Here is a 72,089-nt window from a genome sequence, read left to right on the forward strand (position 1 = left end):
AGAGATGAGAAAGAAGAGCAGACCAGGAATAAGGGACAAGCCAGTGAAAATACTTGGAGTTGAGGGATAGAATGTCTTGTTTGAGGAACAGCAAAGGGGTCAGTGGTCACCAGATTGCAGGATATGTGAAGGGGACTTTAGTCTAGGAAACCTGGAAAAGTAGGAAAGTGTCAGATGATGAAGGGTTTTAAAGGCCAAATAGAGGATTATATATTTGATCCTGGAGGTAGTAGGGAGCCAGAGGAATTTATTGAATAAGGAGATGATATGGTCAGATATATATATACTTTAGGACGAACAATTTAATAGCTGAGTGAGGATATACTGGAGTTTTTGTCTGTCCTTCATTTCAAAGAGAACCAATGACATTATAGTATAATGTCTCGATTCATTTGTGATTTGGATTTAAGTGAGGCTGAGTTGCAGAAAGTTATCAGCTTCACTCTTTCTTCTAGAGTCATAGAAGTCCAGTGGCAAGGGTATAGTCAAAATGACTGGTGATGATGCAGGATGCAGTGAGTGATCAAGCTCTAAACCCTCCATATCACTTGTTTTATCTGTCTTTGTGGCCAGTGGAGCAGAGAGAGAGAGACTTGAGGCAAGGAGACCAATCAGCAGACTATTAAGAACTTGAATTTGGGATATGAAGAACTGATTTCAAGTGTTGCCTGGACCACTTACTTATGGAACCTCAGGTATACCACTTGACTTCCTGAGGTCTCAGATTTCTTACCCATAAAACTGAAATGACTTTTAAGGTTCCTTTGGTAATATCTTTTCCAAGAGTCTCTGGCTCTCAAGAACTCCAGAAACACTTCTCATAGCCTTGAAGGAACCATGACCTGGGAGTAGAGCAGGTTTAAGAAGAATTCTTTCCATTTCATGGAAGAGAGAAACTGGGATTCAGAAAAGTTAAGCTGTTGGAGAAAACTTAATGGAGATAGAAAAGAATATACCTTTTTCTCTGCTGTACATGGTACCTATATCAGAATTGACCATGTACTAGGGAGAAATGGAGAAAGGCAGAAATAATAAATATACACTTCTCAGACCATGATATAATAAAAATTACGTGTAATAAAGGGTCATGGAAAATTAAACAAAAAAGTAATTGGAAATTAAATAAGTTTATCTTTTTTTTTTTAGGTTTTTTTTTTTTTTTTGCAAGGCAATGGGGTTAAGTGGCTTACCCAAGGCCACACAGCTAGGTAATTATTAAGTGTCTGAGGTTGCATTTGAACTCAGGTACTCCTGACTCCAGGGCTGGTGCTCTATCCACTACACCACCTAGCCACTTTATCTTAATTAATGGGAGGATCAAACAACAAATAATAGAAATAATCAATAATCATATCCAAGAAAAGGATGCTAATGAGATATCATACCAAAAATTTATGGGATGCAACCAAAGCAGTTTTGAGGGGAAACCTTATATCTCTAAATACCTATATGAATAAAGTAGAGAAAGAGGAGATCAATGAATTGGTCATGCAGCTAAAAAAGCTAGAAAAAGAACAAATTAAACATCCCCAATTAAATACCAAATTAGAAATTCTGAAAATCAAGGGAGAGATTAATAAAATTGAAAGCAAGAAAACCATTGATTTCATAAATAAAATTAAGAGTTGGTTTTATGAAAAAGTCAAGAAAATAGACAAACCTTTGGTTAATCTGATTAAAAAAAGAAGATAACAAATTACTAGTATCAAAAATGAAAAAAGTGAACCAACCATCAATTGGGAGGAAATTAAAGAAATAATTAAAGAGCTACTTTGCCAAACTGATGCCAATAGATGGGATAACCTGAGTTAAATGGATGAATATTTACAAAAATGCAAACTTCCCAGATTAACAGAAGAGGAAATAAATTACTTAAATAGCCTCATTTCAGAAAAAGAAATTGAAGAAACCATCAATAAATTTCCTGGGGAAAAGATGGATTTCAAGTGAATTCTACCAAAGATTTAAGGAAAAATTATTTCCTATTCTACATAAACTATTTAAAAAATAGGAGAAGAAAGGAGTTTTACCAAAGAAAATTATAGACCAATCTTCCTAATGAAGATTGATACAAAAATCTTAAATAAAATTTTAGCAATGAGATAATAGCAAGTTATTACTAGAATCATACATCATGATCAAGTAGGATTTATACTAGGTAGACGGATGATTCAATATTAGAAAAACACTCAACAAAATTGAATATTTCAATAGCAAAACCAATAGAAATCATGTGATTATCTCAATAGATGCTGCAAAAACCTTTGATAAAATACAACATCCACAACAATCAGGAACAATTTTGGGCTGTCTGCAAAGGAGAGTATACAGATATCTGTATACAGATAGGAGCTGTGGAGTTTGAACAAAGTGCAAGGACTATTCCCTTTAATTTAGCAAAAACAGATATCTTATTGTCTGATCTTGTTACCTCTTAGACTTCTCTTCCTTAAGGATATGATTTCTCTCTCATCACACCCAATTTGGATCAAGGTACAACATGGAAACAAAGTAGACTGAGAGAGTGCTTTCCGTGGGGGTGGGGGTGGGGGTGAGGGAAGCAAGATTGGGGGGAAAATTGTAAAACTCAAATAATATCTTTAATAAAAATAAATTTAAAAATACAACATCCATTCCTATTAAAAATACAAGAAAGTTTAGGAATAAATGGAGTTTTCCTTAAAATAATAATTTCTATTTAAAACCATCAATAAATTACATACATATATATATATATATATATATATATATATAATGGGAATAAACTCAGAGCATTTCCAACATAATCAGGGGTGAAACAAGGATGCCTATTATCACTATTACTATTCAGTACAGTATTAGAAATGCTAGCAGTAGCAATAAGAGAAGAAAAAGAAATTGAAGGAATCAGAATTGGCAATGAGGAAGCAAAGCTTTCACTCTTTGCAGATGATATGATGATATACTTAGAGAACTGGAGAAAATCATCTAAAAAACTCTTTGAAACAATTAACAAATTCAGCAAAGTAGTAGGATATAAAATAAACCCACACAAATCACCAGCATTTCTATATATGAACAGCAAAACCCAAGAGCAAGAGATGTAAAGAGAAATCCATCTAATGTAACTGTAGACAACATTAAATACTTGGGAATCTTTCTCCCAAGACAAACCCAGAAACTGTATGACAATTATAAACTACTTCTCACCCAAATAAAATCAGATCTAAATACTGGAAAAATGTCAATTTCTCATGGTTAGGTTGAGCTAATATAATAAAAATGACAATTTTACCCAAATTAAATAACCTATTCAGTGCCACACCAAACTATCAAATAAATATTTTACCAAGCTAGAAAAAAATAGTAACAAAATTCATATGGAGCAACAAAAGGTCAAGAATAGCAAGAGAATCAATGAAAAAAAATGTAAAGGATGGTGGTCTAGCTCTACCAGATGTAAAACTATATACTATAAAGTGGCAGTCATCAAAACTGCCTGATACTGATTAAGAAATAAAGTAATGGATCAGTGTATTAGGATGGGTTCAAATGCAGTAAATGAGCTCAATTTACTGTTTGACAAACTCAAAGACATCAGCTTCTGGGGTAAGAACTCACTACTTGTCAAAAGTTGTTGGGAAAATTGGAGAAGAGTATGGCAAAAATTAGGCATAGACATACATCTCATACCTTACACTAAAATAAGGTCAAAATGGGCACAGAATTTAGACATAAAGGGTGACACCATAGATAAATTAATAGACCAAGAAATATTCTATCTATCAGATCTATGGAAAGGGGATATATTTATGACCAAACAAGAATTAGAGTACATTATAAACTGCAAAATGAATGATTTTGACTAAATTAAATTAAAAAAACTTTTGCACTAATAAAATAAATACTGGCAAAATTAGAAGGAAAGCAGAAAGCTGGGAAATAATCTTCATGATTAGGAGTTCTGATGAAGGTCTCATTTCTAAAATATATAGAGAATTGTATTAAATTTATAAGGTTAAAAGTCATCCCCCAGTTGATTAATGGTCAAAGGATATGAGTAGACAATTTTCAAATTAAGAAATTATAGCTATATAAAATCATATAAAAATACTGATTAGAGAAATGCAAATTAAAACAACTATAAGGTATCACCTCACACCTCTCAGATCGGCCAAGATGAGAAAAAAAGGGAAAATGATCAATGTTGGAGAGTTTGTGGGAAGATTGGTACATTAATGCATTGCTGGCAAAGTTGTGAATGGATCCAACCATTCTGGAGAGTAATATGTAACTATGCCCAAAGAATGATAAAAATTTAGGTCATTCCCTTTGACCCAGCAATTCCAGAAGAAATACGAAAAAATAGGAAAAGTCCCATTTCCAAAATATTCATAGCAGTTCTTTTTATAGTGGCAAAGAAATGGAAATTGAGGGGATGACCATCAATTGGGGAATGGCTAAACAAGTTATGGTACATGAATATTGTTGTTCTATAAGAAATTATAGATGGTCTGACTCTAGAGAAGTATGCAATGACTTACAGTATCTGAGTGAAGGGAGCAGAACCAAGAGAATAATGTATACATTAACAACAACATCATGAGATGATCAACCTTGATGGAAACAACTCCTCTCAACAATTCAGAGAGCTAGGACAACCATATTAAATCAGCTATGTACAATATTATCCCCATCCAGAGGAAGAAAACAAAACAAAACAAAACAACCCTTCAGAATCTGATGAACATTTTATAAAAATTATCTCTTTTGTATTTCTTTCCCTTAATCTTAATTCTTCAAACTGAAAATGATTAATCTGTAAACATATTTGTCAAAAATATGTATATATACAATGCTATTGTGACTGTTTGACACTGAGGGGAAGAGGGTGGGAAGGGAGGATCACAGAAAATTTTGTATCTTAAAAATATACATGTGCATATGGATGAATAATAAACAAACAAACAAATAATAAAAGAAAAGCTAAGCTGCCTGGCCAAGATCTCACACTGTGCAAATGGATCCTAGTTGGTCTGAGTGGTCTGGAGACCAGCCATAGATCCCAGATTTGGTTTAGGACCAGAAAAGGTTGAATTAAAAAAAAAGATTATCAGGGCAGTTAGGTGGTACAGTGAATAGAGTACTGGCCCTGGAGTCAGGAGTACCTGAGTTCAAATCTGGTCTCAGACACTTAATAATTACCTAGTTGTGTGGCCTTGGGCAAACCACTTAACCCCGTTTGCCTTGCAAAAAAAACCCTAAAAAGAAAGATTATCATTATTTCCATTGACTGGCCCCCATACTTGGGGATGTTCTCCTTCCTTTTCTCTGTCACCCTTACTTTCTACAACAGAATGGTCCAAAGAGCTAACTGCAGGCCACTTGTGGGTTTACTAAATGCTTTAGTAAACGAAGCCAAGCTACCACAAAGCTCTCACTAAAATGGCAAATCAAAACTTATTGTCTGTTTCAATAAAAACTTTTAACTCTTTAAATTAATTTTTTGGAATTTTGATTGGTAGGGCACTAAACAGATAGTTTAGTTTTGGTAGAATTGTCATTTTTATTATATTAGCTCTACCTATCCATGAGCAGTATTTGCCCAGTTATTTAAATCTGATTTAATTTGTGTGAGAAATGTTTTATAATTGTTTTCAAAAAGATTCTGAGTCTGTCTTGGCAAATAGACTCCCAAATATTTTATATTGTCTGAGGTTACTTTGAATGGGATTTCTCTTTCTAGCTCTTCCTGCTGTTTCTTGCTAGACATATATAGAAAAGTTGACGATTTATGAGGGTTTGTTTTATAACCTGCAACTTTGCTAAAATTGCTAATTGTTTCCAGTAGTTTTTTAGATGATTTCTTGGGATTCTCTAGGTAGACCATCATGTCATCTGCGAAGAGTGAGAGTTTTGTCTCTTCCTTCCCAATTCTAATTCCTTTAATTTCTTTTTCTTCTCTAATTGCTGATGCTAACATTTCTAATACAATATTGAATAGTAGTGGTGATAATGGGCACCCTTGTTTCACCCCTGATCTTATTGGGAATGCCTCTAGCCTCTCCCCATTGAATATAATGCTTGTTGATGGTTTCAGATAGATACTGCTAATTATTTTAAGGAACAGTCCATTTATTCCTACACTCTCTAGTGTTTTTAATAGGAATGGATGCTGTATTTTGTCAAACGCTTTTTCAGCATCTATTGATATGATCATATGATTCCTGATAGGTTTGTTGTTGATATAATTGAGTATACTAAGTTTTCCTAATATTGAACCAACCCTGCATTCCTGGAATAAATCCTACTTGATCATAATGTATTATCCTAGTGATGACTTGTTGTAATTGTTTTGCTAAGATTTTATTTAGAATTTTTGCATCTATATTCCTCAGGGAATAAAAACTTTTAAAAGTAAGGTTGGACAGCCCTGTTGTATGAGAAACTTTTCCAATTTTGTTTCATTCTAGTTCCTTCCTTCTGTAATTACTTTCTTTTTATTTTGACTATAGTTTATTTGTACATAGTTGTTTCCCCCCATTAGACTGAGAGTTCTTTGAGGGCAGAGATTATTTTTTGCCTTTTCTAGTTTTCCCAATGCTTAGTATGGCATCTGGCCTATTTATTGGCTAACTGACTACTAGTCCAGTACTATATTCTTGATTAAGCTCTCTGCTCCTCTGGAGAAGAGTCTAAATTTCAGAGGCCCTCCAACTGCAGATGCTGACCCCCCATTCTCTTCATACACCCTTAGACCTTGGTTCCACCGACATCAGGAATTCAAACAGTGAGAAACACGAGTGAGTTAGTTACTCAGGAATTACTGGAAAAGAACAGGTGCATATGTGGAAATCCAATCTGTTACCTCTATTCAGGGTCAGGTATTGTATATAAGATAAGAGATAAGTATTGAACCTGTGATTTCATTGACACAAGGAATTCTGCAATGAGGAACTTCCCTTTGCTAATGCAGGTTGACACCCTCTCTGGACTTAACCTTAAAGTACTGAGAAGGTGAGGTGATTATTCCAGGATCACACAGTTAATATACATATGAATCTAGATTTTTTCAGCTTCTCTATCAGACTAATTATATGTATTTGTGTGTGTGTATACACACATATACATACATATATATATATAAATACACACACATGTATGCAATAATATGTTAGAGTGTTAAATATGATATATACCAGAGTATTTATACAGTTCTTCAAAGTGGTTTATTAACATCTCATTTGATTCTCACAACAACTCTTGGGAGTTTTTTTATCCCCATTTTATAGATGAGGAAACTGAGGCAAACAGACTTTAAGGGACTTGAGCAGGGTCACATAGCTAATAAATGGTTGAGGTAGGATTTTAACTCAGGTCTTTCTGATTCTGGATTTAATACTCTATCCATTTTTCTGCTTGGCTGATTCATGTTTTTACATTCCACTGAACATTTACGTTCAGTGAAAAACCCTAAAAAAATTCAAAGATCTAAAGCACAGTAACTACTGAGGAGTTTGTGTGTGTTTTGACAGCAAGAAGCATAGAGAAAATAATGCTAAATTTAGAATAAGTAATTCTGTCTCTGCCAGTAATAGTGTCTAATATTTATATAGCACTTACAAGGGTCAAACGGTATGCTAAGCACTTTACAATGATTATTTCATTTGATCCTCACAATAATCTCTGGAGATAAATGATATTTTTATCCCCATTTTGTTGTTCATCCTTCATTTTTGAAGAGAACCATTGACAGATAAGGAAATTGAGGTAAACAGAGATGTGACTCACCCAGTTTTACATGACTAGTAAGTGTCTGAGACCAAAATTGAACTCAGGATTTACTGCCTCCAGGTCCAGTGCTGTAGCTACTGTACTACTCATCTTTCATATTGTTAAGTCTGGGAAGAATGATTCAACAAATGTATAGGAAAAAAGAAGAAGGAAGTCAGAAAGGAAATAAGCAAGTAGGGTAATTGGTTAACAACTTGGATCAACTAGCTATTACTAGGCATGTCATCTTACCTGTGCTTCACTTTACCTAATCAATCAATTAAGTAGTATTTATCAATACCTGCTATGTGTCTAGGACTATGATGTACCTGGGGATAAAAAGACAAAAATTAAACCCTCTTTGAGTGACTTCCCAAGCTATCAATCAATGGCCAGATATTTATGGCTAGATTGGTCAATTCTGAACAATTCCATCTCAGAAGATACTGGGGGAGAGGGAATTATTTCCACCTAAATAGGTACTATTTTTTTTTTTTAGGTTTTTGTAAGGCAAATGGGGTTAAGTGGCTTGCCCAAGGCCACACAGCAAGGTAATTATTAATTGTCTGAGGCTGAATTTGAACTCAGGTATTCCTGATTCCAGGGCTGGTGCTCTATTCACTGTGCCACCCAGCTGCCCCCAATAGGTACTATTTCACCTAAATAGATACTATTAATGCTAATAGGGAAGAGATTGGGGCTTGGGAAGTAAGGAGAGAACAGGACCCAAAAGAATGGGGAGAAAAGATTGAGATAGATGGGAACAAGTTTCTGTCTTCCTGCTACAAAGGCACTTATTTCAGTGCCATGATTTTAGCTCTATGACCTAAATTCACGAAATTTATTTTATTAATCATAGAATAGAAAAACTTGATGAGACCTAAGTGAGCTTGTCTTCCAGTGTTGTCAAACTATAGAAATGGGGGCCACTAAGCCATATAAGGATCTCTGCATGTATGTATGGACCTAGAAAACCACATATTAACATTACCTTCATTCTATTGTGTTTTTATATATTTTGCTAAACATTTCCCAATTACATTTTTATCTGAATAGGTCTGTACTCAAGAGTGTTGTACAGATTGACACCTCTAATCTGGTCTAAGCCTTTCATTTTATAGAAGAGAAAACTGATGCCCATAGGGATTTGCTCAAGGGTAACCAGGATCTAGCATACTTTCCTTTATACTATATTTTCTCTAAATTTCTATAAGAATCTGCATGTCCTTGAATTCAAAGCATGCTAGAGGTAGGGGAAGAAAAGAGGGAAGTCATTTTCAGGGGCTACCTCAGGGCTCCAGGAAACAGGTATAGATTTCCACTATAATGGATTGTCCTCAAAACTACTTTTTAGTTTAAAATCTGGTAAGAGGGCATTGCCAGTCACCTTGACTTTTATCTTGCCACTGGAATCTGATGACTCTGGAGGAGAGAGTAAGGATGATGATATTGTGTAACTCTGCCTCACTTCAATTCATGCTAAAGTCAAGACATTATCCTTATGTTGTCATTGATTATCTTCTAGAATGAAGGATGAATAACAAAGTCTGGTAGAGTAATTCAATCTACTAATAAATATTTATAATATATAGTATATAGAACTTTCTGGTTTGTAAAGCATTTTACTTAAAATTATCTCATTTGATCTTCATAGCAGCTCTATGCTGTTATTATCTCCATTTTATAGTTGAGGAAATTGGGAGTGAAAGATTAATTGACTTGTCCAGATTATTGACTTGTCCAGATTTTAATTCTAGAATTCTGTCACTGCCTACTATTTGTTAGAGACTGTGCTAAGTGTCGTAGATACATTGACAAAAACAAACAAAAAAATAGTCCCTCTCCTCAAGGAGCTTCTAGTTTATTTGGAGAGGACACCAGATACAAAATAAATAAAAGAGGATTTTGAGAGAGAAGCATTATCAGATGGGGACATCAGGAAAACACATGTTCGTGAAAGGGGAGACAAGCTGAGTCTTGAAGGAGATTAGGGGATTCTGAAACATGGAGATGAAGAGGAAGAGTATTCTAGGCATTGCAAATCAGTAAGTATGAAGCCACAGGGGTGGGAGGTGGAATGTTATGTATGAGGAACAGCTAGGAGACCAGTCTGACTGGACTGGACTGTGAGTAAAGAGGATCAAAGTCGAATCAAGATGTAAAGTTGATTTAAGGTTTGTCCTTTGTTCTCAAAGAAGACCAAAATGACATCATTATGTAAGAGTCAAGTTGCAGTATTTCTGATTGTGGCTAATCAGAGCTCAGAATACTCTCCCACAGGTTGGTTGCAAATTTGGGGTGGATTCTCAGAATTTGTGCAGATTTCTTTTGATCTATTTTAATCCTGCTTTTTTCATGGAGCGCAGCACCTTTTCCACACCATGCTGGGTGGTCCTATGCCAGTGTCTCTCATTCTGCACAATTCCAAAATTCTTAAGAAAGACCTTGAGAATATATTGCTTTTTCTGACCACTATGTGAGTGCTTGCCCAGCTTGAAGCACTATGTGAGTTCTCCATAAAATAGTCTTTTTGGCAAATGTATATTTGGCATTTGAACAACATGGTCAGCCACTCTGCTCTGTGTGGTAGAATTTGAATGCTTAGTAGTTAAGTTCAAGAAAAGAACTCAGTGTCTGGTATCAATGGCTTTAAATGCTAAACAAATGAGTTTATATTTGACTCAAGGGGAACTGGGGAGCCATGCAATTTAATGAGAAGAATGGAAGTTCTTCCATATTACTCCATAAGGAGAGAGGGGAATAGAATTAGGAATTTTTTGCTGATCATTGTTTGGGCCCTGATGCTCTCAGAGTGAATGTAAATAGCAGTTGTTTCTATTTTGGCCAGAAACCCTGAGTATCTTTTCCTCCTAGACTCAGTCAAACTGCGACTTGGGAAAGATCTAATTTTAAAAGTCAAGGTTTCCAACTACATCCATACGTGTCCTGTTCCATATCTGGCCACTGGACCCAGATAGCTCTGGAGGAGAAAGTGAAACTTGTGACTTTGCACAGTACTTCCTCACTAAATCCAAGTCACTTGCATGTCATAGCATCAGCTCCCTGATGACATGGTTTTCTTTGAGAACGAAGGCCAAACAGCAACCTCTCTGAGTAATTGGAGTCCACTACTGGCAGATTGGGATACACTGCCTGCCCTCCCCCCCTCCCTTCCTCTCTTCTTTCCTTCCTTCCCCTCCCAGGCATATTGTTTTTCCTATTTACTAGGTAAAACAGGCCATTCTTTGCCTAATTTCTTACTTAGTCTTAATAACTGAATGGGTGTTGCCTCAGTCAAATTGTGACTTGGGAAAGACAGCTATAAAAAGCCAAGCCTGCATGGCATCACCTCACTGATGTCATAGTCTTCTTTGAAAGACAAACAACAACAACATCAAATTTAAAGAGCAAGGACAGACAAACTTCAAGAGAGTATAGAATAGAACCAGGGGTTTCTTTGCTGGTAAATGTTTAACAAGAAGCTCTCTGAAAAGGCCGTACAAACTTAAGTCTTTGCATTAATAACATTTTCTCTATCCCTTTCTTAAGTCTTAAACCTCAAAACAGTAAACCAAGCCCTAATTTGTGGCATTTGTGACATTTGTCTGTGATGTAAGTGCTCACACTGAAAATTTTACTGATATCAGCCTACTTCTAATAGACAATATAACCTGGTTACTACTGAGTCAGCATTCCTAGGGAAAAACAAAAACAAAATAATATTTCTAGGAGATGGGAAGATCTTTGATCATCTCTCAGAGATGACTCTTAGGAAGTAATATTTGTAAAGCACTCAGCAGAGGACCTGGCATATAATAGGCACTTAAATGTGTATCTTTTTAGGGCACAATTTTGAAAATTTCTCAAAATAGGACCACTTAAATATAGGACTCCTAGAAAGTTATATATGTATGATTAAAGCAAAAACGTAAACCAAGAAAAAGGCAGTAAAGTCCATTTCTTATCTTGGGAGGTGTTTTTGTGTGTGCTTGTGCACACGCTAAGATTAATTTACTCAGGGAACCCAAAATATCTTAGCAATAAGGAAAACCATTGTGCCTAAGATTCAGAGCTCTCTACCCCCAATAATTTTGTGGGTTGTTGGAAGGATGTTCTTAAAGTGTTTTGAGGGGAATGTGGGTTGTTTATCAAAAACTGATTAAAGGGAATTTTCTAACACCAAGTCATAGGGTTGTTAGTTCTGCCAGCAGGAGGATAGGTATCAAAGACAATCTAAATGCTTGTACCCTATAATTAGCTGCTGGTTGGTCTGTTTTTGAAAAGAATACTTTAAAATAAAATTAGAAGGCCACTATATCTTCTGGTAATGTGAAGGTAATGAGCCTGCTCTTTGCTCTAGGTTGCTCTCTCTTAAGCTTGCTCCTTGGCTATCATGCATGCCATCTGTTTCTATTACTCTATCTTCTCGCTGCTTGCTATCACTTACTGTACCTCAGTGAGAGCATGCAACTGAGGTGATAGCTCTTCTCCAGAAGAAAAAGAATAGACTCTGCCATCTTTCTTTTAATTCAAAGCTGAGAGTACAAGTTTTCTGTGTCTGTAATGATCTCTTGAAAATTTAAGGACATATAGAGGAAAAAAGAAAACATATCAGTCTCAAACCAAAACAAATGAAGTCACTACAAAAGTCACTGGATGTACTGACATCATGAAGGGGAGGGAGATTCACATTTGTGGAGGTCCTGGCATAATTGAGAAGACACAAAAATTCTGGCTGTGGGAGGACCCATCCCTTTGGGAGGAGCCATCCCTCCTCGCATGTTCTCCTGGACATACCCTTAGTAGGCATGTCTGATATCCAGTCTCATTCTAAGTTGATGGTCATCCCCTAGCTTTTCAGAGTTCACCTTTGGATAGTGGTACTTTTAAGGACCAAAGGTCCAAGTTGTATCTTTAGGGGTTTGACTCTCTAGTCAGATCCCCCCTCCACACCTGCATAATCAGTGAACTTAGAGAAATATTAATAAATATGTATATTAAACTAATTCTGTTTTGCTCCTTTTTTAGGCCAAACCCTGGACCTTAAATTTGTTAAATTATTATTTCTAAGACAAAAACTAACAGAGGACCCCTCCTCAAAGGAAAATACATCCTTACTTTTTTCCCTCCTCACTGTCACACTATCACTCCCATTGGTGAGAGGATTTATAAACAGGGGTTAAGTATAGCTTCTTACCCTCTCAGGGTGATACATCCACCATCAAATTCTTTTGCATCAAACCCAAACTCTTTAGTCCAGAATTCAAGACTCTTTCATTATCTCTTCTTCTCACAAATTGCCACTTTTTTCAAACTAATCTTTTTTAAAATTACTTCTTCAAAAAGAGACCTCATTAAAGCCATGTAAGTTTGTTCTCTATTTCCCCTTGGCTCTTGTACAGATCATTTCCCTTTTCTTGGGATCCCTTTTCACTGTTTTCCTTCAATTCATGTCCCTTTTCAACTATAAAATCTAAGTTAAAATTTTATTCCTACAGGAATCCCTGTCTGATTAACTCTATCCCCACTCTGATCACTTTAGGTAAGGATTCAGATGCCTTACTATGTGTTTTGTCCTGGCATTTCTCCTTTATTTTTTTTTAAATCATTGAATGTTTATCTGTAAATCTTATGGCTTGCCAAAAATCAATGAATTTTTTTCCACTGTTCAAGGAATTAGAACATTTGTATATACTTCCCTCCCCATTACTACTCCAACTACCTGCTAGATGGTCAGTTCCTATAGGATAGGCTCAAATTTCTTTTTAATCTATCATCCAGCATAATGTTCTGCAAACACAAGATGCTTAATAAATGTTTGGTGAATGAAGCTTATCTAAATTGAAGCTTCTTAAGGAGGGGGAATCTGGTTGGCACAGTAGGTAGAGCACTGGCCTTAGAGTCAGCAGGACCTGATTTCAAATCCAGCCTTAGAGACTTAATACTTATTAGCTGTGTGACCTTGGGCAAGTCATTTAACCTGTTGTCTTGCCAAAAAACAAACAAACCAAAAAATACCAGAAAGCTCCATAAGGGAAACTATAATAAAAAACTCATAATAATAATTCATATATATGATATTTTACTATTTACAAAGTTATTACTTTAAAACAACCTTGCAAAATAGTGATATGATTATTGTTTCTATTTTGTGTGGCGAATTCTAGAGGGTGGAAGTCATTTGCTCAAAGTCTCCTAGTTGGGAAGCATCAGGTTTAAGATTTGAAATCAAATCTAGCTCCCAAACCAGTGACCACTGCATAGATAGGAATATAATTTGCCTATTCCAGACTGGACACAGTGGGCACTAAATAGAGGATGGCCCAAAAGTCTTAGTGAAACTTTAAACTTAAATAATATAATGCTGTTTTCCTGAAGATATTGGTCTTACAGTTGAGGACTGTTTTAAGTTTGTTTTAATAACTCTGAGGGAATCTATTAAGAAGGGAGGTCTCGGGGCATCTAGGTGTTGTAGTGGATAAAGTACTGGCCTTGGAGTCAGGAGTACCTGGGTTCAAATCTGGTCTCAGACACTTAATAATTACCTAGCTGTGTGGCCTTGGGCAAGCCACTTAACCCCATTTGCCTTGCAAAAAACAAAAAGGGAGGTCTTGGGGCAGCTAGGTGGTACAGTGGATAGAACAACGACCTAGGACTCAGGAGAACCTGAGTTCAAATTTAACCTCAGACACTTAATAATCATCTAGTTGTGTGCCCTTGGGAAAGTCTTGCCAAAAAAAAAAAAAAAAGAAGGGAGGTCCTATGGTCTCCATTCTCTTTGGGGATTACTAATAGTCAAACTGAGCCCCAGAGGAAGAAGACAGACATGAGAAGTCTATAAGTGGTATCTCTTTAGTGAAGCAATTCCTCTGCCCTCTGCTCCCTACTCCTTACAAAAGAGATAATCATTCTCTTTCCCCTTCTAATCTCCTTAGTGTCCAGATGCCAACATGCTTAGCTCTAGTTTTGTTCTTTGTGATGAGGGGCAGGGTCATTCCACACCAGCTTCTGGGACTTGGGTTCCATCTTCCCCTGATTATTTAATTAAAATCAGTAGATGCTCTGTGTTCTGGGACCCCAGTCTGGTCTTGATTTTATTCAGATCTCACACTTTCTGATTCCATTGGGAGCTGTAATTAAATGACTGCCCCTAAAAACTTTTCCTATTATGTCTCCTATGCTTTTATGTCAGTTGACATCACTGGTGTGGAGGAAGGAGCATTATTTTCGTATGGAAGTTGGAAATATTGTATGAATTCACTCAGAGTCCTATTAGAAGTTGAAAGAGTCCCAGATCCAAGGAAGATGTGGTATTATACCATTTATCCTGGGGAAGAGATACCCAGTGAATGTACAGGAAACTCTCTCTTCCATCCTTAAATGGACTGTCAACTGGGAACACGAGATGTCCATCCCACCTCCTTTTGGGAGTCCTAAATTCTATTCCTATAGTGATAGAGAAAACATCAATTGTATGTGATTAAAAAAAATTTACTTTGGTAGAAAGAGAAGGGGGAAAGATCTAGTTAACCAAGTGATTCCACAAAATGTTTGATGTATCAATTAACTTCCAGAAAACTGGGTGATTCTTGACTGAAGAGTTATAAAAACTACAGGATGTTTGAGGTGAAAGGGATCTCAGAGTTCTTCTAGTTCAACCTCTCCATTTTATAGATGGGAAAACTGAAGCATGAAGAAACATGAGTTGTACCCTATTCTGGAGTTAGAGTTGGGAAAAGCTAGCTGCTGTTTAATAACAATAATAGGCTACCACCATGAGAGATGGGTATTCTGATGACACCACAGTGTGTCTAGGGGCAGCAATCAGGAAATGCTGAGCGGGTACATTTCAGAGAAGCAATATTATTCATGATTAATGATGTTTATATGAGCACAGAAACAGTGTGAAGCATAAATCTGGACTGACACCCAACTGCCTCTCCCTCTTTTCCACCTTCTCTTTCCATCATGACGTAGGAAATCCATCCTGGGCTATAGGGAACTCCCTTCTCCCATTCAAAGTCCTTACTAATCTCTTCTCAAATACATTCCATTAGTTCACATCAAACTATCCAGTCTTGCCAGATTCTATCCTCCTTTGCCTCTTATTGAACTGTCTCCATGCCATTAAATGATGGCTAACTGCTAACCACAAATTGCTTATACACCAGCATCCTTCCTACTATTTGGAATCCCTAAGAAGAGATATTTTAGCAGCTGACTATTCCCTCGTTAGCAGGTTCAATAAGTGACTGGTGACCAGGATTCTCTCTACCATTTTGGAAATATCTGGACTCCCAAACCCAAACTTCTGAAACGGGGAAACCTGCAAGAAAATAGTACTACTGACCTCTTGTGGCCGATTGTCCATATACACTGTCTTCTTGCTCCCTACAGAGACTTTCCAATCCACCCGCAGTTTTTCTTACTCCCTCCAGCCCCATCTTGGTTTCATGTGCTTTCCCAAAGGCAGGACATCTCCTTGAGGACTTTTTTTAAAATTTAATTTTTTATTTAAAAAAATTTCCCCCCAGCTACATCCAAAAGCAAGTTTCAACATTTATTTCCAAAACCTTGAGTTCCAAATTCTCTCCCTTGCTCCCACCCTGTTCCTCCCATTGAGAAAGTAAGTTATTTGGCATAGGTTAAAAATGTGTAGTTATGAAAAAATTACTATAATTGTCATGTTGCAAAAGTAAACATTATCCCCCCCCTTCACAAGGAAAGAGAACCTCAAGAAAAATAGAGGGGGGAAAAAGTATGCTTCAGTCTGTATTCAGACACCATCAGCACTGTCTTTGGGATGGATAGCATTATCATGAGTCCATCAGAGAAATCACTTCAATTTTGTTTTACCCACAGTTGCTATTGCTCAGTTCTATTGCCCCCCACTCCATTTATTCTATTCTCTCTTTCTTTTCACTCTGTCCCTCTTCTAAAGTGTGTTATATTGGACCACCCTCTCCCCTGGCCTTCCCTCTCTTCTATCACCTACAGCCCCATCTTCCCTCCCCTATTCCCATTTCCCTTCTATTTTCCTTCCTAGAGGACTTTTAATAGTCAGCCCTGAAGCCAACTTCTATTAGTGCACTCTCCCAAGATGAGATGAAGGGGATTAGAATAGCAAGTAGTGAATGCTGGGAATGAGTGAACCACACTGACTCCATAATAAGTCAATTCTGGAGCTAGCTTAGTTCTCTTTCTATTTAATTATGTGCCTAGTCCAATTTCTGTCTTGTGAGAAAATTTCAATTGTGGGGATCTGGAGAAAACATTATTGCATTGTTCGAACCTGGTTTTGCATGGCTAGAAAATGGACCACCTCTACTAGTTGCTTTGAGATCCTTGACTAAAGACCTAGAAATCCAGTTAGATGCAAAGATCAATGCAAGTTTTCTCACAATTATACATCTCAGGCAAACTATAGGTCTTATCTGAAAACTGGCCACATAATGATTGTTTCCATGTTCCTTTGATTGCTTACAGACACTTTGGAACCTCCTTTTTTGATTTCAGGGAATTGGACTTGTTCACTCTCCCCTCACAACTTGGAAAGTCTTTAATCTTTTATTCAGTTAGAAATCAAAGATATCACCTTGCCAAGTCCATACAGTCAAAACTGTGGTTTTCCCTATAGCAATGTATGGAAGTGAGACTTACAGCAAACACTGCAGAAACTGATGCTTTTGAATTATGGTGTTGGAGAAGGCTTTTGAGAATTTTCCTTGAACAGAAAGACAATCAAATCAGTCAATATTGAAAGAATTAATTCAAGCTATTCACTGGAAGGTCAAATACTATAGCTGAAGCTTTACCTTGGCTACATAATGAGAAAATGGGACTCACTGGAAAAGACCCTAATGTTGGGAAAGATTGAAGGCAAAAGGAAAAGGGGATGACAAAGGATGAGATGAGTGGATAGTGTCATAGAAAAAATGAACACAAGCTTGGACAGACTTCAAGAGATAATGAAGGATAGAAGGGCCTGGAGTAGTACTATGGTCCATGGGGTCATGTAGAGATAGACACAATTGAACAAATGGACCACAATGTTTTATTTTTTTCCTTTTAATTAATGATCTTATTTGAATGTTTTTTAAAAGTATAAAAGTTTGTCTTTCCCTGTATTTGGGGTCCCAAGACTAAGCTTAGGAGGTGTCATTTTGCTTTATTAGAAATTGGCATGCATTGCTTAATAAATCAAAATGCTCAGAAGATCGAACATTTGTTTTCTTCAGTCACTTCATCATTCACCTATCACAAAGGGACATCAAAGGAATGAAAAGAAGGAGAAAGCATGGACCCCTCTTTTGTCCTTTCTACCTTCTTCCACCATTTCCCCATGACTGATTGTGGCCCTCAGCTCTGGACAGAAACTTAGGATCACAGATTGAAAACTGATGGGAGCCTTGAAGGTGGACTAAGCCAACTTCTAACAGATGTAGAAATTAGGGTCTAAACAGGTTAAATAATCTGCTACAGTCACATAGGTAATAGGTGGCAGAGCAGGATTTCAACCCAGATCCTTTGACTCGAAATCTGGCACTCTTTCTGATGCACTACACTGCATTATATTATCAACCTGAGGAGAGGAACAGGAGATATGCCTTGTACTGGCATGGGGAATTAAGGGGAAACCAAGATTTTTCCTCTCAAACAGGGATACCTACTTCAAGCCACCTGTCCCATAGGATGCAAAGTTGTTTTTGCCCCTTTGCTCTGTCACTGGGATGGCACCTTTAGAACCTTATCAAGGTAAATTCTCTTTTGTATAGAGTATTATAGTTTTCAAAGAATGTCTCATTTGAGCCTAACCATAATCTTTCCAGGGCCAATAGCATTGCCCTCATTTTGTAGATGAGAAAACTGAGGTTCATAGTGGTTGACTTGGAATTTGGCACAACTGGGTCTGTAATTGAGGTTTCCCAGTATTCTAGTCCACGGATCTTCAGTATTTTCCATAACAAGACTGTATTTCTCAGAAGGTGGTTGGCTCAATTCCAAAGACCTTTACTTGGCACTGAGGTGTGGTTCATCTCTCTCTCTCTCTCTCTCTCTCTCTCTCTCTCTCTCTCTCTCTCTGTTCTGATTGTCCAAGGATGTTTAATCCAACAAAGAAATGTTTGTCAAATTGGGCTGTCCACACCCAGGGCCAGGGGAGTTAGTATGGGGTGAAAGATGGGGAGGGTAAGTTCCTAATGAGGATAATTGTGGGGCATCATTTTTGGGAGGGTGAGGAAGTCATAGGATCATAGATTTAGAGATGTAAAGGACTTTTAGAGGTCATTGAGTTCATCTCTATCATTTTAAGTAAACTAAGGCCAGGAGAGACTAAATTACTTGCGTAGCATCACATAGGATTTGAACCATACCTTCCTGACTCAAATTCCATATTACTGAAGAGTTTTCAACAAGGAAAGATTTAGGATAGAACAAAACATTGGACTGGAAATTTTATAGACTTGGTTTCTAGTTTTAGCCATGTGATCATAAGCAAATACTTCTCTTCCTTATCTCAGTTTCCTTATCTGAAAAATGGAGAAATTGAAATAACTTGGAACAGTGAAGAGGCAGAGGACCTGGATTCAAATCCTATCTTTGATTCTTGTGACATTAGCTAAGTCACTTAGCCCCTTTTAAAAAACCCTCAGTTTCCTCATTTGTAAAATGAAGGGGCCAGACAGATTACAAGACTCTGAATCTTGCTTAAGATCTAGCTATGAAACTGAAGAAACTTCCAGCTGGAGAACTTCATGATTCCATATATCTTCCATATCTCTGCTGTTATGCAGTAACACGTACTGTTTTATGATGGGTTCACAGCAACCTCATACTTCTGCTCTCAGTCAGTTGCCATGCTTTGCTTGAACTTGCAGATCATCAAGATCCTTCTTTTGTCACCAAGTCCCAGCAACCTAGGGCAAAGGTTACAGAGTATAGGGGCAGGGGACTCCCAATCTTCTAGCCAGTACCAGTCCTGAACAATCAGCTATCCCCTTCCTAGGGTTGCTTCTGTCTCTGAAAGGGGATTCTCCATCGTCAGCAACATTTATTCCTTGGTTCCCCTGCTGGTGAAAGCTTGATAGAATCAGTCAAGTAGTTATCAAAAATCCCTCGATGCTGTAAGAGGAAAAAGGAAAGCAGAAATCATATTCAGAGGCAGAGGTTTTCTTTTTGCTAATGTCCAATGGAGGCTGGGAGTTTTCCTCCTTTTGTCCTGAGGAGGCAACTGAGACCCAGAACAATTTGTCCTGGTTCACTCAAAAAATTGAACTTAGAACCCAAATTTAGTCCAAGTCCTTAAGGGATTTAGCTAATCTTAATTTGCCTTCTTATCTATAGTGGCCTGGGAAATTGCATGGGTGTAGTAAGAGTGATGGTCTTCCTACCAGAAGGCTCCCTAGATTGGGGTGAGACAGAGAAGACTCTCATCAGTTTTATCTTCTCCATTCCCCTTCCTTCAGGTCCTCCCTATTGTCAAAATCATCACTTTTCATAATCTACAACAAAACTGAGTGGAAATGGATTCTGCATAGTTTTAAAAAAATTTTTGAACTTAGTCCTTATTAACATAAACATTTTACTATATGTAACATATCATCTAATCTGTTGCCAAAACTCAATATTCCCCCTATACTTGCAGTTTAGAAACTGTTGCACCCACTGGTGCCTTCCTCATTACATATACAAAGAAGAGTAAGAAAAATGTAGGTGGGGTGGCTAGGTGGTGCAGTGAATAGAGCACCGGCCTTGGAGTCAGGAGTACCAACCACAGATGCTTAATAATTACCTAGCCATGTGGCCTTGGGCAAGCCACTTAACCCCATTCATTGCCTTGAAAAATCTAAAAAAAAAAATGTAGGTATAACAAATTCTGTACCTGTGTATTTTTTCTTTTACCCTATAAATTATAGAGAATGCCTCGATCTCCTTGAGATGAGGAAGTTCTTCTCTGGCAACTTCCATGAAGACACAGTTTCTGGTTTAAATAAATCAATGAAACCAATGAAATCACTGGTCTGGGTTTTTAAAAATTAAAATTTAGAAAGGTAGTAGCAGGGGCAGCTAGGTAGCACAGTGGATAGAGCACCAGCCCTGCAGTCAGGAGGACTTGAGTTCAAATCCAACCTCAGACACATAATAATTGCCTAGCTGTGTGATCTTGGGCAAGTCACTTAATCCCATTGCCTTGCAGATAACTAAAAAAAAAAGGTAGTAGAAAAATTGTCATGTTTGTCTATGTCCCTTTCTGAATTCCTTTCTTTTTCTTTCTGATATGTTTTATTGAAGTAATCTTCACATGATCAATAATGTGAAAGAGGCACCTGGCACTGCTGAGGCAATGGCTACAGTGCTGGGCCTGGAGTTAGGAAGACCTGAGTTCAAATCCTGTCTCAGACATTTAATAGTTGAGTAACCTTGGGCAAGTCACTTCACTTCTGTCTGCCTCAGTTTCCTCCTTTATAGAATGGGGGAATAATAACTACTTTATAGGACTGTTGTGAGGATAAAATGAGATGTTATTTGTAAAGTACTTTGCGAACTTTAAAGCACTATAACAATACTAACTGTTGGAAGCTTTTTGAAAAGTCATCCAACCTTATTTCTGGCTGATGTTAAAACAATAATTTAACATGTAGCATTTGCATAGCATTTTAAGGCTTGAAAAGCACTTTATACATTTTATCTTGTTAGTTCCTCACAATAACACTAGAAGTTATGTGCTGTTAAATAATAGAATTTATTGTGACTTGCCTGGGGTCACACCTAGTAAGTATCTGAGACAGAATTTGAACTCAGCTCATAAAAGTCATTGTGGACCTGGAGTCATGAAGACCTGTGGTCAAATTTGACTTTAGACACTATCTGCATGATCCTGGACAAGTCACTAAACTTCTGTTTGCCTCAGTTTCCTCATCTGTAAAATGTAGATAGTAATTGCACCTACATTATAGGACCCTACATGAGGGTCAAATGAGACAATAATTGCATATAAACCATTGTAAGTACAATATAAACATTATTATCAGTCCAGCTCTCTAGCCACTACACCATCAATTACCTATAGTTATATGGGACAGCTCCCCATTTTTGTTTTGTTTTGATTTGTTTTGTTTGGTTGAGTTTTTTTGCAAGGCAATGGGGTTAAGTGACTTGCCCAAGGTCACATAGCTAGGTTATTAGGTATGAAGTCAGGTCCTCCTGACTTCAGGTCAGTGCTCTATCCACTATGCCACCAAGCTGCCCCAGTTCCCCATTTTGAATAGAAGGAGAAATAGCTAAGTCTGTGGCTAAGATATTGAAAACTCACCAACAATCATGGGACTTCCTGAAAGACTGACCATAAGCCTGAGAAAATAGTTTGAATTCTAGCTGAAGTCCTCCGATTTGATGAATTCATAAAAGGTTACATTGTAATCTCTCCACAGAATTAATTCTTTTTTTTTTTTGGCAGGGGGTGGTGGTGGTGGTGGTGTGAAAAAATGGTGTGGTGGTGTACAATCTCTTTAAGCTTACTTTGCAGGAAGAATAAATGGGGTATGGCGAATATCCAGGGCCTTCTTAGCACAGCACTGACCTACAGTAAATCTCTTAATAGATCCTTGTTAAGTGATTGACTAAGAATCCATTTTATACCAATATGTCCCTAGGAGTTGTTGTTCAGTTGTGATGCCATCTGGGGTTTTCTTGGCTAAGAAACTGGAGTAATTTGTCATTTCCTTCTCCAACTCATTTTACCAATGAGGCAAGCAGGATTAAGAGACTTGCCCAGCTAGTGTGTGTGTGTGTCTGTGTGTGTGTGTGTGTATAAGGTTGGACTTAAACTCAGGAAGGATTTCCTTCTGATTCTAGACCCAGCACTGGGTCACACAGTTGGAATTTTATTTGAGACTTAAAAAGAAACCAGGAGAAAAATGAGAAGGAATGGAACATAACCAGTGAAAATGACTGGAATTTGGATATGGCAGGGGTGGGGAAACTCCTGCCCTACCTTCAGGCTGTATTGATCTGGCACTGCCAAGACAACCACAGGCAAGAGTTGAAGTTCTTTTTTAAAAAATATTTATTTTATTTAAAGTAATGGGATTAAGTGAGTTGCCCAAGATCACACAGCTAGGCAATTAAGTGTCCAAGCTCAAATTTGAACTCAGGTCCTCCTGACTCCAGGGTCAGTGCTCTATCTACTGTGCCACCTAGCTGTCCCCCATGACTTGAAATTCAATAAATCTAGTAGCTTTTTAGGGGTGATTTAATTGAATGTTTGACCAAATTTAGCACACTAATGATGTTAAAAATGCCCAAATGGCCCTTGGCAGAAAGAGTGGCTGTCAGTAATGAGATTGTCACCCCAGGAGGAGGAAGGTTAGAAGGTATATAAAAAGACTATGCGACTACTGTCTCATTTTTTCCTTATAATATCCATCAGAGTCATTGTTAATTATTATTTTCATTTTATAGATGAGGAAATTGAAGCACATGGAACTTTAAGTGACTTGCCCAGAATCACAGTTAATATATACAGTGCCAGATTAAATTGGGATATTCCTGACTTCAGATCTATTGCTTTTTTTTTTTTTTAGATTTTTCAAGGCAGTGGGGTTAAGTGGTTTGCCCAAGGCCACACAGCTAGGTAATTATTAAGTGTCTGAGGTCAGATTTGAACTCAGGTACTCCTGACTCCAAGGCTGGTACTCTATCCATTGTGCCACCTAACTGCCCCAGATCTATTGCTTTTCTATCCACTGCATCAATTCAAGAAACTAAAACGGTGTTTTGACCAATCTGACTCAGACAATAAGTATTTGCGGGTACATCTGACAGAACCAGTGCGCCTTCCGTTAGACCAACCTACTTTTCCCAAGAGGCCCGAGGAAGCTGACCACCCCAGTCACTCACCCGGGACATCGCTTGTCTGGCTAGCAGTTCAAATGCTTGCTCCACATTGATGTCATTCTTAGCACTGACCTCGAAGTAGGGTATGTCCTTCTCTTTACACCAGTCTAGGGCTTTCTCCTGGGATACCTGCATAAGCAGAAATGGAAGGACATTGACCTTCTCCTGGCACAGACTCCTTTCATAGTCCCTGTTCTCCCTCTTCTACAACAATGATGATCATAGCTCATATTTCGAAAGGATTTTGAGGCTTAGCAAGAACTTTCTTCACAACAGGAAGTGTAAAAATTTATTTTTTTACATTAATTAATTTATTTATTTTCACAATACTACAATAGTCTTGTTGTAAAAGTAAACATAATCCCTCCTTCTCCCACAAAGATAGAGAACCCTCGAGAAAAATAAAGTCAGAGAAAAAAGTGTACATCAATCTGTGTTCAAATACCATCAGTTCTGTCTATGGGATGGATTGCATTCTTGATCATAAGTCCATCAGGGAAATTGCTTCAATATTTTTTCCATAGTTGTTATTGCTAGTTGTATTTCCCTCTGTTCTACTTCTTTCCACACACATTTATTCTATTCTCTCTCTCTCCTTTTACCCTGTCCCTCAAGTATAGGAATTTTTATTCTCATTTGATTGAAAAGGAAAGAGGGACTTTGAGATGTTAAATGATTCTGCCCAGTAACTGTCAGAGTTTAGGGTTAGGGTTTAGAGAAATAAGGACAGATCTAAATTAGGGAAAAAATACTAATTGCTCAGGAGTAGGATGAATCAATATAATAAAAATGATAATATCACTTGAAGTATTTTACTTATTTGATATAGTAATCAAACTATCAAATGATTTCTTTATAGAACTATAGAACATATGGTGGCAAAAAAAAAGACTCAAGGGAAATAATGAAAAAAAGTAGGAATGAAGGGAACTTAGCAATGTTACATCTCAAAGCAGTAATTCTCAAAACAATTTGATTTTAGTTAAGAAAAAGAGGGATTGATCAGTGGAACAGACTTCGTACATGACATACATAAGCCAAGGTGTATGATACACCAAGATTCAATATACTGAAAACTCCCAATTGCTAGGATAAGGACTCACTATTGGATAAAAACTTCTGTGAAAACTACAATGGTATGAAAGAAATTACATTTAGACCAATACTCACACTATATAATCCAAGATAAGTTACAAGTGGATTTGTGACAGATGCAGAAGTTCATATCATTAAAAAACATTTAAGAAACATAGGGAAAAAATTACCTATCATATCAATGAAAGAAGAAAAGTTCATGATTAAATAAGGGATAGAGAGGATTCCATAAGATAAAATAATAGATCATTTTAATTACATAAATTAAAAAATTGCATTAAGACAAACTTCAAAAGCTATAAAAGATCTTTGACTGGAATGACTTCCTTGGGGTTCTATTATGGGTGGTGGTGATAAAGGGGTATGTGTGTATGTATGTGTGTGTATGTATGTGTGTATGTTGTATGTGTGTGGAGGGGTCTGGGATTGAATCTGGGTCTGACTATATCCCCCCCCCCCACATTCCCAGGATAGATTATAGTTATGGAATAGCTAGTGATTATACCCCTGACTCTTTTTTTTTTTGATTTTTCAAGGCAATGGGGTTAAGTGGCTTGCCCAAGGCCACACAGCTAGGTAATTATTAAGTGTATGAGGTCATATTTGAACTCTGATCCTCCTGACTCCAAGGCCAGTGCTCTATCCACTGTGCCACCTTAGCTGCCCTTATAGCTGGTGATTATAGAAACTTGGAAGCCCTGTTAGGGAGAGGGATGCGGGGGCGGGGGGGTGTATTTCTGCAATCAGGCCTGGAATAGCAGAAAGAGATTTAGATTTGGAGTCAGGGGAACTGGGGTCAAATCATAGTTCTGACAATTGCTGTATGGTCAAAAGCAAATCATTTGCCTTTCTGAGTCAGCTCCAAGAGGATGGGGATATTTGCACTGGCTTCTTCATAGGGCTGTTCCAGGGAAAGCTAGTTGTAAATCTTAAAGCTGAGAGGCAATCAAAGCTCTCATTATTTCTGGTCAGAATCCCAAGAGCTCAACCCTCCCCAGCCCATCTGGACCTGTGTCTGGAAGTTCTGATCCTTTTCTTATGGGAAGAGGAAGTGGCAGGAGTCTGAGTCTCTGGGGAGCTGCCTGGCCGGTTATGGGGCAACCTTACATCCCTTCCAGTGGTACTCTCTACTTGCTAGGTTGTGAGTTGGACTCTGGCACATTTTTAATTACGCCTCATGACAAATGGAAGGGCTGAGCTGCCTCCTCTCCCTAATGGTGCCCCCTGCTTTATTTCCCATTGGTTTCTGGGGAGTGGGTCTTGTCAGTGATCAAAGGTGCCATTACAATTCCATTTCTCCCCTGATGCCAGGACTCTAGAAGGGCTGCATGCCCAAACTGTCTCCTCTTGGGCTCTCTGCCCTCCCTTACAATGTCTCCATTGTTTATCTGAGCCTCAGATGGACAACTTGCTGACAGAAGTCCAGTGAGTGGGGACTTGTGGACAGATATTCAGGTCTCTGCCCCATTTCAGGGCCCATGTGAAGTTGAAATACAGAGCTTCCCCACCTTCTATTCTCCCTTCCTCCCCTACCCCTACCTCCCATCACAGGGCTCATCTTCTTATCAGTTCTTTGGTCTGTCTCTGTCTGTACATCAGTCTTTGTCTCCTGTCAGCTTCTCTATCTCTCTTTTGTTTCTCTCTTTCATTTTGGTCTCTCTCATTGTCTCCTATCATCCTGTCTGTCTGTCTGTCTGTCTGTCTGCAAGTTGGTGACTTCCCCTTTCACTGTGACTCAGACAACTCCTCATTTCTCTCTCCTGGTATTCTTCCTGCTCCTAGGGGTTGGGTCTCCAAATCAGGGATGGGGATTGGGGAGGGGAGTCCTCCCCTATAGTTCCTTCTCTTGGACTACTCACTGTCCTCACACTCCTGTGCTTTTCCTCTTTGGTGCACCCTCCTCTCTGTTGAATTCATGCCCATCCTTTAAACCCACTTTAAATATCATTCCCTCCATGAAGCCTTTTCCCCTCTCCTGTTGGTAATATTCATTCTGTTTCCAAATCTCACAAAAAAATTTACTTAATACATTTATTCATTATTTTGTTCCACAGTTTAATGTAATTCTATATTATTTTATCATAAGTTCTATATTATTTTGTGCTCAACACAGTAATAATTTTTAGTTTCTTTTTTTAAAGTTTTTTTTGGCAAGGGTTAAGTGACTTGCCCAAGGTCACACAGTTAGGTAATTATTAAGTGTCTGAGGTCACATTTGAACTCAGGTACTCTTGACTCCAGGGCCGGTGCTTTATCCACTGAATCACCTAGCTGCCCCAATACAATAATAAACTGTTGCGTTAAATGATCAAGGGTTTTGGTTCTCTGATTGTGGAGTAGGCCAGCTCCCCTGGGCCCCACCCCAACCTCCTGGAAGAAAAGACTTGGAGGTACGTCACCAGCATTTACCCAGCACTCAGTCCAACCCAGCCTATCCCTTACCTCTCGGTCATCCAGGTCGATTTTGTTCCCCAGTACCACCATGGGGAAAACTTGCTCTGTGGTTACGGTTTTCTGGAGAATGTCTCCCCTCCAGGTATCCAGGGCATGAAAGGAGTCTCGGTTGGTGACATCAAAGGCCAAGATGCAGCCATCAGAGCCCTTGTAGAAGGTGGACACCATGGAGCGGAACCTCTCCTGACCGCCTGTGTCCCATATCTGAAGGGGAAAGCCCCACCATGCATTTGAAAGAAGCAACTTGAAGAAGGGTTCACATGTCAGTTTTCAAATAAACTTTCCTTTCTCTCTCTGGTCATTAGATTGTAAGCTCCTTGAAGCCAGGGACTATTTTTTGCTTTGTTTTGCATCCCTAGAGTTTAGGAATACTACCATGTGCTTGGCACAAGGTAGGTGCTAAATAAATATCAACCAATTGATTGACAGGTTGGTCAAGTGACCAACACTTTGATTTGCTCTCAAGTCATCCCTTGTACTCTTCTGACTTTGAACATTTGCTATCTTTTCGATTTACGTTTAGCCTCTGATAACACTTTCATATAAATTATGTCATTTTCCTTTCACAGAATGCTTGTGAGGTAGGTAGGGCAGGGATTATAATCTCATTTGACAGATGAGAAAATTGAGATGTGCTGAGGTCAAATAACCTGTCTAGCATCCAAAAGTTAATCTCAAATTCAAATTTCAGAAACATTTATAAAGTATCTAGGAACACAGGATCGTGGAACTATAAATCTAGAGCTGCATGTTAACTAGGGTAGAGAGCTGGCAGGAAGAGGTGTCAGGAAGGCTCATCTCTCTGAGTCCAAATCTGGCCTCAGATGCTTCTTAGACATGTAATCCTGGGCAAAACACATCAGTTTCCTCATCTGTAAAATGAACTGGAGAAGAAAATGGCAAACCACTTCAATATCTTTGCTGAGATAATCCAAATGTAGTCACATAGAATTGAATACAACTAAACAATAACAAGGAACCTTAGCCCCCATCTACTCAAACCCCCTAATAAGGAACTGAAGTCCTTCTACTGTGTTTAAGTTAGGAGTTGGGCATACAAAGACATAAACAAAACAGTCTCTACTCTCAAAGACTGCTAGAACCAATATCAAGTCAGGACTACAACCCAAACTTACTAATTGTAATTGTTTTTTTCCTCTAGAGAAATAGCTACACTTGTATATGACTGATGGATATATCCGAATCTGGGTCAGCCTGAAGGACCAGGGAGGAGTGACCCTGCTCACCTGTAACTTCAAGGATTTGTTGTCTATCATGATGACTTTGGAGAGGATGCTGGCCCCAAGGGTGGTCTGATAATCTTCATAGAAAGTCTTGTGTACATATTGATTTAGGAGAGAGGTCTTTCCCACTCTGAGGAGACATAAAGATCCATGGATCCACAGACAGACACAGACGACACAGACACAGACACACACACACACACACACACACACACACACACACACACACACACCTTAAAATTTTTTTATGGCTTTCAAGACTGTTTTATTTTATGAAGGCCAGTTTCCAGAGTTCTTGGTCCTGCACATTGTCTGTGAGGGATGGCTCATTATTACCTGGATATACTTTCTCAGAGCTGAAAATCTTTTGGGAACAACTTCCCAAAGAGGGACTAGACATGATTGTGGGTGGAGGAGAGTTCCTTAAGGTATTTAATAAGGAAAATGTTTCAGACCCAGTTAGTTTGGGTATGTGGAAGAATGAGGGAGGTATCTGCTTTAGTTCATTACCATCATCAACTTCATCACTCATCAAAGTAATATGATCTAATGCAAGTCATTTCAACCCTATGCATGAATTTTCTCATCTGTCAAGTGGAGATAATGATATCTGCCCCACCTATACAGCAGCTGGTATAAAAAAATCAAATAGATGTGGTCATTGGTCACAGGGGTTAGGGCTAGAAGGGACTTAAGAAATCACCTAATCTAGACAAGAACACTGCTGTAGAGAAGGGAATAACTTGCCCAAATAAGCTAGGGAATTGGCAGCTGAATTGGGATCTGAACTCAGGTTTTTTGACTTCAAAATTATATGCTTTGGTGGATTTCAGAAAAATCTAAAAAGACTTATATGAACTGATGCTGAGTGAAGTGAACCAGAACCAGGAAAACATGTTACACACTAACATTGTATGATGATCAGTCATGATTGACTTTACTCTTTTCAGCAATATAGTGATCAAAGACAATTCTAAAAGACCTGTGATGGAAAATGCCATCTATAACTAGAGAAAGAACTATGGAGTCTGAATGCAGAACGAAGCATACTATTTTATTTTTTCTTATTTGTATTTGCTTTTTCTTCCTTGTGGTTTTCCCCTTTTGTCTGATTCTTCTTTCACAACATGACTAATATGGAAATTAAAAAAAAATCATTCTTTGAAAATGTTAAAGTACCATGCAAATGGTAAGATGTTATAGTAAGGTAAATGCATTATCAAAATCATTATTATTAAAAATAGTCAATGAAAAGCAGCATGAGGTAGTAGATATTATTTTGTACTTTCAGACAGGAAGACTTGAATTAAAATCTTGACTCAGATGCTTGCTAGTTATGTGACTATCAGTAGTAAATTGCTTAGCCTTAGCTTACTTTTCTTAGGGAGATGTCCATATCTCTCATATCCAACCCCATCTCTACACTAAGAGCCAATATCCTGGGTCAAGTCCTCATCACTTGGACTATAACAGTAGTCTCCTAATTGGTCTCTCTACCTCTAGTCTCACTCTTGTCTAACTCAACCTTCACTCAGTTGACAATTGATATTCTAAAAGCACAGATATGGCTGTCACTTCTCTGCTGAGAAAGCTTCAGTGGTTTCTTATTGACTCTAGGGGAAAAAACCCTTTGCAATATGGCAACTTAACTTAATTTGAAACAAGGTATTCTTCAACACATAATTTGTGTAATAGATGAATTGATCTATTTTGTTTTCCCCATACACAACATTCCATCACCATCCACTATCTTGTCCAGGCTGTCTCCCATTCCTGGAAAGCAATCCCTTCTCACCTGTCTCATAGAATCTTTTCCATTAAAGTTCAACTCAAGGAAATCTTTCCTGATTCTTTCAGTTGCAGTGGCCCTTTTGTAGAAATTACTTTGTATCCTGGTGAGTATTTTGATTTATTTATTTATGTATATGCTGCTCCTCCCAAAAGAATATAAACTTCTTAGGATATGGAATCATTTAATTTTGTCTTTATATTGTCAATGTCTCACATATGGTAGACATTTAATACTTACTGGATGAAGGAATGGGGTTTCCATACCAGCTGAAACTACACTGAAGAAATTATAGGTTCTTGATTGATGTATAAATGTGAAAATGTTGATTTACTGTGCCAAGAACTAAGGATTTAAATGTGAAAAACAATCAAGTCCTTGACCTTAAGGAAATTACAATAGCTTACAAGTTATCAATAGTAATAATTTTATATTATCATATAAATACTTTTAATGTTTTAGAAGCATTTCACATCTAAGGGCACATCTGATCTATAAAACCACACTCTAAGATAAGTGAATCAATTATTATCATCTTCATTTGACAAATGAAAAAACTAAGGCACAATGCAGTTAAATGACTTAGATCACCTTGTTAATTGAGAACCAGGAAGAAGAACAGAGGCCAAGTCTCTTGGCTCCTAACCTCAATACCCTGCTTCCTATTATACACATTAGTGGTGTGGTCATGGGAAAGACATTTGGTCCCTCCCTAGTGTAACCCTCAAGCTGAAGGACTCTCAGAAGGTAGAGCTATGTGAAAGACATCTCATTATCTAAAGGGCAAGGGATGGTTTCCAGATACAATAGCAATCATTCTGGATCAGACATAGGGTAAGCGTCATCTTACCCTAGGGCTCCAATAATGATGAGCTTCAGGTCTATCTTCTTCCTTGGGTCCATGGAGGAACCACAGAACCTGTGGGAAGAGAAAATAAGCCACATTCTGGTTCCAATGTCCACAGTAGTCATCCTCACCCAGATCCTATTACCTTCTGATTAGTATTTCCTTGGTTGGAAAACCAAGGTGGCCAGGAGCAACTTGCTCTTGTCCTAGAACTCAGATTGGCTTGTTTTTCTCTCAGAGAAAAGAAAGTTCTAACTCAACAATGACAGTCTTTTACACACTGGGGGAGGGGGAACTCCAAAGTATTATTATCTCTTGGTCTTCTGGTCTAAAAATGTATGCTCGCTAAGGTGACCCTGTGGCATCCTGAAGGGTAAGGCCATGACCAAACACTGAAGGATCCCTGATGTACAGGGTTGGGGCAAACTGAGAGTACAATAAGGATTTGAAACAAAGGATCAATCATACTTCTGCCTTGGAGGTTTTGGGGGTGGTGATACAAGCTACCCAATATTTATTTGTCAATGTGAAATCCTCCCTTCCTCCTTTGTTTATATTATTGCTGCTCTCTACAAAATGAAAAGGTCATTTCAAGGACTATATTGTTTATTCCCCAAACCCACTCACATACCATCTCCAAGGGCCCTCCCTCCCCAGGCAGCTCAATGGAACTTGGACTTTAGGACCTTAATGACCTATAGCTTTTCACCACTGGTACTGCTCAATGTGGAAGCATGTAGCCAGAAGCCCTAGAGATCTTTTAGCTGAAGGACATTTTGTCTTCTGGTCATTTTACACATGAAGACACTGAGGACCAGAGAAATAAAAGCAAAAGAGATATATTTTTATGGAGAATCAGCATGAAATAGTGGTTTTAAAACTAGCTTCTGAAACTTACTATGTGCTCTTGGAGGAAATCATTCCACATTTGTGAGTTTTAGTTGACTTCATCTACAAAGTGGGGATAATATTCCCCTAGGACCTCTAGCTCAAGGTTCTTGTAAGAACTGAATGAGATAATAAAATTAGCAATTGAAATCCCTAAAATATTTAAATATATACATAGCATATTAGATAAACAATCAAATAGAAGCCTTGAAACAGTACCAATCAGTTATAATTACCTTAGAAAAAATAATTAAAAGAGAATTTGTATAGTAGAGGAAATATTAGACAGAGAAATATATTCTATAATTTGTCCCCTCTTTGCTGCTTATGTATCTTACATTACACTGGGACCCCATTCCATAGTCCAAGCTATCCAGATCAGGTCAATGAATTTTAATAAAGTACCTTGTCTTTCCCTAGCAAGAACTCAGTAAATCCCTGCCAGACACAAGACAAGCCCTTATCAAGATAATAATGGATCCCTGCCCTAGACTGAAAGGATTGTCTTTGAGCTATTGCACCTGAGTGATAAATTCTTAATTAGCTTAACTTTACTATTAGAGTTACACCCCTCATCTACAAATCCCTAATTACTTTATTTCTGCTGTCAGAGCTAGCACCCCTTTCAATGCTCACCCTTTTTAGTTGCAGTCTTCCTTTGGGAAGTCAACCTGCTCTTGGAAAGTGTGATCCCCCAAATGAATTTTCTTGCCCCATACCTTTCCTTACTGATACCCTGATGGTAGCTCCTACTCCAGTTGCTGCTGCTGTTGCTGCTAATCCCTTTTTCTCTTTCCCCCTCAGTTCTGCTAACCACAATATATATAAATAAACCTTTTTTGTCCCTAAATTCTTCTGGGTCAAGAGTCTTTTTCTGTGAACACTTGCTTATACCCCTGAAACCTTTAGCCTGCTACATTTTCTGTGAACAATTGCATCTATCCTCCTACCCTAGAATCCATGCTGAAAACTTCTAAGCAGTTGAAATATCTAATTGTCTGAAGATGATACAAAGAACTCTTGAGAAGCAGAGCTCTTATGTGGTACTATACTTGAGTGAAGCATCCTTTATGGTTTCTTTTCATGGAGTCTGCCTTTTCCTTTTCTTTTCTTTTCTTTTGTTTAGTTTTTGCAAGGCAATGGGATTAAGTGGCTTGCCCAAGGCCCAAGGCTAGGTAATTATTGTCTAAAGCCAAAGTTGAACTCAGGTACTCCTGACCCAGGACCAGTGCCCTATCCACTGTGCCACCTAGCCACCCAAGGAGTGTTCCTTTTTCCCAAAACCACATCAGCAAGCCTTGCAAAGTTTCCACTTCCCCAAGGTCAGGTGGTAGCAAAGATTATTTGGCACTGTGCTGATTGGCTCCCATATATGGAAAAATCCAGGATTTTCTCTCTGATAGGGTAAAACCTCTTTGTTAGGGAAAAACTGAATCAGAACAATTATGCAAATAGGACTTTAAATGCTTTGCTCTTATTGGCTAGATACTTGAGGAAAGATTGTGAGCACAGCTATCTAGCCAACAGGTAATGGGCCAGGGGGTTGGGACTGCATTAGGGACTAGGATAGTGGTTATTTTGCACTCCTAGAGTTGTAACTCATGTTAAAGAGTTTGTATGCTCTTCTCCAGAAGAACAAACAAACTCCTTTTTGTTCTCCCCTGGGTCTTCTGATTATTTTGATTAAGGAGAACCAAAGCTGTAACACGCGGTTCTGCTCCCACATGCTCTCCACTGTCACTACTTAACCCCTGTGACAATTGGTAAGACAACCTAGCTCCCACACATGCCACCATCTGACTAAGTGCCATATTGGACAAGTCAACCCAGGAGCATCCCATCCCCACAATCCCAGCCCTGTTTCCAGTCCAGTCACGGTGTAGGAATTCCCATGGAGAAGGGGCTAGCTATCTTCACCAAGTGCCTATTAACTCCATTCACCCATTCTAGGTGGGTTAGTCTAATCAGCAGCAAGGTAGCATGTGCCAGGCAAATCAAACAAATTCTTCCCTTTAGCCCTGGATGGACTTTGAACTGAAGAACCCTGGAAAAAAAAACAGGTTCCACCCTCATCAGATCACAGACACTCCTAGTCTTACCCCCATACCACCATCATCTAGAACTCAAACTCTAAGGAGATGCTTCTGTAGATACTATAGTCCTGACTCTTTAGTATTCACAGATCCTGAAGATTTAATCAGTGAACTTTTATTAAGTACCTAATATGGTCCTGTTATGGTTCTAAGTTCTTGGGACACTAAAAGAGGCAAAGGGCAGTCCCTATGCTCAAGAAGCTCTGGATAAAAGTTTTCCTGCCTTAGTCCTAGGCTCTGTTAAATGGTTCAGCATTAGAAATGTAGTTTTATTGGTGAAAATAACATTAAAGATGTATTGCCATCTTTACCATTGTAACCAAAGGACCAAGAGGTCCTTTTTGCATGTAGGTGACAGATATCAGCTTATGAATTGTCTCTCCTTATTAGGATGTGAGATCCTTGAAAACAGGAATTGTCTTTTCTATTTTTATCCCCTGGTACTTAACACAGTGCTTTGAACTTAATAAATGCTTAATATATACCTTGTTATTCATTCATTCATTTAACATGAATTAGAAACTATGAATAGAATCCAGAGCTATGATCTCATCCCTCACTTGAGTTGAAAATCCATCAGTGGATTATTAGTGCCAAAAAGGCAAAGTGAGGAAGGAACCCTCTGAAGTTCTCCTATATTCCTCTCCAAATAGCTAGAAAAATGTTGCAGAATTGATCTAGGAGCTGGATCCAGCACTGCAGGAAAGGTCTGTCTCACTCAGGTGTGGGTTCGAGTGGAACAATATCAAAGAGCAGCAGCAGCAATCAGTCCCAGGGCAATCCATAGGCAGGTGGAGGTGGGGTGGCCTCACCCTCCTGCAAACCAGCACCCCCCAGGTAAATGCAGTGCAGCAAGGCCCTACCCACAGACCTCACTCCCAGCACAAGCCACTAGCAAGGTCTTGATCCCATTGCTAACTAGTAGTGGCTGGCTAATAGCAAGACCCCACTTTCCTTAGTAAGCTAGCAGTAGGGCCTCATCCTTGGACTAGGCCATCAGCTAAACATCCCAAAGTGACCAAACCTCCCCAAAACAAGCAAGAAAGGAAGTATACTCTTCAGAGAAAGCAATCAGCTAAGCCCTGAAATCCAGTGAAAGACAGTGATAGGATCTGGAGCCTCAACACAAAAAACTTGGGACAGTGTAGGACCAGAGCCAATTCACACAAAAAATACCAAGTCACAAAAAAAGGCAGAAAAATAAGCAAAACCATAACAGAACTTGACTATAGAAAGCTACTATGGTGATGCTGCTGATTAATGAACATGAAAGAATTCATAGAAAACTGACCCTTGACTCAGAAGAATTTAGGAACAAAAAGTTTTGGTTTTTTTTTTTTACATATGATTATGGTTGGCAGAAGCTAAGGGAAAGAAAATAAGAGCAGTGGGCTAATTTCCAAGGGGATTAGCAAAAAAAAAAAAAAAAGGAAAGTAAAGACAATTAGCAGGAGCAACAAGGAATAAGCAATAAAAAAGAAAAAGTAAAGGACAGTTCAAAATGTTGTAACTGGGATAGGGGCATAAAAATTTATCTAGGGGATCACACTCTATAAGAGCAGGCTGGCCTCCAAAAGGGAGATAGCAACACAAGGAGAGAGTGAGCTTTTAAAGGGTTTCACACCAAATGAAATGTCAAAAAGTGAACATTCATTAAAAAAAAAGAAGATGGCATTAAAAATGGAATTGAATGCAAAGCTGTTTATTAAAGGAAGAAATGGCAGATTGGGTCTGAGCAGACTCCAGCAATGGATAGTTGGGAAAACAAGACTTTTTATAGGGAATGGAATATAACAAATTGGGTGATATTTCTATAGGGACTGAGAGCCATTTGGGTCTCCATAGAGGCTGTGTTTTGTTTGGGGGTCACCAAGTTGAGACTGGGCATTGTTTGGAATTTCAAGGAAGGTTCATGTCTTTAGGAAAGGATAATCAATGGAGATCTATGGGCAAGAATGAAACTCAGGCCTGGATCCAACAAAATAGATCTAATTAAAAAAAGATGAAGAAAACTCTACTTTGTGGACAAGTACCATAGACAATTAACTCATACCAATACTAAACATATAAAGCACTAAATAGTATAGAATCTAAATTTTTGAAGAAGTTGAATGAGTTGCAAGAGGAAATAGATAATAAAACTATACTAGTGGGGAGCCTTAACTCCCCTCTCAGAATTAGATAAATCTGATTAAAGTATAAACAAGAAAGAAGTTAAAGAAGTGAATTAAATTCTGGAAAAGTTATATATGATAGATTTCTATACCTTTTTCTCAGCAGTACATGGCACCTACACAAAAACTGATCATATATTAGGATATAAAACCTCACAATCAAATGTAGAAAAGCAGAAATAGTTAAAGGCATCCTTTTCAGATCATAATGGAATAAAAATTACATTCAGTAATTACAACAGAAAGAGAGATTAAACATTAGTTAGAAATTGCTAATCTTTAAAAACAGTGGGTCGATGAACAAATTATAGAAATAGATAATTTCATTAAAGAAAATGACAACAATGAGACAAGATACCAAAATTTATGGAATGCAGCCAAATTGGAGGAACTTTTATATCTCTAATTGCTTATAACAATAAAAATAGAGAAAGCAGATCAACAAATCTGGCATGCAACTAAAAAAAAATTAGAAAAAGAACCAACTAAAATCCCCAATTAAATACTAAATTGAAAATTCTGAAAATCAAAGGAAAGATAAATAAAACTGAAAGTAAGAAAACATTGAAATAATAAATGAAACTAGAAGCTGATTTTATGAAAGAAAAAAACAACTGCCCAATAAAATAGATGAATTTGATTTTAAGAAGGGAAAGAAGAAAACTACCTTATTAATATTAAAATAAAAACACAAATTCACCATTAATAAGGAGGAAATTAAGACAATTGTTAGGAGTATTTTGTCCAATTCTATGCCAATAAATTTGACAATCTAAATTAAATATATGAATATTTACAAAAGTATAAATTATTCAGATTAAAAGAAGATATAAAATATTTAAATAATCCTGAACAAGCCATCAAATGAACTTCCTAAGGAAAAATACCCAGGACCACATGTATTCACAATCAAATTCTACCAAAGATTTCAGAAACAGTCAATCTCAATACTATGTAAACTATTTTGGGAAAAGAGGCAAAGGAGTCCTACCAAATTCCTTTTACAACACAAAACAGGAAGAGACTTTTTTTTCTGTCTGTTTTGTTTTGTTTTTCTTTCTTTGCTTGGGGATAATATAGACCATGTTTGTTCATTGTTCTCTTGGCTCTACTTCCTTTGATCAACATCAGATCCTGTAAGTCATTCCATGCTTCTCAAGAGTCCAATCATTTATGGTTTCTTATAGAACAATAATATACCATAGTATTCATGTACCACAACTTGTTTAGCCATTCCCCAATTGATGGGCATACCCTGAATTTCCAATTCTTTGCCACTACAAAAAGAGCTGTTTTGAATATTTTGGAACATGTGGGACTTCCTCCATTTTTTACAATTTCCTCTGGGTATATTTCTAGAATTGGAATTACTGGGTCAAAGGGAATGATATTTTTCTTGTTTTTTGGGCATAGTTCCATATTGCTCTTCAGAATGGTTTTTCCATTCACAACTCTGCCAGCAATGCATTAATGCCCCAACCCTCCCACAACCTCTCCAACATTGATTATCTTCCCTTTTTCTTATCTGGGCTAAGGTGTGGGATTATACCTCATTGTTGTTTTAATTTGCATTTCTCTAACAAATAGTGATTTGGAGTATTTTTCATAGGATTATATATAGCTTTAATCTTTTCATTTTAAAACTGTTCATATCCTTTGACCATTTATCAATTGGAGAATGACTTGTAAATGACTTATAAATTTGATGCAATTCTCTATATATTTTAGAAATAAGACCTTTATCAGAACTCCTGGTTGTGAAGATTGTTTCCCAGCTTTTTGCTTTTCTTCTAATTTTGGCAGCATTGATTTTACTGGTGCAAAACCTTTTTAATTTAATATAGTCAAAGTCATTCATTTTTGCAGTTTATTATATGCTCTAATTCTTGTTTGGTCATAAATTTATCCCTTTTCTATAAATCAGATAGATAGAATATTTCTTGATCTACTAATTTATCTATAGTATCGCTCTTTACATCTAAATCCTGTTGCCATTTTGATCTTATTTTGGTATAGGATGTGAGATGTGGATATATGCTAAGCTTTTGCCATACTCTTCTCCAGTTTTTTCAAAAATTTTTGTCAAATAATGAGTTCTTATTCCAGAGGCTGATGTCTTTGGGTTTGTGAAATAGTAGATTGCTGTAGACATTTACTGCAGTTTCTTTGACCCTATCCTAATCCACTGATCCATTACTCTATTTCTTAAACAGTACCAGGGAGTTTTGATGACTGCTGCTTTATAGTATAGTTTTAGATCTGGTAGAGCTAGGCTACCTTTCTTTACATTTTTTTTCATCAGTTCTCTTGCTATTTGCCCTTTTGTTGCTCCAGATGAATTTTGTTACTATTTTTTTCTAGCATGGTAAAGTAGTTATTTGGTAGTTTGATTGGTATGGCACTGAATAAGTAATTCAATTTGGGTAGAATTGTCATTTTTATTATATTAGCTCGACCTAACCATGAGCACTCAACATTTTCCCAATTATTTAGATATGACTTTATTTGGGTGAGGAAAGCTTTATAATTGTGTTTTGGATTTGTCTTGGGAGGTAGATTCCCAAGTATTTAATGCTGTCTAAAGTTATTTTAAATGGATTTTCTCTTTCTATATCTTGTTCTTGGGCTTTGTTATTCATATATAGAAATGCTGATGATTTATGTGGGTTTATTTCATATCCTGCTACTTTGCTGAATTTGTTAATTCTTTCAAGGAGTGGTTTAGATGAATTTTTTTGGTTCTCTAGGTATAGTTTCATATCATCTGGAAAGAGAGAAAATTTTGCTTCCTCATTGCCAATTCTGATACCTTCAATTTCTTTTTCTTCTCTTATTGCCACTGCTAGCATTTTCAATACTATATTGAATAGTAATGGTGATAATGAGCATCCTTGTTTCACCCCTGAATTTACTGGAAATGCTCTGAATTTATTCCCATTAAATATGATTTTAGATAGATACTATTTATTATTTTAAGGAAAACTCCATTTAGTCCTAAACTTTCTAGTGTTTTTAATAGGAATGGATGTTGTATTTTATCAGAGGTTTTTTCAGCATCTATTGAGATAATCCTATGACTTCTATTGGTTTTACTATTGATATATTCAATTATATTGAGTGTTTTCCTACTGTTGAACCATCCCTTCCTGCCTGGTATAAATCCAACCTGATCATGGTGTATTGTCCTGGTAATAACTTGCTATAGTTTCATTGCTAAATTTTATTTAAGATTTTTGCATCAATATTCATTGGGGGATTGATCTATTATTTTTCTTTGTCTGTTTTGGTTCTTCCTGGTTTAGGTATCAGCACCATGATAGTGTCATAAAAGGAGTTTGGCAGAACTCCTTCTTTTCCTATTTTTTAAAATAGTTAGTGTAGAATAGGAATTAATTTTTTATTAAATGTTCGGTAGAATTCACTTGTAAATGCATCTGGACCTGGAGACTTTTTCTTAGGGAGTTTACTGATGGTTTCTTCAATTTCTTTTTCTGAAATGGGGTTAAGTAATTTATTTCCTCTTCTGTTAATCTGGGCTATTTGTATTTTTGTAAATATCCATCCATTTCACTCAAGTTGTCCAATTTATTGGCATAGAGTTTGGCAAAGTAGCTCCAAATTATCTCTTTAATTTCCTCCTCATTGGTAGTTGGTTCACCCTTTTCATTTTTGATACTGGTAAAATTTGGTTATCTTCTTTCTTTTTTTTTAATCAGATTAACCAGAGGTTTGTCTATTTTATTGGCTTTTTCATAAACCAACTCTTTATTTATGAGATCAATGATTTTCTTACTTTCCATTTTATTAATCTCTCCCTTGATTTTCAGAATTGTAATTTGGTATTTAATTGGGGTTGTTTAATTTGTTCTTTTCCTAGCTTTTTTAGCTGCATACAATTCATTTATCTCCTCTTTCTCTTTGCTGCATCCCATAAATTTTGGTATGATGTCTCATTATCATTTTCTTGGATATAATTATTGATTATTTCTATTATTTACTGTTTGATCCACCCTTTAGTTAAGGTAAAATTATTTAATTTCCAATTAGTTCTTAGTTTATCTTTCCCTGACCCTTTATTATATGTAATTTTTATTGCATCATGGTCTGAGAAGTGTCTATTTATTGTTTCTGCCTTTCTGTATTTGAGTTTAAGGTTTTTGTACCCTACCTAGTACATGGTCGATTTTGGTGAAGGTGCCATGTATTCTCAAGAAAAAGAGTATATTCTTTTCCAGCCCCATTAAGTTTTCTCCAGAACTTTATCATATCTAAGTTTTTAAAGTTTCCATCCACCTTCTTATCTTCCTTCTTGTTTATTTTGTGGTTAGATTTATCTAGTTCTGAGAGAGGGAAGTTGAGGTCTCCCATTATTAAAGTTTTGCTATCTATTTCTCCTTGTAATTCACTCAGCTTTTCCTCTAGGAATATGGACGCCATACCACTAGGTGAATATATGTCTAGTATCGATATAGCTTCATTACCAATGGTACCTTTTAAGAAGATAAAGTTTCCTTCCTTATCCCTTTTAATGAGATTGATTTTTTGCTTTTACTTTGTCTGAGATTAAGATTGCTACTCCAGATTTTTTTTTCTACTTCCACTGAGGCATAATATATTTTGCTCCATCCTTTTACCTTTACTCTGTGTATGCTTCTGCTTCAAATGTGTTTCTTGTAAACAACATATTGTAGGATATTGGTTTTTAATCCATTCCGCTATCCACTTCTGTTTTATGGGACAGTTCATACCTTTCACATTTACAGTTAAGATTACTAATTCTGTATTTCCCTTCATGTTATCTTTCTCCATTTATGTTTACTTTGTTCCTTTTGTCCTATTCCTCCTCACCAAAATTTTACTGCTTTTCCCCTTTGACTTTTTCTTTTAGAAATTTAACTTTGTATATTTTCACTTATACCTTCCCTTCCCTTTTATCAGTCCTCCTTCCCTTATCTTTCCAGTTCCCAGTCCCCCTATTCACTGTAGATTAAGTTAGAAACCCAAGTGGGAATACATCTTATTCCCTCAATGAGCTAAACCTACTGAATATAATTTGCTCAGCATTCACATTCACCCTTCTTTCCCTCTAAAATTATAAATCTTTGTGCTTCTTCCCTTGGTACTCTAATATTTTTTAATCAGGTATCATCAACAACAGTTCAATTATTTTATTGCTTGTTAAGTTTCTACTGTTATCAAGATATGTCATAGATTGTTTACTTGATTGCTTAATAAGCAGTATTGACTCAAATTGCATCAAATTATAATTATAATCATTTTTAACTTATCTCCTTTCAAATATCTTTCAAGTATACAGTCCTCTTCATGAGCCAAAGTATTATCCAAAGCCATATCATTTCTTGAACTATTTGTGTCCCTCCCTCAAGGCCTATTTTCTTTCATACTTTACCCCGACCTCCCCACCCAGGTTACCCACCCAGGGTACTTAACCCCTTGTTAAGTGAAGCACCAGACACTGATCTAATTAAGTGTAAGAATCTTGAAGATCTCTGAGTACTGGAATGCTTTGGAGGTCTCACTGAGAACTTTACAAATGATCGTAAGTAACAGAGTCACTCTCTCAGGTCCTTGCAGTTTATGATGCTTAGAGATCTCCAAGTACTGAAGGTCTCACCTGAGAACCTTACAAATGATTGTAAGAGGGGCAGCTAGGTGGTACAGTAGATAGAGCACTGGCCCTGGAGTCAGGGCAACCTGAGCTCAAATCTGGCCTCAGACACTTAATAATTACCTAGCTGTATGACCTTGGGCAAGTCACTTAACCCACTGCCTTGTAAAAAGCAAAAGCAAAAAAACTCCAGATGATTGTAAGTAACAGAGGTACTGTCTCAGATCCTTGCAGTTTATGATGCCCTCATTGGACAAGGTGCTTAGCACCTTATGATTAAAGTGAGTCAAAGTATAATGGGACACTTAAGTTCAAGTTAACACCCCTGCTTTTTTTTTTTTTAGGATTTTTCGTCTCAAACATAGTGATGTGATCTTGGATCTCTTTAATTGAGAGACAAGACCCAATTATACTCATATCCTTTAGGTTCATTCTCTTCAATTATATTCTACCCTCTAATTTTCCTTAGATAAGTAAAGTTATAAAGAATTAGAATTTTTATATCTTCCCTTTTAGGGACCAATATTTGTTTAAAACAATTTTGCTTTTTCAGTCCCCCTTTTCATTTACCTTTTTTATATCACTCTTCACTTGTATTTGGTGATTGAATTCTCTGCTCAGTTCTGGGTTTTGTGTCAGAAAATTCTTTAAGTCCTGTATTTCATTGAACATCCATCTTTTTCCCCTGATAGTATATGCTGAATTTTTCAGGGTAGTGCATTCGGGTTGCAATCTCAGGTCCTTAGCTCTCCAAAATATGTTATTCCAGTTCTTCTGATCCTTCACTGTTGAGGCTGATAGGCCCTATGTTAGTCTGATTGTATTCCCTTTGTATTTTAATTGTTTTCTTTTTGCTGCTTGCAATATTCTCTCTTTTATTTGAGGGTTCTGCAATTTGGCTATGTACAGCCCTTGGAGTTTTTATCCTGGGGTCTCTTTCTGGAGGGGTTCTGTGGATTCTTTCAATTATTATATTGTTATCCTATCCTAGTAGATTGAGGTAGTTTTCCCTTATAATTTCCTGTATGATGTTTTTCAGGTACTTTTGTTGGTCCAGGCCTTCTAGTAGTTCAATGATTTGCAGATTGTTTCTCCTGGATCTGTTTTCTATGTCATTGTTTTCCCTAGAAGGCACTTTATATTTTCTTCAAATTTTTTTCAGCCTTTTTATTTTGTTGGCTGGAATCTTGTGGTCTTGTAGATTCATTCGTTTCTAAAGTTTCAATTCTAATTTTTAGGATTTTATTTTCTGTGTTTCCTTTTCTAGTTGCTTATTTTTACTTTTAATGGAGTTGATTTCTTTGGTCAACTTGTCACAATTTTTTTGCATGACTTTCATTCCTTTTTTTTCCTACTTTTTTTCCTTCCTCTCTTCTTTGGTTTTTACTTTCTTTTTAAGCTCTTTGATGAGCTTTTGTATTTGAGTCCAATTCATAGACTGTTTTGATACTTCTCCTGTGAATGATTTTTCACAGCTTTCATCTTCAGACATGGCATTGCTGTCATCTTTATCTATAATGAGAATTCTTTTAACTTTTTTGTTCATTTTTGTTGTTGTAGTTCTTTTCCTGGGGTATATGGAGTATAGATATAAGCTTTTATTTTGCTGGGGCTGGGGTCTGATCCCTGGCTTGTCATTGGCCAAGATGTTGCTTATGCAGTCCAGTCCTTGTCTTTGCAGAGGTTTGTTTCCTCCTTTATGTCCAGGTTCTGACTTAACAGATCCAGTCCTGTCTTTTACCCTAGTGTTCTCAAGATTCAGACTTTCTTTGGGGTTGGGATCCTCCCTGCTGGCTTGATATCTAGCTGCCAGGATCTTTGTTATTATTAAGCTATTGGGACCTGTATTGCATTGTGGTTAAAACCCTTCTGCTGGCTTTCCCTACTCTCCTGCCTCCTGGACTTTACTTCCCCTTTTCCCCAAAGAGATAGGCCTTCACTGAAGATCCTCCACCATGTCTACCATTGAAAACTTCCTTGAATCTTCTCTTTTCCTTTGTGGGATCTGTAGTGTGAATGTCAGAATAGAGGCTTCATTTATCTTTGGCAGAGAAAGGATCTGGTTGCACGTTAGCTTAGCACTACCATCTTGACTCAGCCCCAGAAGTCCAAATGTGCTCACTCGATCTATCTTCACTGGATTTTTTCTTATGAGGTCACATCAAAACTGTCAGGTATGCTCAAAAACTTCAATTTTTTATTGATTCTAAGGCTAATATTTAAAATGCAATCCTTTTAATAACTGATACAAAGTTAAAAAATTGATTTTAAATTTCAATAAGAAACAATATTTTAAAATATTCATTAATTAAGCTTTCAAATGTTGCTTTTTTGTAAGTTTTGTAAGTAGTATTTATACTTTTAATGCTAATAAATCTTAAAAATAAACAAAGACATTTGGGATGTCCTGTATGTTATCCTCAGGAGGGAAAAGAATAGCAAGCATTTCAGTTAAAAAGCATTTATTAAACACTTATTATATACCAAACACTAACAAAGAAAAAAATGAAATAATCCTTGCCCTCATGGAGTTTATATATTCTATCCAAATACATACAGAATAAATACACATAATATTGGTCAGGGAAGCAGACTTAACTTAGCAACTCTGTTGCTAAGGTTTGTTGAATGTGCCTTTATAACATCTCATACACTTCCCCTTCTCTTCTCTGACACTGCTACCACTTCATAGTCATTGTCTCAAGTCTGAATAGATATGCAATAGGATTAGATGAGATCTCCCTCATCTGATGGCAAGTATCTTCTCACTGGATTCAAACTTAGTATTAAAGAGATCTTCCTATGTCATAGCTTGGACCATGTTGCTCACTAAGTCAGTAATCTCCAGGATCTCCCAGTCATCTCCAGGATCAAATATAAAATCCTCTGATATTCATAACCTACATAATCTGTTCCCCTCTGCTTTCAATTCTTTTGCTCCTCACACACTCTTCAATTCAATAACACTGTTCACTTTGTTGTTCCTCGAACAAGTCACTTCGTCTCCTGACTCTGAGCATCTTTATCTGTCATGCCTGGAATGCCCTTCTTTCATCTCTGCCTCCTGACTTTCCTACTCTCCTTCAAGCCCCAGCTAAAACCTCATCTGCTTCGGGAAACCCTTTGCCATTCCCCTTTATTCTAGAGCCTTGATTATTTCCAATCTATCGTGTTTATCAGTTGTTTGTACATAGATTTACATAGTTTGTACATAGTTGTTTATATGTTGTTTTCCTCATTAGACTTTTGAGCTCCACAAGGGTAGGAACTATCTTTTTGCCTTTCATCACTGAAGCCTCACTTAGCATTGTGGGTACACAGCAGATGCTTAATAAATGCTTATTGATAGACAGGTACCAACAGCTAGGAGGTGGTTGCAGAAGGGTGATCAGGAAAGGCTTCATGTAAGGCAATGCTGTATATTATAGCTATGTGTTTGTGTCCTATCTACAAAGAAAAATGCAGCGGTCTATATATCACAGGCAAATAAAAATGCTTGTTGAATGAACAAGCCTTGGATTTTTCATTAAAGGATTTGGATTTAAATTCTACTTTGTTGTGGCTGTTTAGTTAAGTCTGACTCTTTGTGACTCCATTTTGGGATTTTCTTGGCAAAAGTATTGGGGTAGTTTGCCATTTCTCTAGTTCATTTGACAGATGAAGAAACTGAGACAAACAGGGTCAAGTGACTTGCCCAAGGTCACACAATTAGTGTCTGAGAGCAGATTTGAACTCAGGTCCTAACTCCAGGTCCCAGACTCTATTCACTGCACCACTCAGCTGCCCCTTTAAATTCTGCTACAAAAGAATTAAACTACTTTGCAGTAGAATTAAATTCTACCGCAACATATGTGACTGGGCAGATGACTTAGTTCTTCAGGGTCTTGGTTTACTCATTTATAAACTTAAGGATATGTCTTGGTTTGGGTGATATCTAAGTTACCTTTTCAATTCTATATTCTATGAGGAAACAGGTTCAGAGAGGATAAGCCATTTAAATATTGAAGCTAGGATCTTAACCCAAATCTCCTGACTCCAAGGGCAGCCCTTTCTTACCAGGAAACCAGATGTTGTTCATTTCTTTGCACAACTTCTTGCTCGGAATCTGCAGTGACCTTGTAAAACCTTATCCATTCCACATGCCTGAGCATTAGTAGGGCTGACTCAGACTCAGAGTCCTACCCCAGTGAGTGATCTGGTAGAAAGTCCTTCCGGAGCTGGAACCCACTGAGGATCTTCTTTCAATACTAGACTAAGCTATTAGAGGTAAATTGAGGGAGAGACTCCATCAAGAGCCAGAGGGTCCCCTCCCTGTCCAGAGCAGAAATAGTTAAGGGAAGCCCACTGTGACTTGGGAAAGCCAGAAAACAGACTTAGCAGTCTTTTGCCCTGTCTTCTCCAATGGGAGGATTAACCATCACCTGGGATGGGGACACTTTCTCTCACCCTCAGCTGAGCTGTTTTCTCTTCATCTGAAATGAATTGAACACTATGACATTTTAGAACTCTCAGGTCTGAAAAGAAACTAACACAGGTGCTGCCTACAATTATTTTCTTAAAAAATCAATGAAAATCATGAGTAACAATGATTATTTTGAGGATTGAAAATTAGTCAAAACACTCAATCTCTCCTTTCTGTCTCCATTTGCATATGGACAGACAATAATGAGTGGATTAGCACTTATTCTGTTTTTGACATTTAAATTTTGTCTCCTCACTTAGATTATAAATTCTTTGTAGGCAGGGACCATGGCTTATAATTTTAGTCCTAGAGTCCCAGATTATTAGAGTAGGAGAGGACTTCACAGACCATCTGATCCAACCCCCCCTTGAAAAGAAATATGGACAGGGCAGGTGGGTGGCACAGTGGATAGAGCACTGGCCCTGGAGTCAGGAGGACCTGAGTTCAAATGTGACCTCAGACACTTAATAATTGCCTAGCTGTGTGACCATGGGCAAGTCACTTAACCCCGTTGCCTTAAATAAATAATTTTTTTAAAAGGCAATATGGTACACAATGCAAAGAGAATTAAATTTGGGGTTAAGAGAGACATGTTTGAATCCTGCCTCTCACCCTTACCTTTTGTATGATCGTGGATAGTATCACTCAATCTCTTTTTTTTCCTAAGATGGACTTTTCTAATAATAGTATTCTATTTCCTCTTCCATTATTATTGGCAATTTATATTTTTGTAAATATTCATTGAATTTGTTTAGATTATCAGATTTATCACTTAATCTCTCTTTGTCTGTTTTCTCATCTATAAAGTGAGCATAATGATATTTAAGAGTATAAGTATTAATTAAAACTGGAAGGAACTTTGTGAGTCATCTGGTCCAGTCCCCTTAAAAGTCCCCATGACACAGTGGATTAAGGGTCCACCTCTGACAATAATGCCTGAGTAATCTAGGAAAGTTGCTGAATCTTTTATTACCCTAGGTAACTGTCTAAGATTATAAATCACAGTCAACAAACCAGTGAAGAATGCCAAAAAAAAGTCCCAAGCCCAACCCTAACACTTTATAATAAATAATCAACATGTAGTTCTGTTGCCAGGAAACAACATATGTAAAACACATTGAATATTTTAAAAGGGAAGAAATAGAATGTAAAGAATTACGCATTAGTTCAAGAGTTAAGAGGACCTTGGTGAAAATCCTACTTGATGTTTCCTGTGTAAACTCATTTAACCAGCTAGGTGGTGCAGTGGATGGAACACTGGCCTTGGAGTCAGGGGGACTGGAGTTTGAAGCTGGCCTCAGACGCTGGACATTATTAGCTGTGTGTCTTTGGGTAAGTCACTTAACTCTGATTGCCTCCATCCTGGATCATTTCTAGTCATCCTGATCCTTATCTGGTCTCTGGACCCAGATGACTCTGGAGGAGAAAGTGAGCTTGGTGACTTAGCACAGCACCACCCCTCTCACTCAAATCCAGTTCATGTGTTTGTCTTGGTATCTTCTTTGAGAATGAAGAAGAAATGTCATCAACATTTAACCTCCCTTGGCCTCAGTTTCCACATCTGTAAAATGAGGGACTTGGACTAGATGGCTCCTGGGGTCACTCCCAGATCTAAATCTAGGATCCCATGAAATAGTATATGATTTCCAGCTAATTATTCTCTCTAAAATGAGAAGCCTGGGTCCCAGAGAAGAAAGGCAACTTCTCAGGGGTGTCCAAACTAAAAAGTTGTGGTGCTAAAAAAAAAAATCCAACAAAAAAGAAGGGTAGCTAGGTGGCACAGTGGATAGAGCACCAGTCCTGAAGTCAGGAGGACCCAAATTCAAATCTGACCTAAGACACTTAATAATTACCTAGCTGTGTGACCTTGGGCAAGTCACTGAACCCCACTGCCTTGCCAAAAAAACAAACCAAAACAAAAAGTGGTGGTGCTGAATCTGAGGCCAGGTCCTTTGATTTTCATTCTAGCACCTTTCCCATTGCACAATGAGTCATAGACTATTAGAGCTGGGCAGGAAGTGAGTCCAATAATAATTGATCAAGGAAGTCAAAGGAATGAATCTCCAATTATGGAATTCTAGGAATGGTGACAGCATCTTGGAAAGGGAGCTCTTTGGTGGCCAATAGGAGTGTCTGGGGTCATAGGTGTGCATCTCCCCAAGGGAGAACAAATGAAAGGGACTAGAAGAAAAGCAGTGGATCTCAGTTCTGGTCAGTCTCTTGCTCTGTTAGCTGGCCAGATTCCTGATTCAGCAATTGCTTCCAAAGCACAACCCTGACAACTTCAGGCAGGATCAAACTGTGGTTGCTTCCTGCTTAGGAACCACAGCCTAGCCTGGCCCAGCCCAGCTCCTGCACAGCCCCGGGCTCTGCCTGGGAAGGAGGGTGTTGGGGGTGGGGAGGGGAGAGGGCAGCAGGGCCAGAGTTGTTCCTGAAACAACTGCCCTGGCAGCTCTCGGAGGGACCAGGCATTGTTTCTTTAGGGTGGGTACTCTTGCCAACGCCTTGGGGGTTGGATCCAATCCCTTGAGCATCTAGTTTCCCCTGGGGAAGCTGAGACAGACCAAGATAGACAAACAGCCAGCCGGACAGCCCGGTGGACAGACAGACGGAAAGCCCAGATGTTACTCACTGGCAGGCTGTGTCTGGCCAGCAGCTCTGAGCAGGGCAGCCCCAAGCCTCAGGCCGGGGACTGGAAGGCTTCTTGGAGTCAAGGGGCCAGCCTAGTCCCTCGGAGACATCAGAGGAGGGAAAGAGGCTTTGAAGGGAAAAAAGAAGGAAGATAAAATAAGGCAGGCCACCTCCCCCAACTGAGTTTTTTTACCCTATTCCTCCAGTGCACAGACTTGGGGAAAGTTGCAAAAGAGGCTGAGTCGGATGACATCAACACTGTGGGCGGAGGGGGAGAGCCAATGCTATTCTGCCCCTGGAGAATCATTTCATTCACAGGGGCGTCTGGGGGGGGGGGGATTGAGGAAGTGAACCTGTAACATGGGACAAGTGGGGGTCCTGTGCCTACACATATCTGGTGGGAGAAGAGGGGAGGGAAAAGGATTCCCCTGGGAAGTCTGGGGGAGGCGGGGCAGAGAATCACTTCTCCTTGAGCTTCCGAAGAAAAGATCCTAAGACTTACTTATTTTTAGGGACCTTTTGCCTTTGCATCTAGAACCTACACAAGAATTTGGAAACATGTCCTTTTTTGGAGAGTGGAGGCAGAGTGGGAATCCTGTGTTTGCGTCTATGAGATGCTGTTAGGTGACTAACCAGGTGGACCCCAAAATAGGGATTTAACTCTAATCTCAGACCCCTGGTTCCCTCTTTCTGTTTGACTCTACCCTCTCCCTTCCACCCCTTCCCCCCAACTCCCAGCCCGAACACAAACACATGCCAGACTCATGAGATGTTGGGCAAGTTCCTACAAATTGTTACCACAAGGGTGGGAGGTTTAAAGAGACCAGAAGGGTGAGTTGGCTTGGGTTCCTTGGGAGAATGAAGCCGTTTAAAGTCTTGCTAGGATCAGACTAACAGTTGGTAACTCTGGGCTTCCTGGAATGAAACCCTCAGTAATTAGGCTGTGGACAGATCTGGAAAGAATGTGGTGACCAGCACTTGGCTTCCTTAACACAGACTGGAAGAGGCCTCTAGAGGGCATTTGTCCTCTCTAACCTATAGAATGGCATTGGGTTGCAATGGATCATCTCTGAGGTCATTTGAAGCTCTAAATTCTTTGATTCTACAACTGCCTTAAAAGGCAGTGGGGCCCTTAGTCTAAGGCACAGACAGCCTAGGAGTAGTAATGACCTCATAGAATTGTGTGTGGTTCAAATGAAGATAATCTAAACAATGTACACTGAAATCTTTAAGACTATATAAATATAAAGAATTTACTGCTTCTTCTTCTTCTTCTTATTTTTATTTTGGTTTTAGAGGGAAGGATTCCTACTTCAATTCAGGTTGGACAAAATGGTCTTTGGAGTGTTTTCCAAATCTACAGTTCTGTGGTTTTATGATCCCCTGACCTTCCAGACAGGATCCTATCCAACCTGGTCTTCCATTCTGGGTCACCACTAGTTATAGTGCCACTGGATTCTGAAGATTCTGGAGGAGAGAGTGAGACTGATGACTGCAACAGTTCTTTCTCACTTAGATCCAAATCACCTGCAAGTCAAGACATCACCCTCTTGATGTCATTGATCGTCTTCCAAAATGATGAATGAACAGCAACAACCCAACCTGACCTAGTATAAAGTATAGTGCATGAACAAAACCGATCTACCATGACATGCTGACTAGAGAGATGGAAAAATTAAGAATACATCCTTTTCAATGGTAACCATGAAACTTTATTAATCAAATATGTGCAAACATTCATTTATATTAAACTAATTAATTAAACATTAACCCCTGTCTGATTTCTTAGGGCTTCCCAGGAAGCCTGTCTCACACTGATACCCAATGACATAGCCCCCTCTCTACCCAGCCAGAGGTCATTTGTTTGCATCTGAGAGAGTTGCCTGGAAAGCAAGTCAATCTCAATCAGTCAATTAGTACTGCCCTCAGTGAGCCCTGGGGACACAAGGGAGTCAGACTTGGCTGTGCTATGAGGTCATTTTGGGTATAACAAGGTGTCCAAAATCAGGAAGACTCATCTTTGTGAATTTAAATCTGACATCAGATACCTATTAGCTGTGTGATCCTAAACAAGTCACTTAATCCTATTTACCTCACTTCATCATCTGTAACATGAGCAGGAGAAAGAAACTGTAAACCACTCTAGTTAATCTTTACCAAGAAAACCCCAAATTTGGTCACAAAGAGTTGGATGTGATTAAATCAACTAAACAAGGTCAGGCTGAAGGTCCGGTGTCTGTTAGCTGGTTACACCCAGATTCTGATTGGTGGTCAGTGACTTAATTTGTCAATTCATTCGACTGTTCCAGGTGACAAACTAATAACAAAGTTGGTTTTTTTAACTTAATTTTCTATTCTTATCTTAGTATTGAAAACAAGTTATGAAAAACCAACATTAAAATTCTCCACAAAATAGTGGTCCAATGTAAACTGGAGTCATTTATGTCAAGACAACAGACATTCTCAGTAAACCTTAGCAGTTTGTATTTTCTTTAGCTCCATACTCTACTTTGAATGTCTATATGTCCAGGAAGTTCTTTCTTAGATTTGGTTTGATTCTTTTTGCTGTTATCTTAAGTTAATTTCTCAATTTCTCCAGGAAGAATCTTGGAGGAGAGCTGATTTTCTAAGAAAGTGTAGTCATATCAGAAAGCAGACACAGATCCTGGAAAAACCCAGGTACCATGTTCCCCAAATGGTATTCTGGTTGCATGGAGAGGGTATGCCATAGCTAAGCTACATGAGCACTTCCCCTGCCCCAGATAGTTCTTGGTGATCTGTAGTTATTGGTTTTGTCTTTACTGATAGTAACTAAAATTTGGTCTTTTCTCTGAGGACAGACTTCATAAAAGGGTCCTAGTCTACTTTAGTGGTTTTGGAATTTCTTTTTTTTTCCTTTTAAGACTATGGGGTTAAGTGACTTGCCAAAGGCAACACAGCTAGATAATTATTAAGCGTCTGAAGTCCCATTTGAACTCAGGTCTTCCTGATTTCAGGGCCAGTACTCTATCCACTGCGCCACCTAGTTGCCTGTGGTTTTGGAATTTCAAACAAGTTTCCCAAAAGAATTGGATATATAAGTAATGTATAAAGCGTTAATATATTATGGAATATTTTATCTCATATGAGGAAAGACTGAAGGTCCAATTTCAGATGCCTGGGAGTGGAAACACAAGGTTGGGTGGAGAGGCTGGGATAACAAGGTAAGGATAAATGGTAGAGATAACCAGGGGGATCCACACCTGTCCTGGGGAGGGATTATTCCTAGACTAGGTATATTAAGTGTCACCAGGTACCTATTATTCCTTCAAATGTGTGAGATACTAGGGCTTCCTTGTACCCAGGAAGCTCTCATATATCTAGATTAAGATAGCTTGCTAACACCACTACACTGGGGCAGCTTGGTTTTCTATCTCTGAACAGGTTAAGATAAGATAAATTTAAGAATCATTAGTCTCTTTGAAAAATACAATATTTTAAATTAAAAGTCTCTTTCAAAAAATTATAAATGAAAACTGCCAATATCTCTCAGGTAAACCAGAAGACTAAATAAAAACTGAAGAAGTCACTGCTCACTTTAAATTAAAAAAAAATTCCCCATTTACCTGTTAAAATTTTTTAAAAACCTTTTAAAAAAAAGTTTTGAGTTCTCTTTTCAATAAAAACTGTTTGGAAAATTGGAAGTTCATATGGAAGAAACTTAGATTAGATCAACACCTCACACCCTATACCAAGATAAGATCAAAATGGATACAGGATTTAGTCATAAAAAAAATATTATAAGCAAGCTTGAAGATCAAGGAGTAGTTTACCTGTCAGATCTATGGAAAGGGAAGCAGTTTATAACCAAGGAAGAGATGGAGAACATCATTAAAAACAAACTAGGTAATTTTGACTACATTAAATTAAAAAGCTTTTGCACAGATAAAACCACTGTAACCAAGATCAAAAGAAATGTAGTAAATTGGGAAACAATCTTTACAACTAGTATTTCTGACAAAGGACTCATTTCTAAAATATACAGAGAACTGAGTCAAATTTTCAAAGAAAAAGTCATTCGCCAATTGACAAAGGGTCAAAGGATATGCAAATGCAATTTACAGATGAGGAAATCAAATCGATCCATAGTCATATGAAAAATTTCTCTAAATCATTACTTATTAGAGAAATGTAAATTAAAACACCCCTGAGGTACCACCTCACACCTCTCAGACTGGCCAATATGACCAGAAAGGGCAATGATCAATGATGGAAGGGATGTTGGAAATCTGGGACACTAATACATTGTTAGTGGAGCTGTGTACTCATCCAACCTTTCTGGATAGAAATTCGGAATTATGCCCAAAGGGCAACAAAAATGTGCATGGCCTTTGATCCAGCAATACCACTACTGGGTCTATTCCCTGGAGAGATTATGAAAAGGGGTAATAATATCACTTGTACAAAAAATATTTATAGCAGCCCTGTTTGTGGTAGCAAAGAATTGGAAATTGGGTAAATGTTCTTCAATTGGGGAATGGCTTAATAAACTGTGGTATATGTATGTGATGGAACACTATTGTTCTATTTGAAACCAGAAGGTATGGGAATTCAGGGAAGCCTGGAGGGATTTGCATGAATTGATGCTGAGCAAAATGAGCAGAACCAGACAAACATTGTACTCCCTAACAGCAACATGGGGGTGATGATCAGCCTTGATGGACTTGCTCATACCAACAGGGCAACAATCAGGCACAGTTTGGGGATGTCTGCAAAGGAGAATGCCATCTATATCCTGAGAAAGAATTGTGGAGTTTGAACAAAGACCAAAGTCTATTACCTTTAATTTAAAAAAAAATGTTATCTTATGTAATTCTGCTATCTCTTATACTTTATGTTTCTTCCTTAAGGATATGATTTCTCTCTCATCACATTCAACTTAGATCAATGTATACCATGGAAACAATGTAAAGACTAACAGACTGCCTTCTGTGGTGGGGGGAGGGAAGGAAGATTGGGGGGAAATAGTAAAACTCAAAATAAATTAAATCTTAAAAGAAAAAAACTAACCTCAAAAAAAGTTTGGAGCCCTAATTCTTTCCCTTTCTTCCCCTCTGCACTCCCTAAGATGGAAAACAATCATGTAAAACATTTCCATATTAGTCATTTTGTATAAGAAGGCTCAAATAAAAAAATGAAAAAAGAAAGTGAAAAATAATATGCTTCAGTTTGTATTCAGACAATATCAATTCTTTCTCTGGAAACTGACTTTGATCATTGTATTGCTTAGAATAGCTAAGTCATTCACAATTTGTCACACAATAAGTTTTTTCAGGTTTTTTCTGAAATCATACTGCTTGTCATTTCTTAGAGCATAATAATATTTCCTCATAATTATATCCCAGTTTGTTTAGCCATTCCCTAACTGGTGGACATCCTTTCCACTCCAATTTCTATCACAAAAAGAGCTGATATATTTTTGTGCAAATAGGTCTTTCACATACATCCCTCTCCTTTTTTTTGATGTCTTCTGATAGAAACCTATCAGTGGTATTGCTGGATCAAAGTGTATCTATCTGTCTTTCTATCTATCTTTCTATCTATCTATCTATCTATCTATCTATCTATCATTTTTCTTTCATTCTTTCATCTAATATATATATATATATGTATATATATATATATATGTATAGTTTTATAGCCCTTTGGGCATACTTTGGCATTACTCAACAGAATGATTGGAAAACTGATCATTTTTGAAAGCATCCCTAAAAGATTTCTCCCTTCAGATGTCATAAGCAGGGAATTATTGGTGATTAACAAGATAAATACACTATAGTACAACCATGAAGAATAAGTGTTTTCCGAAAATGGAAAGGATAGCCTGCTAGTCAGTAGAGGTTGTGTTAGGAGCAGAGGCAGCCCAACACAAGAGAGGTTAGGCCCTCAAAGACAGAATTTTTTTTGGTCTCTCATGGGTGCATGTTCTAATATATATATACTTATGTTTCTAAAAAGCTTCTTTTATTTCAGCACAATCTCTTTTTCTATATGGAGTACATGCTGCCTAGGGTAAAAATGGATATTTCAGAGGTTGTCCCTCTTTTTCTGAGTTCTGAATTGTATTTGAGAGCAATTTCGGTGGGACTTGGTCCCATTTCTTTTACTTTCAGAGATCATGGAGAAAGTAAGTTGGGGGTAAATTAGCATAACCCAATCCAATTATCCTAGAAGATGGACAATTGAATGACCCAGAAAGTTGCTTTTTTTCCCCTGAATTCCCAAATTATCCAGTGGCAGGTATTGATGTGAACTAGAAAAACTTTGATTAGGCACTGAAGAGAGAGGAACTAAATGACTTCCAACTTGCCATGAGTCAACCCAGACTGGAAAATAGTGACTTATGTGAGTAATCCAACAAAGAGTTAGCCCCACAACAATCTTTATGTGAAGGATATTAAAGAGCACAAGGTTTACATAAGCAGAAGATACTCTAACCTTGAAAGCATAACAGTCTTGTTAGATTATCACCTAAGGCTCCACTCTGATTTATTCCATAAGCAAACTGCTCAAGAGGTGGTGAGGAGACTGGTGACACTTGCTAAATGAAAACTGAATAAAGGAGAAAAATAAATCCGAATAAATGCTCTCAATGTTGAATGATACTGGTCAGAATAGGAGGACGATAACAGAAGAGTAGCAGAGGCCTGTATGTGAAAGAGTTATAGAAGGAAAATTACTACTAGCATGTTATGTGGAATACAGACATTGAGCAACAAACCCTGATTTTCCCCTTTGATGAGGTCCCATGTTACACAGTACTACAAGTAATGGCAGCTGAGCAGAACTCTATGGGAGGGTTAGTCCACCATTTAGGAGTGTCTTGACTTTTTTTGGACTTAAATGTGAGTCCTTCTGGTGTATTTTACTTTGAAAAGAAAACATTTCTATGTTCTGAAGCTTTGTGTTTACAAGGGAAGCTAGGATCTACACTTTGGGAATGGCAGAAACAAAAGTTCTCAGGTTCCAGAAAAATGAGTTGTCCTCAAAATGTATTTCTTATTTTGTGTGAGAAAGGAGACCCTGACAAATATTAAGAGCATTTTTTGAAGCAGGGAAGAGTCTGGCTCTATGGATAGTGTGGAGAAGTTAGTTAGCACCAACAATTTCAAGGCTAGCATGATCAGAGGAATAGCAGATCTTTGTATGAATTATTATCCCTGCTTCATTTGGAAACTGCGCTTATTCTTCATTCTCAAAGAGCCACAGCATCAGGGAGGTGATGCCATGACAAGCACGTGGATTGGATTTGAGTGTGTGTGGCAGGGCTGTGCTAAGTCACCAGTCTCACTTTCTCCTCCAGAGTCATCTGAGTCCAGTGGCCAGATATGAATCAGGATGAATGGAGCTGACCCTGGATATAAGTCAATCAGGGTTAAGTGACTTGCCCAAGGTCACACAGCTAGTAAGTGGTAAGCTTCTGAGGCTGAATTCAAACTCCCGTCCTCCTGACTCCAAAGCCAGTACATACATACATACATACATACATACATACATACATATATATACATATATATGTGTGTATATATATATATATATATATATATATATATATATATATATATATATATATATATATTCTACTTTGTCCCTTAGAAGTCATCAGCTGTGTTGTTGCTGTTTAGACATTCAATCGTGTCTGACTCTTCATGACCCCATGGACCACAGCACACCACACCCTTTATCCTACATTATTTCTTGAAGTCTGTCCAAACTCATATTCATTGTTTCTATGATACTATCTATTTCATTCTCTTCAGATCTTCAATCTTTCCCAGCAACAGTCTTTTCCACTGAATCCTTTCTTCTTATTTTGTGGTCAAAGTATTTAAGCTTCACCTTCAGTATTTGACTTTCCAGTGAATAGCCTGAGTTAATCTCTTTAAGTATTGACTGATCTGATCTCTTTGCTCACCAAGAGACTCTCAAAAGTCTTCTTCAGCTAAGTCTAGTTAAAGAACTTAACATCAGAGGTAACCAATGTTGTTTTTGGATAGCTCTCATTGTTATAAAGTGTTTCTTTACTTTGAGTATAAATCTATTTTCTTGAAATTTCTATCCAGTCTTCCTTCTTTCTTCTGTTGCTGTTCTAGACTAGGCTTGATTCAGGACAGTCTTATTGATTGAGATATGGGACTAGAAGAAAATTAGGCACTCATAGACCATTTAATAGTTAACAAAAGGAGTCTTACTAGTATTATGGAAAGATTGCACATCAAGCAGTGATTCAACTGGGCACACCTTTCCAGCATCACATTTGCCATAAGCATATTTCAAGCCTAAGAGTTCCCTAACTCCTCATGCACTGGTTTTTGTCTTTAGGCAATTGAGAAACTTACATCAATGTAGCTCCTTAGGCTCCTCAACCAATTAAATCTTGAGAATGGTGTCAGTACTTTTAAAAGAACTAGCCTAATGTGTGGGGATAGATGTTATTTCTTTAATATCCCACTCCTTGGTGGCCAGTGTTTATTTATTTTTTTTTTTGCAAGGCAATGGGGTTAAGTGACTTGCCCAAGGCCACACAGCTAGGTAATTATCAAATGTCTGAGGTTGGATTTGAGGTTGGATTTGAATTTAGGTTCTCCTGACTCCAGGGCCTGTGCTCTATCCACTGTGCCACCTAGCTGCCCCTTGGTGACAAGCTTTTAAAGATTTTTCTAGATGACCTTCCACCATTTAGATCTCTCTGGGTCTATTATTGGACAACCCTGACTTTGGGTTTGCAAGAAATCTGGTATAGGCCACATTGAAGGAGTAGCTTAGTAAAAACAGTAAATGACAGTAAACAATGTTAACAGCCCCTTCAAGGAATGACTGAATATGGAGGAGAATGAAGGTCAGAATATAAAACTTTCCCTTCAGAATGACTGAATCCTGGATCTTAATTGTTTTGTTTAGGAGGTGGTTGATGCCAAATCTTTGCAGATTGCTGTGGATCTTCCAATATAAAGAGGAGATAAGCAGGTGCAATATCAGGAGCCTCAAGATTACAGCCCAGATGATGATAATTTCAGCACAGTCAATTGTCACTATCAAGGTCAAGGTCTATATTAAGATAGCTAAGATAATTTTAATTCCAAATTTAGACAGCCTCTAGTAATCTTTTAGCCCCTTCAAAAATGTGCTTTCCTTCCTCAAACCTCACAGAGCATCCATGTCTCATCTCTCTACTTATAAGATTTTATTTTTATTATTGCAGTTATTTGAATATTTTTAATATCTCTCTACCAAAAAATGCAGGGTCACCAAGAAGAGTGACCTAGCACTGTGATCTTACAAAGTAGGTGTTTAATATATGTATGTTGAATGAGACTGGAAGTAAGGTAGATAAGATATGCAAGTATGCCTTGGAGTCAGGGGCAATACTGGGACTTTCCTACAACTCATTCAATATTTCCTGGGACCTTCATATAGTGGGGTGAGGTGAGGAGAGCATTTCAAATCTTTATTCCTTTAGCAGTTTCTGCTTAGAGATGACTTCTTTTTCTTTAGGGGCTTAATAGACAGTTTCATCCTTTTTTTTTTTTTTTGGTTATTAAAAAGCAAGATACCTCACAACATTTTCACAAATTGGTCCTCCAAGCATTTCTAAGAAGTAGTCCCTTGATTCCTGACTACTATACTGGTAATAATGTGGAAAGGTCTTAGCAGTTCTAGAGTATAGAAAAGCAGGGGTCATTCTAGACCTACCACAGTTTACATTAGTGGAGCCTTTGTCACTGCCAGCTCCTCTACCCAGAGACTGAATGTTGGTCCCTTATACCAGGGCTCTGTTATCTGCTCTTGCTACCTGAAGGCCAGTGCATCACTGTGTCCAACTTGTCTACTACATTTAAAAATATATACATATTTTTATTTGTTTCATTAAATATTTTTCAATTACATGTAAATTTTTTAACATTCATTTTCAAAAATTTTGAATTCCAAATTCTTTCTCCTTCCAGATTTCCTCTCCTCTCCCACAGTAAAAAGGTAAGAAATAGGATATCAAATGTAGATGTAAAGTCATATAAAACATATTTTCATATTGTCAAAATTGCAAAAGAAAACACACACACATACACACAAAGCCAAGAAAAATAAAGTTTAAAAAGTGTACTTCAATTTGTACTCAGAGTTCATCAATTTTCTCCCTGGAGATAGATGGCATTTTCCATCATGGATCCTTTGGAATTATCTGGATCATTGTCTTGATCAGAGTAAGTCTTTCATAGTTGATTATCCTTACAATATTGTTATTACTGTGTTCTCCAGAGTTCTTCTGACTGCTCACTTTGCACCAGTTCATATATGTCTTCCCAGGTTTTTCTGAAACCATCCTACTTGTCATTTCTTATAGTACAATAATATGCCATTATAATCATATACACTGGTTCAGCCATTCCCCTATTGATAGGCATATCCTCAATTTCTAATTCTTTGCCACCACATAAAGAACTTTTATAAATGTTTATGTACAATTAAATCCTGTTCCTTTTTCTCTAAATTGTTGGGATCTAGTCCTAGTAGTGGTAGTGCTCAGTCAAAGATTTGCATAATTTGCATAACCTTTTGGGTGTAGTTCCAAATTGTTCTCCAGAATGGTTGGGCTTGTCCACTACCTTGATGAGACCAGGAACAAGCATAAAGGATGACTCAGGCATATTAAAAAAAATCTGATCATCCAGGTCAGACTGTTCCTCTGGTTGTTAGTCATCCGCTTCAGTGAGGAAAATTCCTCCTATTTCTAGTCAGTTTTAACTAAGGGATTCTAAGTCAAATTCTTGATTTTATGAATTCATAAGGCTGCTGCTCTTCAGGATGTCCACCTCAGGATCGATATTCACTCACCTGTGCTAAGGTAAACAGTCACAGATCAGAAGGGGCAGTTAGAAGCTTACCATGCACATACAGTTGCTTTTTTTTCTCTTAGTATGGAAGAGGACGACTACAGCCTACAGGGCCTCTTCACTGAATATCCCAAAGAGAGAGCTATATTTAAAATTCCACAGTGAAACAAAAGCTTTCAACTAACCCAGCCTCCTTGTCCTGTACAAATGAATTGAGTTGGCTTTGTCATATTTATCTTTATCTCCAACTCTGGAAATGTCAAAGATAGTGACCATACCAACTGGTCAGTTATAGTGAACTCTCACCAATTAAGAGAGTACAACCTTAGGGTAGAAGTTAGAGAACTGTGTCAGAGGTAGAGAGTAGAGCAGTAGCAGCTGGGCAGTGGCCCAAGAGAACTACGAGGAAGAAGGGACTTCCTGAATGGTGGTATTGAGGAACATAAACTGGAGCAGAACCAGAACTGTATCAGGAGAACACAGTAATAGTGAAATGTTGGCAGAAGCCAACAGAAGACTAGCAAGGAGTTCCTAAGCCACATTGGGAGATAAAAGATCATGTCAAATTGGAAAATTTACACAGTGACATTTAAGAAATGATATAGGACCACGACAATTGGGGAAAAAAGGCAATGTAAACTAGACCAGAGAAAAAGAGAGGGTCAGTTACTAGCTCAGGACGGTAGGTGCCATGAACCCTTGGTATTTTAATGGAGAAATGACACTTGCTAGAAGAAAGTAGGTTAAGACTTATCAATTAGTTTAAAATATTATCTACATCTCCATTTTTGAAAAATATTTTTTCTCAGTTACAGAGAATTACATGCAAACAAAAATTTTTTAGCCTTTGTTTATTAAAATTTTGAATTCCAAATTCTCTCTTCCTTCTCCATCCCCTTTTTGAGAAGACAAGCAATTTAAAGTAGATTATACATAGCTATATCTCTTTTCTTTACCCTCATTTTAATGAGTTTTGTTCTCTGTTTCATACCTTGTTGGCTTGATTTTAATATTCTTAGTAAGACTTTTAAGTAGACGTAAATGAACCACAGTGATATCATTGGGATACTTTAGATTGACTGAAGTCCAGAACCCAGAGCTACATACAGTAAAGGTCCAGGAGTATAGAATCTTGAATCTGGAAGAGACTTCAAGTTCAATGTCCACATCTTCCCCATAAGGAAACTAAAAACAAATTTATTTTAACAAATACTTGTTAGGTACCTACTATGTGCCTAAACACCAGGAATACCAAAAAATGAAACAATCTCTACTTGCAATGAGCTTACATTCTAATTGGGGAGATAGTAATTAAATAAAAATATATGCAATATAAATATAAAATGATTAACTATACACATTTATCATAGATGTGTATATATACATTATAGTACAAGGAAGTTTTTCAGGTACATGATTATCAGTTTTAAGGATCAGAAAAGTCTTCATGTAGAAGATGGTGCACATTGCATCTTAAGGGAAGAGGAGAATTCTGCACAAGAGATGGGAATTAGAATGTCATGAGTAAGGTCAGATCACAGGGTATAGGAAAGGAAATAATGTTTAATGAAGCTAGAAAGATAGACTGAGGTTAAGTTGTGAAGGACTTTAAAAACCTAAAATAGGCAAGGTTGATGGTATACTAATATGTTTCATCTTAAAGGCAATAGGAAGGCATGAGAATAGAATCACATGGTCAGATCTGTCTTTAAGGAAATTTGGCAGCAATAATGTGGAATGGGCTGGAAGGGGAAGAAATGAGGCAGAGGGGGCCAATGAGGATAATGTTGCAATAATTTAGGTAAGAAGTCACAAACTAATGTAGCTGTGTGAGTAAAGATAAAGGATCAAAAGGGGAGACATATTAGAAAGATAGAAATGGAATGATTTGGCAATTGTTTAGATATGTAAAGTGAGGGAAAGTGAGGACTCCCATATAATTCTGAAGTTACAAATATGAGATAATGGAAGGAAGTATGCTTATTGGAGCTAGGGGACATTTGAGAAAGGGGTAGTTTTAGGAAAAAAGAAATTCAATTCATTTCAAGACATGTTGAATGTAAGATGTTTCTTGGATGTTGTTTAGTCCTTTTTTTCAGTTGTGCCTGACTCTTTGTGACCTCATTGAGGGTTTTCTTGACAAAGATACTGGAATGCTTTTCCATTTCTTTCTCAAGTTTATTTTACAGATGAGGAAATTGAGGCAAACAGGGTGAAGTGACCTGACCAAAGTCACAAAACTAGAGGCTGAACATTTGAACTCAGGTCTTCCTCAATCTAGACCCAGTGCTCTATCCATTGAGCAATCTCACTACCTTAGTTGCCTGGAATGTAAGAAGGGAACATAATGGTTATTTGTTGACTGATGTAACAGAAACAGAAAGTTAGCCAGGGAACCCAACAGTGGGAGGAAAGTAACCATTTTGGACATATTGAATGAGATACTTATGGGTTAGCTAGTAAAAGATGTCCATCAGCCAGTTGGCAACACAGGAAGCAATGATCCAAAATCTGCTTTATTATAACTACTCCTTCCAGGTTCCAGTTCTGCCCTCAGAGTCTTCCAAAATTAGTATAATTCTTGTTAGTATTCTTCCACAAGACGTCCTTTTGAATGTTTAAAGGTAGATATCACCCCCTGCCTAGCCTATTTCCCAAGCTAAATGCACCTAGATTCCTAACCTACTATCAACTAACATTTTAAGAGCTTTTGCCATCTTGTAAAAGAGGCCTTAGACTCATTTTTCTTGGACTCAGAGGACAGAATTAAGAACAAATTGTGAAAGTGGCAGGGAGGCAGATTTAGGTTTCAAGGAGAAACTTTTCTAATTAAAACTGTCTGAATTAGAATGAGTAGAGAAGATTGGATAACAATTCATTCGAATATTGAGGTGTTCAGGTCCAGATTGGATTAGATAACCTTTGGGGTCTCTTTTAACTTTAGATTCCATAATCCCCACAGAGTAGAAATATGAATCTAATCTAACAAGATACAACTTAATGAAAACAAATATAAAATCCTTGCCTTGAGTTCAAAAAATCAACTCTACATGTACAGAATGGAACAGATGTTCATACAAGAGCTCATCATTTACTGGTCAGTCAACCAGGGTTTTTATTAAGCACCTACTTAAATCCCAAGCAACTAAACATCTAATATTTGGTTCTGGACTCTAATAGATAGCTTAAGAGGAAAACTGACAAACTATAATGTAAATAGCTATTATAACAATACATTTATATAAACCTTTAAAGTTGCAAAATATTTTCTATATCACTCACCCCTCTGAGGAAGGTAGTTCAATTATTATTGTCTCTGTTTTACAGATGATCAATCAAATTTAGAAGTCAAGTCACTAAAACAAAACAAAACAAAACAAAAAAGAAGTTACCCTAATTTACACAGTTTGTGAGAATCTGAGCAGAATTTGAACCCAGGTCTCCTAATAAAAAAATTAGTACTCTTTCCATTTTACCATGGTACCATTGTACCATGAGCCAACAAAATTCCCATGGTCTCAATCAGTCACACCTATTTACATAAGGCAGCATTAAGGTTTCATTAATCTGGAACCTTGTCCTGGCCCCGGGGCAGGACAAACTTTTGAACAGCTTCCCATGGTGCCTCATTCTAGCAGCATTTTCAGATAAAGATGCCATTAGCAGAGAAATATTTATATATAACAACTGGTCAGAGGAAGTTGTCTGGGACCCACCTAGTGATTTATTTCCATCTTTTCCCTCCAGAGGACTTTTCTCTTCTTTTCAAAAGAGGGAGTGGAGGCAGATTGGTCCACAATGTATGTTTCTTGAACTTAATATATCCATGACAAGGACATATTAGCCATGGACTGGCTAATCACAGAGTCAAAAAGGATCACAAGGTCATTATACCCAACTCACCACTGAAGAAGAATCCTCTTTATTGCATACATAGTCAGTGGTCTTCTGGTCTGTGCTTGAAGAACTCATTACCTTCTGAAGCGGCCATTCTGGGACAGTGTTGACATCAAGAAGTTTTTCCTTACATCAAGTCTAATTTTCTCAATAGTTCCTAACCATGACTCCTGGTTCTGCTTTCTAAAACCAAGCAGAACACATCTAAAATGCATCTTCCCAAAGATAGTCATTTAAATACATAAAACAACTATCTAGTTTCTCTTGAATCTTCTCTTTTCTTGGCTAAGCGTGCTTGCTTCTTTTAAATGATCTACATATATAGCACAATTTTTATGGAGGGAAGGAGAAAGGAAGGGGCAAAAGAAAGAAGGAAGAAAAGAACAAAGGAAGAAAAGTGTGGAGTCCCCCAAAATGAGAAGAGGTTCTTACTGAACTTTGACCTTAAAATAATAATTAGATTAAATATGTGTTAACCCTCAGAGTTGACCTATTTAGGAACAATTGTTAACTACCAGAGTTTGATTTAAGACAGAGAAAAATAGAATTAGATTAACAAATACATTTACTAATATTTCTCTATATTCTTGGTTTATGCAGGTATGCACGGAGAGGGACGGTTTAGTCAGACAGCCAAATCCCCCCACCCCCCACCCCCCACCCCCCATGGAGCCCTATCTAATCAAAGAAGGTTTCAGTGCCCCAATCCAGGAAAAGTCAGGGGCAACCTAGAAAGGGGGTTTCAGTAAAAAGAGTGCTCTATCATTTATCCCAAAGACCTTTCAAGCATGGAGATAGCTGTAGGGACTATCTTATTGGGATTATGAAAGCAAGTCTTTGTACTGAAGCTGACATTTTTGCATTCAGTTTTTTTCTTTGTTTTTTGTTTGTTTTTTGCAAGTCAGTGGGGTTAGGTAACTTGTCCAAGATCACACAGCTAGGTAATTATTAAGTGCCTGAAGCAGGATTTGAACTCAGTTCCTTCTGACTCCAGGGCCAGTGTGTCAACTAGCCATCCCCTCTATCTGTTCTTAAAGATTAGATTCACCAAATTGCTAATCTGATCTGATTACCAGTAAGTTTCTATATGAAAGGTAGCTTTTTAAACCACTTCTGTTCTTAAAAGCACAGAAAAATAAGTCATATAAATATATATGTGTTTTAAATTTATATTCATATTCAAATATATGTATTTTTAAATTAATTGTTATTAAAATTGTTAAACTTGTTAATTGTTAAAATTCATTTAAATTAATTGTTCACAGATGGAAGGAAGAAAAGACAATAAGCATTTATGAAGCACAGCACTGAGTGTTTTATTCATATAATCTTTTTTGATCCTCATAATAACCTTGAGGGGGTGGTTAGATGCTTTTATTAACTCCATTTTACAGCTGAGAAAATTGAGGCAGAGGCAAGTTACTTGCTCAAAGTCACAAGGCTGTTAAGTGTCTGAGACCAGATTTTAAACTCAGGTCTTCCTAACTTTGTGTCCAGTGTTCCACACACTTCACCTTGTAGTTGACAATTTTGAAGCCCTTCCCCATATTGGATGTCCTCCTTTTGACCTTCTCCATCTTATCAGTCTTCTTTTTAAACTGGGATATTCATAAATAAGTTCAATTCTTCAACTGTAGTCTGACCAGGGCAGAATTGGGGGGGGGGGGGCCCTGTTTAGTGCTCTCCAATATTATGTTAACTTTTAAAAAAGAACCACATCTCATTGACAACTTATGTGGGGCCTATTGTACTCTAAAACCTTTGTATCTTTTTCAGACTAATAACTGATTTTTTGGAACCCAAGGGTTTTCTTGACATTTATCTATATTGAATCTCACCTTTTTAAATTCAGTTCAATATTCTAGACAGTTAAAGACATTTTAAGCTATCCATCCCAGGTCTATGTCATCTGCAAATCTGATAAGTGTGCCATTTTCACCTCTATTCAAGTTACTGATAAAAATGTGAAAAAATACAGAATTAATCACCAAATCCTGAACACTCTCAGAGAGACTTCCAGATATTTATTGTTGAACATTGGACTATTTTTTCAAACACTTTTAAATTCAGCTGTTGTCCTATGACCTATTTTAGATCTAATCTATTCTAGACCATGTCCTGGGACAGCTAGGTCACTGTGGATAGAACACTAATCTTGGAGTCAGGAAACTCTGAGTTCAAATCCAGACTCAGATAGTTGACACTAGCTATGTGATCTTGAGTAAGTCATTGAATCCTGATTGCATCATATCTCGGGTCATCTCTAGTCATTCTGAATTATATTTGGTCACTTGATCCAGGTGACTGTGGAGGAGACAGTGGAACTGGTGACTTAGCACAGTTTCCCCAACCAAAACCAATTCATGTGCTGGTCATATCATCACCTTCTCTGATATCATGGTCATAGGACAAACATCATCATTATCATCATTATCACTGTAGACCATGTGTTTCCATTTCTTCCTCAAGAACAGTAAGAATAGTAGGGGTCTTGAACAGTAAGAACAATAAGAAACATTTTACTAATGTTAAAAATTAGGTAAAGTATATCTTTAGAATTACCCTGATTTACTCATTTAGTTAACAATCAAAAAAGGGAAAACAGACTTAGTGATGAAAGAGATGAGAGAGTCACACACTATGATTTTCAAATGTTCAAAGGACTGTCATGACAGAAGTCTGGAATTTCTTCTGCACAGCTTCAGAGGACAGATGCAATATCAATGGGTTGTGGTATTAGAGAATCAAATTTTTAATTCAATAGAAGAAACAGTCAGAGTTGTACAAAAATGTGATGTGAGTAGTGATTATACAATGCCTGGCCCTCAACTCATTGATTGATTGTGCCCTCTGAAATTTTGTAGGAAAATTTGAAACCTTTGCAGCATTATTTTTCCTCAGATTTTGTAAAATCCGATGGAGGCCTCCTGCCACTTCTTATCATTAACTGGTTCCATGATTTTACAGGTTTAGGTGAAATTGCCTTACACAGGGTTCTACTATTTGTACCTTATGATCTGATATAGATTTTATTACTTTTTCTTGAATGGGACATTCCAAATCTCTGCTTTTCCCTGACTGTTCCTTATGCCTGAAATACTCTCCTTCCTTCTCTCTACCTCTTGGCTTTCCTGGCTTCTTTAAGTATTAGCTGAAATTTCACCTTCTGCAAAAGGACTTTCCTTGTTCCCTTCAATACTAATGTCTTCCCTCTGAAGTTACTTCCAATTTATATAGTAAATATCTAGTATATGCTTAATTGTTTGTATGTTGCTTCCCCCATTAGAATGTAAACTCCTTGAGGGTAGGGAAATCATATTTTTGCCTTTCTCTGTATGATCAACTCTTAGCATATTGAAAATGCTAAATAAATGCTTATTAATTTGATTTCAGGGGCAAGGTCATACATTTTCCAAGTGGGAGATCATTTATTTGATTGATTGATAGTGGTCCTCTATTGCTGGAGGAGTTTGAACAGAAGTAGCTGAATAATTTGTCTAGGATGGTGTAGGGTAAATTCTTATATTGGGGTTAGACTAGATAACATAAAATCTCTTCTAATTTGAAAAGTCTGTTTCTATATACAAAGAAACACACATAGTGATTCTGTATCTTTTAAAAATTTATTTATTTAGAAAGAAAAAACAAATACACTATTTAATACGAGATAATTAGAATTTTCTCATGCTTTGCCTGATTCTGTCCCAGATTAAATAGCTGGAACTCTCTTTGGAAGAGGGGGAGAAGATCAGATGAAATTTCAAAAAGAGTTTGATTATGACAGGTCCAAGGGATCTATAAGAGCTGTCTCAAGGAACAGGAGGCCTTGCTTTAGGGGACAGCTGGGGCCAGTCCCACAAGGTTGTTGCCACGATCAAAAACAGAGTAAAACTGGCCAATGAACACATCTCCGAGGATCCAGAGTGGTCCATCTGGGGCACGGATGTCAAGACCCTGGAAACCACTTGTACAAAACTCCATTCCATCTACAAAGTCCTAAAATTGAAAAGAACAGTGCCAGAGATGAACAAGAGGAAGCAGAAAGTCTTACTTCCTCGGTTTGCCCTTTGTGGCGCCAGAGGCCTGACAGTCTTTATTTAAGTTTAGGAGTGTTCTTTTCTTTCCCTTCCTACACTTTAGGACTCATGGAGGTTGGCCTTTAAAAATCACAGAGTCATGTTTGGGAAGAGCTGGAAGGAATCTTAGAGAGCATTGAATTCCACCCACTTTGGTTTCCAAACAAGACAATGGGGGGTGGTGGTGCAGAGAAGTTGTGGATAGAATGGTTCAGTGCTTGCTAATCCATGCTAATTCTTTTGAGTCAGAACATAGACCTGGGCTTCTGGGATTATTTTTGAAGTCCAGGTTACATGAAAGTTTGGAAGGTACTAGAGAAGGGGGGAAGCACTTGTCCCATGAGGAAGTCAATCATTGGTGAAAGAGGGGGAAAGCACATACCGTCAGAGTGTAGGCTTTAGGGGGGAGAGTGTAGGGAATTCCATTGATGGTGAAGGTTACATCTGGCATCACATTGAGGTTATTGCATTCCATGGCATACTAGAAATGACATGAGTGAAAGTGCTGACATTTCTTTCTCTATTCAGTGACTGCAAGATACCATAGAAGAAAAATACCCATTCCCTTTCTATCTACTCCCTCTGCCCCAAGTGGGTACTCACTTCTCCATCTGTAGGCACTGCCCCAATGGCATTCTGCAACTGCTTGATCTTGTCAGGTGGTCCTGTAATGAGGGATGTCCCTGTGTCCACTATGGCTTGGCAGCCTTCTGCACAGAACATGATAGTGCCTCCCACCTGTATGCTGGGTGTAAAAGTAAAGGGGATGATGAGTCTGATTCCCAAGGTTCTAACAATATAAGAAAGAAAGTAGGAAAGGAAGATACATATATATATATATATATATATATATCTATATATATCTATATCTATCTATCTATCTATCTATATATATATATATATATATATAGAGAGAGAGAGAGAGAGAGGTCCCTTTTTTTAAAGGAAAGGAAGGAAGAAAAAGGAGAGGGAAGGAAAGAAGAAAGGATTGAAGAAAGAAAATGGGAGGAAGAAAAGAAAAAGAAAGGAAGACAGAGAGGGATGAAGGAAAAAGAAAGAAAAAGGAAGAAGAAAAGAAGAAAGGAGGAAGAAAGGATGGGAAGAAGGACGAAAAAGGAAGGAAAGAAGGAGAAAAAAGGGAGGGAAGGAAGAAAAAGAGAGGAAAGGAAGAAAAAAGAAAAGAAGGGAGGGAGGAAGAAAGGAAGAAACAAAGGAAGAAAGAAGGAAGGAAATCAGAGGTAGAAGACCTAACATTTTAAAGGAGACACTGAAAAAATAACTTTCTTTGCTAGTTTATTGTTTATTAAATCTTGCTAAATGCTAAGGATTCTTTTTTGTTTATTTTATTACAATAATCTTGTTGTGAGAGTAGTCATAACCCCCACCCCCAAAAAAGATGAGAAACCTCAAGAATAGTGAGAGAGAGAAAAAAAGTGTACTTCAGTCTGTGTTTAGATTCCAATGACTTTCTCTGGGATGAGTTGCCTTCCCCATCAACATTACCCAGGATCTGGCAGCATCTTTATACATTAAGGGCTCATAGGGCTTGGTATATGATATTCCGGAAGGCAAAAGAGTTTGGAATGCAACTGAGAATCAACTACCCAGCAAAACTGAACATCCTCTTTCAGGGGAAAAGATGGACTTTCAATGAAACAGGGGACTTTCAAACTTTCCTATTGAAACAACCAGAGCTGAACAGAAAGTTTGATGATCTCTAAGTATAGGCCTCGGGGGGAACCATAGACAGGGTGGATGAGAATGCTAATAAGGACCTATGCTAGATTTTATTTATTTCCTCCATCACAATTTTCTCTTGATGCCTCATTGTATGCATCTTGGGTTCTGGAAAATGATCCAGAGGCTTGTTACCAGGTTGGTTGGAAGGTGATAGCTTTTTTTTTTTTACCTACAATGACTCCTAAAGACCATATAATTTGCATTAATGAAGGGACTACTTATAGAAGTGAATTCAAAAGTGATATATGATGTGCTATTGACTTTTGCATAATTATTTTTCAACATGCATCTACTGTGTCAAAATACAATGTGTTAATAAAAACAGCAACAAATAGGATTCAGATACAACACAGATTTCCAGATCTAGGACTGGAAGTCACCTAAGATGTCATCTACTCCAATCCCTTTATTTTACAGATGAGGAGAGTAAATTTTAAGGCAGAATTGGAATTTGAACTCAGATCTTAGACTCCACAGTCAGCACACTTTCCACTGTACTACATTGCCTTCTAATAAATCCTAATTTTTTTTTAACTTTTTTAATCTGTACCTCCTATATGTTCATTGTTGCCTCACAGAAAATACTCACTTGTCCAGTCCTATCTGCCAGTAACCCTGCTTGGTGACTGGGACCCAGTTCAGGCTTCCGGTGAAATGAGTGTGATCATAGCCTCCAAAAATCAGCTCGCTTCCAGTGGTGCTATCTGGATTCCTATAGGGAAAAAAGTCAAATAGTCAATGTGAGAGAAGCCTCAAGAATCTTCAAAAACAGGTTTGTGTTTCTGCCTGTGTCATTTTCTTGTAAATGCTCTGAGTGGAATATCTTACCTTGTTTGATCCTTAGAATAGCCCTCAGAGATTCTATTCCTATTGTACAGGTAAAGAAAATGAGGGGTGGATGTGTGAAATGATTTAGGATTGTTGATTTAGAATTGGAAGGAAACTTAAAACTTGACTTCTTTATTTTATCTCTTTTTTTTTCATTTTTCTTTTAGAGGCAATCAGGGCTAACAAAGTTAGCAAGCTAGGGTCACACAACTAGTAAGTGAACAAGCCTTGATTTGAACTAAAGTCCCCCTGACTCCAAGGCTGGTACTCTATTCATTGTGCCACTTAGCTGCCCCTACTTCTTGTATTTTAGAGATGGAGATGGGGTGATGATGATGTTGATAGGCTAGCCCTTCTTTCTTGAAGAAGACATGACATCAGAGAGGTGATGCCATGACAGGCACATAAATTGGATTTGAGTGAGAGGGGTTGTGCCAAGTCACCAGTCTCACTTTCTACTTTGGAGTCATCTGGGCCCAGTGGCCAGGTGTGGATCAGTACAACTGGAGAGAACCCTGGATGCGAGGCAATCAGGGTTAATTGACTTGCCCAAGATCTCACAACTAGTTAAGTGTCTGAATCTGGATTTGAACTCAGGTCCTCCTGACTTCAGGGCAGGCTCTCTACCCACTGTGTCACCTAACTACCCAAGAGATGGGAAACAGAAATTCAAAGAGGTTAAATGACTTGGCCAGGATTAAAGTGGTAGAGCTGGGATTTGAATTCACATCCTCTAATACAACTTCTAGAAGTCTTTTCACAGTGCTTTTGCTAATCCCCCCCCCCCCACTTCGACCAACAACATCACTGCCTCCCCTCCTTAGCAAGGATCAGCCTCCCTAAATCCTAGCTTACAAAGGCATTGTTGTCAGCTAGGACATCACAAAGGACATTTGTTTGTTTGTTTTTCACAGCTATTGGGTATTCAATATCAGAGTCAAGACTCTAAATTCTCAGTCCAGATCCCAGGGTTTTCTAAACTCCACCATGGTATATTCATCTTAGATTCCTCCCTGATCTTTTGCTTTATATCCAAGTATTTGACACCAAACTGTAGTAATGAAACCTCAGCTGACATTGTATGAGGCATTGCATATAGACTATAATAACAGGACTTACATTTGCATATTGCAAAGCACTTCACAAATATTAATTCAGTTTATCCTCATAATAACTCTAGGAGCTAGGAGCTATTAATATTCTCATTTTAAAGATGGGGAAATAGGGGTAGGCAGAGGGTGAATGACTTGCCCAGGGTCACACAGATAGAAATTATGTTTGGGATTAGATTTGAACTCAGATCTTCTGGACTGCAACTGCTTCTTCTAACCATTTCTGGAAAGCCATGTTTTCACTTTGCTCAGGCTAAATCACATTTGGAGTATTCTTCTCTGTTCTGGGTGACCCATTTTGGAGAGGACATTTACAGACAAGTTGGAGGGCATCCTGAGGAAAATAATGAGAATGGTGAAGAGATTGGAAGGCATGCAGTAGGAGGATCAGTTGAAGAAATTAAGCATGTTTAGCATAGAGAAGAGAAAGTCTTAGGGGGGAGGTTTTAACCTCTTTAAGGATCTGAAGGATTGTTATGAGAAAAAAAGGGATAAGACATATTCTACATTGATTGAAGTTGCAAAAAGGCAAGTTAAAGTTTGATATAAGGGAAAAGTTAGTAATAATTAGAGCTACCCCATAAAATGGAATGTTCCATTTTAGGAGGTAGGA

General features: G+C 37.7%; 2 protein-coding genes across 2 annotated transcripts in view; both read right to left on the minus strand.

The window, feature by feature from the left end:
- Nucleotides 1-16,248: 16,248 nt before the first annotated feature.
- Nucleotides 16,249-49,110, minus strand: RAB7B (RAB7B, member RAS oncogene family). The gene is made up of 6 exons (XM_074222509.1): nt 48,954-49,110; nt 31,079-31,147; nt 28,443-28,569; nt 27,184-27,399; nt 23,650-23,775; nt 16,249-19,872 (listed from the first exon to the last, which is right to left on the minus strand). Exons 2-6 carry the CDS (start codon nt 31,129-31,131, stop codon nt 19,792-19,794), a joined length of 603 nt encoding a protein of 200 aa, XP_074078610.1. The 5' UTR covers nt 31,132-31,147; nt 48,954-49,110; the 3' UTR covers nt 16,249-19,791.
- An 18,441-nt stretch (nt 49,111-67,551) lies between these two features.
- Nucleotides 67,552-72,089, minus strand: part of CTSE (cathepsin E) — a 12,663-nt gene continuing 8,125 nt past the window's right edge. The window contains exons 6-9 of the mRNA XM_074220418.1: nt 70,126-70,248; nt 68,400-68,541; nt 68,179-68,277; nt 67,552-67,716 (exon numbers count right to left, since the gene is read on the minus strand). Of these exons, the coding sequence (XP_074076519.1) occupies nt 67,552-67,716; nt 68,179-68,277; nt 68,400-68,541; nt 70,126-70,248 (529 nt within the window). The remainder of the gene's footprint in view (nt 67,717-68,178; nt 68,278-68,399; nt 68,542-70,125; nt 70,249-72,089) is intronic.

This window comes from Macrotis lagotis, chromosome 2 (assembly GCF_037893015.1).
Source record: "Macrotis lagotis isolate mMagLag1 chromosome 2, bilby.v1.9.chrom.fasta, whole genome shotgun sequence".
Classification (NCBI taxonomy): Eukaryota; Metazoa; Chordata; class Mammalia; order Peramelemorphia; family Peramelidae; genus Macrotis; species Macrotis lagotis.

What these genes read in the sequence shown, in the direction of transcription:
- RAB7B (XM_074222509.1), bottom strand. Translation starts at nt 31,131, where the DNA reads ATGGACCCAAGGAAGAAGATAGACCTGAAGCTCATCATTATTGGAGCC. An exon ending in TCGACCTGGATGACCGAGAG is followed by an intron (nt 23,776 to 27,183) that starts GTAAGGGATAGG and finishes CTGCTTATGCAG; the next exon opens with GTATCCCAGGAGAAAGCCCT. An exon ending in CCAGACAAGCGATGTCCCGG is followed by an intron (nt 19,873 to 23,649) that starts GTGAGTGACTGG and finishes TTCCTCTTACAG; the next exon opens with CATCGAGGGATTTTTGATAA.